General features: G+C 39.9%; 4 protein-coding genes and 1 non-coding gene across 5 annotated transcripts; 2 read left to right on the forward strand and 3 right to left on the reverse strand.

The window, feature by feature from the left end:
- Positions 1 to 22,937: 22,937 nt before the first annotated feature.
- On the forward strand, positions 22,938 to 23,494 carry LOC123988771. Its single transcript, XM_046289517.1, is given in 3 exon segments — positions 22,938 to 22,985; positions 23,174 to 23,239; positions 23,242 to 23,494. Coding segments are annotated over 3 exon segments (333 nt in total). The 3' UTR covers positions 23,461 to 23,494.
- A 10,195-nt stretch (positions 23,495 to 33,689) lies between these two features.
- Positions 33,690 to 36,999, reverse strand: LOC114882020 (uncharacterized protein K02A2.6-like). Its single transcript, XM_046289524.1, has 2 exons — positions 33,787 to 36,999; positions 33,690 to 33,734 (listed from the first exon to the last, which is right to left on the reverse strand). The coding sequence occupies exons 1-2, from the start codon at positions 36,997 to 36,999 to the stop codon at positions 33,690 to 33,692; spliced, it is 3,258 nt and encodes a 1,085-aa protein (XP_046145480.1).
- Positions 37,000 to 39,491: 2,492 nt separating this feature from the next.
- LOC114882302 lies at positions 39,492 to 39,646 on the forward strand. Its single transcript, XR_003790396.2, has one exon. It is a non-coding gene; the product is annotated as a 5.8S ribosomal RNA (ribosomal RNA).
- A 6,898-nt stretch (positions 39,647 to 46,544) lies between these two features.
- On the reverse strand, positions 46,545 to 48,313 carry LOC123988772 (zinc finger protein 853-like). Its single transcript, XM_046289518.1, has 4 exons — positions 48,135 to 48,313; positions 47,102 to 47,186; positions 46,747 to 46,977; positions 46,545 to 46,573 (listed from the first exon to the last, which is right to left on the reverse strand). Exons 2-3 carry the CDS (start codon positions 47,121 to 47,123, stop codon positions 46,835 to 46,837), a joined length of 165 nt encoding a protein of 54 aa, XP_046145474.1. The 5' UTR covers positions 47,124 to 47,186; positions 48,135 to 48,313; the 3' UTR covers positions 46,545 to 46,573; positions 46,747 to 46,834.
- A 9,620-nt stretch (positions 48,314 to 57,933) lies between these two features.
- On the reverse strand, positions 57,934 to 60,659 carry LOC123988780. Its single transcript, XM_046289525.1, has 6 exons — positions 60,405 to 60,659; positions 59,715 to 60,050; positions 59,536 to 59,614; positions 59,142 to 59,399; positions 58,642 to 59,096; positions 57,934 to 58,593 (listed from the first exon to the last, which is right to left on the reverse strand). The coding sequence occupies exons 1-6, from the start codon at positions 60,657 to 60,659 to the stop codon at positions 57,934 to 57,936; spliced, it is 2,043 nt and encodes a 680-aa protein (XP_046145481.1).
- Between the last annotated feature and the right edge of the window lie 8,476 nt (positions 60,660 to 69,135).

Raw genomic sequence — 69,135 nt, forward strand, 5'->3', positions numbered from 1 at the left:
ATAATTATGACTATTGTTGAACCGAAAATCGTGTTATATGTATATTTACAGCCTTTGATTAGAATTGAGATCGCTTTCATAAGTTGTAACGTGTATAAAAATCTGTATCTTTCACTATCAAACGGTTATCTCGACAATTTAGAAATTAGGAAAAATAGCGGGTTCAATTCGCGAGGGTGCGACCTGAATGAAGACACTCTTATAACCCGAAGGCTTTACAGGTCGTCCCTCGTTTATACATCGTCGTCGAGAGAATCGTTTCAAGGAAAACCGCGATTCGGTAAATACGGAAAATTATATATTTTTATCGGTACCTGACGGATGGGAAACGAGACGATCTAAAATGAAGAGACTCTTATAACCCGTAGGCTTAATAGATCGCCCGTTTTGCCTTGTCGAAAATGAATCACAATGCCGTGCTCGACGAATTAGTAATTGACAGGCTTACCGTGAAAATGTAGAATATATATATGGTAAAATCGTTGAGAAATCGCTATTGGTTCGTTGAAAGATCGCTGTTGAATCTGGAACACCAAGAGAGAGATGAGGAAACCTGTCGCACTAGCACTTGTCGCGCGCCCGATTGCCCTTTATTGCGTCACAAACAGAATCTAAACGACACGATCACAAACGATTACGATTTTCTTGGAAAAATAGAATAATCAAACGCGATTGAATTTAATACGGAGATACGCGATCAAACGGAATAAAAATGAAAGAGAAAAAGATAGAGGTTTAATAGTATGAAAGCTTAACGTGCGCGTCTCTGAGTCCTTGCAATGTATTCGGAATTTGCACCCTCGCGACACTCTGCCTACGGATAGGACTTGCCGCGCAGTTAAATTACGCGAAGTACAAATACAACTCTATCTCTTAACGCACGGGCTCCCGTCACGACTTACTCGATTGTTCGACGAAGAGTCATCGGAATCGATCGCGATCCTGGCCGGAAGGGCCCGTCGCGAGGATGATGTCCTGCGTGGGGACATTCCGACAAATCATAGCGCGTGACGACAGCGTCGCGTGCGTCGCTATTGGTCGAAGACGCGTGCTAGCTAAATTCCTCTAGACTATGTTCTTTCTCTCTCTCTTGGTGTTCCATCTCTGTCTAACGGCTTTTCGGTGTTCCTACGCCGTAGATTTTTCTGGAATATTCCATTTCTCGCTTTCGACAATCAGATATAACGAATATCAGCAATTATTTAAATCTGAATCAATGTTTAAACCAGAACCATTCAACAATGAAGCGAATAATTATGAATAAAATTTATATCCATTATACCATTATATATTAATAATTTGATCGATTGGCAATCGCACGATTTTGACTAGCAGTCGGCGTAAACGATTAGCATTATCGGTAATTGTTTGTTCATGAATCGCAACGTGAGTTTCGCCGGCGCGCATGTTGTAAAACATTCGATGTTTGGTTGAAATTCTCGATTAGCTAACATATTCCTTGATTATTAAATCGATTATAAGTTATTTCATTAGCAGCGTAGCTAGTTCTAGAACGTTCTTGCTATTTGAAAATTACCGTTGGGTCTTGGTTTCAGGCAAATTCTCGGAATTCGATACAAAGACTTTTATTGCCCCGTTCGACCCTTCGCCCCTAAACAGTCGTCGAACGCTTGACTGCGAGGGTTCTCATTCCTCGCTCTAACTTTCAAACAAACATCCGAATTGCTAGTTCATTTCGCGTTCCCATTCCAGCACTCATCTCACGCATACGATCGAATTAGGGGCCGACTGGTGTCTCCACCAGGGCCAATGAAAAAACTGCTGTAATACCGACGTCCCGAATCGGTGACGTCACGTGCCGTGTCTACCCCCTTAAGTCTGTTCTTACATGAAAAGTCGCGATTTTTGGAGATTTCAATTACTTATAACTTTTAAATGCGTCGACCGATCTTAATCAATTTTCCAGGATACACATAACATATTTAAATTTACAAATATCATATTTCAAATTTTCGTTACAGGTTCAGATAAAAAAGTTAAAAGTTGCCTTTTACTATTTCTTTCCCGATTTCGGCACATTTTTATTTTTTGAAACGACAAAGGCACATATCTTAGTAAATTAATTTTTATAGCTTCTCGAGAAACCTGAAGTCATTTGCTCCACTTTTAAGCGAGGTATTCTGTTTTAAAAGGTGGACGAATACTTTGGCAGTGCACTGTACATAAATAATCCACATTTTATTTTAACCCTGCATGTTATCAAACTTAAACAAAAAATAAAAATATTAAAAACAATATTATTCACATTGTTCTCTTTTATCAATTAACCAATAATAACAATAAACCACCTTACGATATCCGACCAATTCCGTTCATGCCTCTAAAAAGTGTGAAATAAAATAATTTCTACCAGCAAAATACAACCAACTTCGAGATGCACTAAAAAGTATAAAATAACTTCTATTTCGTTTCCACAATTACGTGACAATTAATAAACCCTCGTTCTACATTAACAAAATGCACTAAAAAGTATAAAATAAAATAAAATATAAAATAATTATTAATTACCAAGTTCGCCATACCGCGATCAAATCGTTATTGGCAGCATCATTTATTCGACTATGTTTAATTTTGCACCTCCTCCGAAAAGATTGAAATGTATTTAGTATACTATTTAACGATTAAATAGCTTTTATTATTAACAGTTCTGGAATGTTGGTATAAATGTAATAGAAATTATTCCAATTAGAAAATAGAAATTATTTCATATTTTTCAGTGCATTTAGAACTAGGTTGTACTTTCGTTACAAATTATTTTGTCAGTTTATTTATTATTCCAGTACCCACACCTATGGGGTGTACGCTTCTGCTTCGAGCATACTTCTCGCTGCTGTTTCGAGACTAGAAAAGACCAAATATGTTTCATTTCGTTACATTTCCACTACGGTCGACAATACAGAGATTCATTACGCAGCGCGAAAGCTTTTCATGATATATGACAACGCAAAATACCTTTTTCGGTTACAAAATTTATACGAAAACAATTACACGCATACCCACACAATTAAACTTGTACAAATCTTATAACTGAAAAACCATGGGTCTTAGGCATATAAATAATCGCCTACAACTTTTAAACTATTCAACTATAAACGAAAGGAAAATCACTACAAACAACTACAAACGATTCTCTATCACATGGAAAAAACGGATTTGAAAAGTATTAAAAATTGACGAAGTTGGCTGATGGGAATAAACAATCACGTATAACTTTTAAACTATTCAACTACAAACGAAACTTTTTTCACTATAAACAACTACAGACGATTCGCTATGACATGGAAAAAACAGATTTGAAATATCTCAATGTCGGGTGCGGGTCAATTTTTCAATTTTGTTTATTTATTAATTAATCCAACTACAAACGAAAATATTTTTACTACAATCAACTACAAACGATATACTACCATTTTATGAAAAAAAAGTTAATTTTTTAAAAGTCGGGTGCCAGGTTCACATAGCCCAACCGTTCTACTATTGCTCTTACTTAATATCCACGCGAAAAGTGAAGTTACTACGGAATATACGCGAACAGCGGGTTAAAACTGAAAGCGAAAAGACAGATATTTAGAAGTATGAAAAGGGCTTAACGTGTGCGTCACTGAGTTCTCATCGCGAAATCGGCGATTTACACCTTTACGACTTTCCGCCTATTAAAAGGACTTGCCGAGCAGCTAAACGACACGATATTCAACGATAACTCTATCTCTAGACGCACGGGCTCCCGTCACGTACCTAACGATTGATCGACGAAGAGTGCCGGATTTCGATCGCGATCCTTGCCGGAAAGGCTCCACGTGTGAGCGGTGTCCTGCGTGAGGACATCCTGGCGAATCAGGGTGCGTGTCGGTGGCGTCACGCGTACTGTGATTGGCCGGCAGCACGTGCGAGGCGAAATTCTCTCTCTGGTTCCTTAATCTTTTCTTCCTTGTCTACGGAGTCGTCTGTTTCTTTCTATTTCGGTCTAACGAATCTACACCGTAGAATTTCTAGAATGTACGACGGTATTAACATAATTCATTGAAATTGGCATCTAATTCGAGCAATACCAGTCATTCTTCTAACGGTTATTCGTTAGACTGTAAAGGGGCGCGTGGTTGCAAAGATTTAACCAGAATGGCAATGATAACGCTCGTTACACGTGCGCAGCGTGTATTACAGTGGAGTCGTTTGCCGCTGTAATTGATGAAGATTAATTGATACCCCTTAACGATATTAATCATCATTCTAATCTTTGGTTTAACCAGAATTTAAACGATTTTAGATCTACGCAATGAAATTCGTTCGAGAACGTTCCTTTAGTTTGAAATTACCGTTAGGCCTTTCGGCAGGCAAATTCTTAGAAGTTCATACAATAGCGTTTATTGCTTCGTTCGACCCTTGTTTCCAAACAGTCCTCGAATGTTGGCCGACGCTCGTTCGCTCTTTCAAAAGTTCTCAATCTCTACCTTCATATCGTTCAAATTTCAACACTCATACTCGTTTGCGTTATCACGTCATTATTCTACTCTCACACGTGGTCATTCGGATCCGACTGGCGCTTGCGCTTAAGGAGGGAAAAGATTTCCGATCAAAAGATAGAAATTAATCATACTTTTCGCTTCTACGCAGTTAGCCCGGAGAAACTCCCAAAATGCGAAGCACTGGCTAACTGCGCAGCGAACGCCGTTTACGTTACTGTAACATCTTACAAGAAGAATGAACAAGAGAAATTTAATAATTAATATTTATTAATATATTTATTCATTTTTTTTCGTTTTTATATAATTACAAATTCGTTTTATTTATTTTTTATCCGACTTCGAAAAGGAGGAGGATACTCAATTCGATGAGTATATATATATTTTTTTTTTTCTGGCTTTGTTCACCGATTACGCCGAGGCGGATGGACCAATCGGAACGAAACCTTTTGCATCTGGTAGAGTATGTCTTCCGATTGGTCCCGTTAAAAAATCATTTTGCATTTTTTCATTCCGAACGCTTTTTATTGCAAAAAAACCTGCTATTTCATGTACGTGCGGTGTACGTTCGCCGATTACTCCGAGGCGGATGGATCAATCGGAATGAAACTTTTTGCGTCTTGTAGGATATGTCTTCCGATTGGTCCCGTAAAAACAATATTTTGCATTTTTTTATTCCTAACGACTTTTTTTCTAAATGTACGTTCGCTGATTACTCCGAGCCGGATGGACCAATCGGAATGAAATCTTTTGCGTCTTGTAGGATATGTTTTCCCATTGGTCCCGTTATAAAAACATTTTGCATTTTTTCATTCCGAACGGTTTTTATTGCAATTGGTTGCTAATAAATATAATAATAAATAAAAAATAATAAAAAGGCTTGGCTTTCTTCTTCACGTATCGGAAGGTGGCAGCCGATTTGGACTGTTTCTTTGCAAAAGTAACTGTCGTAATCTTTGCATTTCTGCGAGTGCTCTCTCATCATAAGGTTTAACAAGTACTTTGTTTGGTGCTAAATCAGATAAAACTAGACCAGCTAAGCTTTTAACACGACTAAGTGCAACGTAAATTTGGCCTTTTGCAAAATTCTTTTTGCCAAGATCAATTACTGCTTTGTTTAATGTAGTCCCTTGTAATTTGTGCACCGTTACTGCCCAACTTAGAATAAGTGGTAACATTCTGCGCTCGACGTCTCCATAACCTTTTGTCGCTTGAAACGTTGCTACAACTGGAGATATTGGAATGTAACCGTCGGTATCTTTGAATCTATTTCCAATCGATTCGTCGTCAAATTTTATAAGTACTGAGTCTGGCAACTCTCCCCGTTCCAGTTGATCTCTTCGAAGTGCCGGCCATGTAAATTTCTTTACTATTCCCATTGCGCCGTTTATCAAACCATCAGAAATTGATATATTTCGTCGCAGCATGATTCGAGATCCTTCAGTTAACGTTATTGTATGTAATAATCCGCCACAATTATTTACATTTGCAGGTATGACATTTGCTGGCGGCTTTTTTCCATATGTAGCTGCCTCACGGGACTCGTCTATTGAATCAATGATGTACATTCGATGTGATTTTGCTAATTCATCAGTCATTTTTTAATTATATTCATCCACTAATTTTATCGTTGGGAATATTCTTACTGCTGCACCATCCTCGAACTCTCCGGTTAGGGGAATTCTTCTTCGTTCGCATAGTATTTCCAGTTGAGAAGTTGTCACTTCTCCAAACCGAAGGTTATTCAATAAATCGATAAACTCAACGTCATCTCTTTGTCGCATATTAATGGTGAGTTCGCAGAATGAAAATTGGTGCCATAAATTAATTTCTGCAGTACACCAATGTGGCTGTACAAAACACCAGTGTCCTTTTACTGGTGGCAACTGCATGATATCGCCAAAGAGAAGTACATTTACGCCACCAAATAGTTTATCATTTGTTTTGAATTCTTGCAATCTTAAATGAATTATTCGCAAATTCTCATAGGACACCATTGATATCTCGTCGATAATCAACCACTTTGTATGACGCCACTTTCGTCTCTCCTGTTCGAGCCTTTGTCCTGTTAGTCGTCGATAGGTCATTGCAGTACCTTTTTCAATAGGTAACGAGAACAAGGAATGCAAAGTTTTTCCGAATATTTGACGGGCGGCGACGCTAGTCAAAGAAGCTACTTCAATGAAAGATGGTTTTATCATCGTATCAATTGTAGGATTATGGCAGGGTTTAACATGATCAACAAGTAATTTTAAAATAAACGACTTACCGCTACCAGCTCCTCCGGTAATAAACAGCAACATTTGTTCTGTATTTTCATCATCATCATTTTGTTTAATATCTTTCTCAATTTCTTCGGAAACTGATTTCAATAAGTCTTTCTGTTGAATATTCAGACTTCGAATGCTATTAAGGAATACATCTTCGGGCATTGCACGTGTTTCTTCTTGCTGTTGATCTTCATATAAATCACCTTGATCATAATATACAGTTTCGTCGGCATGAATTCTGACTGGTTCTCCTTAATGTGCATTATTAGTTTCTTCTTCGTGTACAACATTCAAAGCAACAGCCTGGGCGAGCGCCGCTTCAATAATTTGCTCTGCGTGAGTAAATTGTTCGACGGATGCGTTACCGAACATAGGTTTCAACTCGCGTTGCCGTCGAAGAAAACATTGTTCCGAGGTTTCGTTTTCGGACATAAGTGTTCTTTCGTCACGAAATGGAATGTGACACACTATTAAGTTATAGAAATATCCTACTCTATCACTGTTTAAGGTATAATATCGGTGGCGAAGTACAGCTGGTTTTTTTCTTATTCGCATTCGGGTATTGTCCTTTAATTTTATAAACCTCGACCTCGATATTTCTTCATCGTCATTTCTAAGTTCTGCGTCTCCATCCTCTTCTGTCCACAATCCACTTGAAACTGTTTCATATCGGACAGCAAATTCAGCTAAGCTTAAATCCTCTAGATTGTCTGGTCTCTTTACGTAACGATCGAATATGTTATTGAAAAATGATGTTTCATTTTCTTCGAATCGGAGAATTCTATATCTCTGTTCAGGCCGACAGCTGTTTATAAATACAGCTTTCCTCGAGCTCATTTTAAGGGGCAGATGGCATAACCGATATGCACATTCTGTTGCACAAACCATACGTTGAGATAGAATTGCCATAGATACCAAAAATAGTTGATCGCGGACGGTGCCGCTCCGGCGTTTCGCACGTAAAATGGCTTCTTTAATAATATTTCCTGTGTCCTGCGGCTCGCATTTACTTGCGTATTTAGCAATATAATATGCGACAGCTGTAACATTTCCGCACGGTTGAATATCCATGTTTGCTTCCCACAGCTTTAAAAGAGTTGGGTTGTAATTGTTCTCCATGGTTTCATTTCCTGTTCTCTTAAGTACGCAGAAACGTCCATTGTTCGCAAGTGTGTCATCTGGACCTAAGCACATCGTTCTTTCACTTATAGGTCTGGGGAATCCGAAACGACAACAACGATTATTACGATCTTTGTAACATGTAGCAGAATGTTTATGAATTTGGACTTTTTGAACTATGTCCCTCATACCTTGATTATCATCCTCTAATGAACAAGATACAACTTTCTCAATAACGTGGCGGCCCTCGTTGGTAAGGAAATCAGGTACGTTTCCACACCAAAGAAGCATGTGCAAATGTGGACTTCCCCTGTTTTGAAATTCTATTCTATGCCAAAAATCGATAACAACGTCACCTAGGCAATCTGAGTTTCTCAAATATTGCATTAACGCGTTCACACGCAGCGTGAATTGTCTTGCGATAACTACAGGGTATCTCTGAACCAACTTTAGTCGATCTGCAAAAGTTAGGTTTTCGATTTCGGTAATTGGGCGACCATCGGCTAGTAGTAATGCTTTCAACATATCTGGCCAGTTCAGATCATTGCAAGAGAACGTAGCAAATCATGTGGGCGGTCCAAGACTTCGGACCATGGCGATTAATTCCGAACAGCAGCGTTTCCAGTATGATGCCGATCCTCTTATGTTTCTCATCGTGAGATGTATATTATCTACTAATCCCTGTGGAGTATGCTCCCCTTGGCGCATTTTACATGATACTGAAATGCTAGCTTTTGCGCGGTAGTATTCAACCACAGATAATGCGAAGAACAAATAATCTGTTCGTTGGAATCGTTTGTCACTGCTAAGAACACGAGCTTGGAAGTAATCCAGTGGTGTTATTGGGATGTCTCGATGCTCTCCAAATCCATTTTTTCCATCCGGGAACAGGAAGAACCAACACAGTTCTTCCATCCTTCTCTCTCTCTCTAGGTTCAAAGGAGGCGCTGTTTTTCTATGTATATTCGCCAGTTCTATCGGGTCATTGTCTTCGTTATTATTAGTATTACTGACTGAGACGACACTGTCGATGTTGGGAACACCTTCGTCAACCGAACGTAACATGCTTGTTTCGAATATAATTTGTGTTTCGTCGGGTTCTGTTCGACGGGTTCCAACTGACAGATGTTGCATTCTTTCCACCAGTGGAGATCTATTTCTTCCGGATAGAATTGTTATAGGTGTTAATGAATAGATGTTTAATACATTGCTGTTGCCATCTTTCGCATACAAATTACGACGCAATGTGGCCTGTAAAGCATCAATAGTAGTAAATTTCATACAGCATGAGGCGCCCCGTAATGGTGCTTTATATCCTTTTGGACCTCTTGCATGGGAATCAAACAACCAATAGTAGGTGGTCTCCGACTGGTTGTTGCATGATACGGCTACTGTGGTATAATTTGCTGTAAGAATTCCGTACATATACTGTTGAAAAAACCTAATCAAACCATTTCTTAAATTTGGAAATCCTTCATCACCGTTATGAACATCAATATGACCATTTACAGCCATTTCATACCCAATGTTAATATTGACTCTGTTGTTATTGAATGATATGAGTGGCAATAATTCGGTAACGGCTAAATAGTCGACATTGACTTCTCTGGGGTCAGGATTACTTCGCGCTTCAATGCAATCACGGTAATATTTGTCTCCTACTAAAAGTACATAATCAACATCACTAGTACACCACGTACTAGGGTCGAGCAAATGAAACGCAACACAAGCAACTGCAGCTATGCCAGTACATTGCCTACCGCGAGATTCAATACTGAACCGATCGCTAGCTTGATTACGAGCACGAGCCTCGTAAAATAGCTACATTCTGTCCAACATTCGTAAATCTACTGTTTGATTCGTTATTTCTTTCTGCAACTTCCTTTCCGTTTCTTACAATACAAGGCTCTTCAACAACATCAGCTATTTCCGAAATGTTATTGGTAATATTAGAAAAACATGGTCGTACATCTTTGTATAAAGCATTATTTTGTAATAGCCATTGTAAAGCTACACGAAGTTTGCCAACGTCTATTTCAAATTGTTTTTGTCGCTCCAAATTTTCGAGGCTTTCCACTACAATCATTACGCCGGTTTCGTTTAATCTAAGTGGAAGTTGCTCGGCTACTTCGAACACATCGCGGGCAAATAGGACTACCTGACCTTTGCACCAATCCTGACTGAAGCGATTCTGAATTTTCATGATTTTAAGAAACGGTACTATTCTGCACAACATTTGTTTCTCGATTTCCGATAAATCTGTTATCTCCATAGGTACAGGCATGAGTTCCATTTTATTCCAGAATGCCTGTGATGGAACTTTATGTTTTTTAAGATGATTTAGGCAACGAGAACATGTTGTTATCTTCTCTGATTCCAATAGATTTGCAGGAATTAGACTAGAGAAAGGCTGTGTGTGTAAAGCATAACGTTGCTGCGGATATAAAGTCTTGTAACACACTGCACACGGTGCATTAGCAAAAATATTAATAGCCGATTTAAAGTAGTCTTCCTAAAGGAGACGTTCTTTTCGCCGTTTCTTAGCTAGTTCACGCATATTTCTTAAACGTGTATTCCTTGATTCGTCACGTTCGCTTAGCAGTACTTTTCGCATGCGATTTCTCATAACCATTAGACGTTGCGTACGTTCCTCATTGGATTCGTTCCCTAAACGGTAGCGGATTAATCCGATACGACGTGATCGTTCCGCAGGAGATTCGTTCGCTAAACGTCTGTGGATTAATCGGAAACGGCGTGATCGTTCCGCAGCAGATTCGTTCGCTAAACGTCTGCGGATTAATCGGAAACGGCGTGATCGTTCCGCGGCAGATTCGTTCGCCAAACGCCGGCGGATTAATGCGAAACGTCGTAATCGTTCCTCCGCAGATTCGTTCGCTAAACGTCTGTGGATTAATCGGAAACGGCGTGATCGTTCCGCAGCAGATTCGTTCGCTAAACGCATGCGGATTAATGCGAAACGACGTGATCGTTCCGCGGCAGATTCGTTCGCTAAACGCCTGCGGATTAATGCGATACGGCGTGATCGTTGCTCCGCAGATTCGTTCGCTAAACGCGTGCGGATTAATGCGATACGGCGTGATCGTTGCTCCGCAGATTCGTTCGCTAAACGCCTGCGGATTAATTCGATACGACGTGATCGTTCCTCCGCAGATTCATTTTTTAAACGCCTGCGGATTAATTCGATACGACGTGATCGTTCCTCCGCAGATTCGTTTTTTAAACGGTTATAAATTCTGCTTAGCCGACGTTCTCTTTCGTCAATCGTTTCGCGCGATACTTTCGAACAAGCGTATTTTCGTTTTACAGACAATCGTGAACGGCGATCGTCGATAGTTTCTTCACGCCGTGCCTTTGCGTTTCTTTCACGTTCTTTAGAAAGACGTAATTGCGTGACTTCGTTAGATTCATTCGCACGATACTTCCTCATACGGGATGCATTTTTTGTAGGTCTACCCATTGCTCCAAGCAGACGCGGTTGGTTTATTATTTTACAAACAATTATTGGTTGCTCCAAGCAGACACGGTTGTTTTATTTTTGTAAACAATTATTGGTTGCTCCACGCAGACGCGGTTGTTTTGTTTTTACAAACAATTATTGGTCGCTCCAAGCAGACACGGTTGTTTTGTTTTTATAAACAATTATTGGTCGCTCCACGCAGACGCGGTTGTTTTGTTTTTACAAACAATTATTGGTCGCTCTACGCAGACGCGTTTGGTTTGTTCTTACAAACAATTTTTGGTCGCTCCAAGCAGACCCGGTTGATTTTGGATTATATAAAAAATATAATAAAATAATAGAAGTAGAAACGACTCCCTTTGCAGCACTTTTGAAAATATTCAATTAATTATTACCGTAGGTATCAATCAATTGAACACCTAACGTTGCCAGGTTTTCGTTTCAACTGACTACGCGATATGTCTATGGGCTGTACCTATGTATGTTTATATTGTGAGGTCGATCGCAATAATGGGCTAACTTATAGTAGATTTCCGTTACATTGTGCGATAAGTTGAAAATAGCTCAATGCGATATACGTACAAAGCTCACGGCAATGTTAAATGGATCTAATATAACATAAATTCACAAATACTTGCAATTTTATTAAAATTTGCATTACTTAATATTCAATTACATTTCCATGCGTCTTTTTATGCATCTTGGTACTGATTCGTATATTCATATCGTTATGATTTTATATATCTCACGTTCTACTATTTGCTTCGCGAAGCTAATTTTTTTGTTTACAGGTTTTTTTTTTCAAGTACATTATACTTTACAATATTGCCAACAATTCTTCATGGGGTTCAAATGAAGATTGTTTAATGCCCAGTGTACAATTTTATAATTACTACATTATTCTTCGAACCGAATACTATTCAACATTAAGAGGGTATGAATATTTCTATCATTGACTATACTCCGTTTAGTTTTTGCGCATTTCTGGCGAATAGAATATTTACGAATATTTACGTTCAATATAAACTACTACGCACATACCGAAAGGAATGTAAACATAGAGAATAATATGTGCGATCCTGGAATGTGCCCCACCAATTCTCTTCCTTTGGAAGTCAGAGATTCCTGCTCAGTTTCATACGAACAGCGATTCGATCAAGTGGTAAGTACGATACGTGCAATATTTCATTTCCGTCTACGTTGTATCTAATTATGTATATTAATATTTCTTAATGGCTGGTGGTACGGTTCATTTAGTTGCTGTATTATTATAGTCACTTTGAACAAAAAATACCTAGTTTTATTACATCAAAGAATAACTTATTATTTTCATTATTTAACTTTAGATTTTGAATTGTTAACAAATATTTATTACAAATATTATAATGAATAAAAAAGTAATACAAATATGTTAACAAATATGAATAGATATTTCCTTTCTTTTATTATCATTATCAATCATATTCAATATTGCTTTTTTTATCAGTTGAATGTGCCCTGAATACAAATGTAGGAAACATTTATTGCTATTAGAACCGTTGTTCGGGTGTTAAACAATGTACGAAATTAAATGGGGGAACAAGCGAATAATTTTATTAATTTATACTGGTCGACAGTGAACTTGGTATGAAATCGCACATTCATATAATTATAATTTCTTCTACAACTTCATTTTAAAACTAATTAGAATTTCTTCTACAACTTTAATTAAAAAAAAAATATTATTTGAGTAGTGATACATTTCGAATGTCATTTTCATCGCTTTTGTCGATGTTTAAACATACGTAGTTGATTGTATTTTATCACATATTTCGCAATTCAAACAATCAAAAATTTTCGTCAGTAATGAAAAATAGTTTCCGTGTTCGTATTCAGTGAATATAATAATAAAATAAAAGTACATATTGAGTGTTAGTTATCCTGATACACTTTAAAAAGTATAGATGTGTTTCGATATACACGGTCTTGTCGCCGTTCGTGTGACTTTCGTTCTATACAATATAAACACTATGTCACTGTTATCGATAACATTCTACCTCTAGCCATTAACTAATATTAATGTAACTGTTGTTGCTTATATATTTTTATTTTTTTTTTTTTACAAATATTACTAAACAAATATTTTTGTTTCAGAACATAAGTCATAATAAAAACATAATAAAAAAAAATGGGAGAATCTGATAACAATTGTAAGTATTATTTTTATAACTTTAATAATGGCAATTAAAGAGTACATGAAAAAAGTAAAAGAAGCTGTGCAAAATGTATGTTGTGAATATTTCAGAAACATGCCTGCAGTATATACAGGGTGTCCCAGAACTGGGGTAGGAACGGAAGAGGGATGATTGGTGAGGTCATTCTAAACAACTTTTTCCTTTGCCAAAATGTTGGTTAAGGCTTCGTTTTCGAGTTATTAACGAAAAACACTGGCCAATCAGAGCGCGCCATTAGCGCGGGCCGAACCACGAGAGTGTTGGGTATGTTCCGCGCGGTCGTGATCAAGTGCCTCGGCACTACGTCGGTATGATGGGATTCGTTGAGTAGAAGTTGCATCGGATAATGAATAAAAAAAAGAAAAGAATAATTGTATCGAATTATTGATTACTCATGAACAACGAATAAAGTGATGAATTGTTGTTCATGTAGAATAAATAAATCGAATTGATTCAACACGTTTATTAGTGTACGATAGGAATTAAAAAAAAAAAAATACTTTGTAATCATTTTTGAAAAAATATGGAAATACGAATATACGATTTGGAAATAAAAAAAGTTTCCACATAATAAAAAAAGGATTGAAATAGAATAACTAATAAACGTGTTAAATTGGAAAACATTCAAAATTAATGTAAATAAAACTTACCCATTCGTCCGTAAATGACCCAGTTGCAATGAAAACGGTTTGTTATCACTGGGTCATTGTGCCGACCCTACCCACTCCAGGAGAGAACACGTTACGGCGAACAGCTGATCTCCAGGCGGGTTCACTGAACTCACTCAACTGCACGATCACTATCACTGTTTAGACAATTTCTTTTTTCACTTTTAAATATTCTCATTCAATTGATACCGACGTTAGTGGTACTTCTCCCTACGATCAAATAATTTTTGGCCCCGAAAGGGGCCGATTGTGTAAAATAAATAAATATTACCGACATTTGCGGTAGTTGTTTCTACGTTTTCCAATTTTTTGGTGGCCCCGAAAGGGGCCGATTTGTCACAGCTGAGTTATATCAAATATGGCTCCACGTGCCCCCCTTCCGCTGCAACACAGGCTTCTGCCCTTTTCTTTATGTTTCGCTGCACTCGTTGCAGCATCGCTGGGGTTACACAGACAGTAGCGGCGTGTATGCGCGCCACTACTTCCTCGGGGGAGGAGATGGTCTCTTTGTACACGTGGTTCTGAAATAGTAAATAAAAATACGAAATGGTGAATACGTGTACGTACGTATCAAAAAATATTTTTAAAGTAAATTAAAAGCTGTAACAGCATACGTACCTTTAAGTATCCCCAGAAAAAAAAATCCAGCGGATTCAGATCCGGTGATCTTGGGGGCCACGCAACAGGACCTCCGCGGCCAATCCACCTGTCCTGGAAGGCTTGACACAAATGAGCGCGAACATTTGCGGCGAAGTGTGCAGGTGCACCATCATGTTGATAGAAGATGCCCGGCCGAATATCTGAAGGAATTTCCTCCAAGAGAGTCGGAAGGACATCTTCTAAAAACACTTTGTACGATGAGCCGTCCAATCTATCAGGTAGAATGTACGCCCCAACGATAACATCACCGCAAATTCCGGCCCATATGTTAATTGACCAGCGCACTTGTCCTGCTCGTGTTCTAATCGCAAACGGATTCTCATCGTCCCACACGTGCGAATTGTGGGCATTGAAGCACCCCTCCCTGGTGAAGAGAGCTTCATCAGTCCACAAGACGCGCTTGCAGAACGATGGGTTCCGCGCGATTTCCCCCAACAACCACCGGGAATATTGAACCCGCTGGTTGTAATCCTGGGGATTCAAATGTTGCACCCGCACATACTTATACGGGTGTAACGCGTGCTCCCTGAGTGTCCTGTGTACCGTGCTCCGGCTGACACTAAAATAAATCATAGAAATTACATAATTAAAAGAAAAATTATGTTTTCATAAAAGAAATTGTTATACTTTCATTTTATAATTATGATTTCTTTCATATTGAAGCTTACCTCAAGCGCTGGCTGACATCTCTGATGCTGGTAGTACGGTCTTTTTCGAACTCGTGCAATATTGCATCGGTCTCATTAACGGTGCGTTCCGTGGTACGACCCACATCATGCCGCTGCGGCATTAATGAGCCGGTGGAATATGCACGATTCGCCAGCATTCGGAAGCTTTTGGCACTGGGGGGGTTTTCCCCGCCATAACGTTCCCGATAAATTCTTGCTGCAGCCTCCGCGTTGCAATCAACTTTTGCAAATACAACAAACATGTTGTAATACTCTGCACTCGATCTTGCCATTTTACTTATCACTTCAACTGTCTTACTTGGAATGGGACTGAGAGCTTTAGCATTTTCGAGGTGGGAACAGTTTTAACGCGGGAAGGGATATTCCTAGAATTTAACAAATTTAGAATATTTGGAAAAAGAAGCTAGCATTCTTACGTACGCGATGTGCTGTAAAACGATACCTTTTTTCAATCACTCTGATTCCAAATACTTGCAAAGCCAACGAACGAGTGCGTAACATGATATGAACTTCAATATCGGTGAGACAATAGTACTCCAAAAATGAAAATTTTTCATTTTTTTTTAACTGAAACTTTTACTACTGTACTTGTAAGGTTCTCCTGATTAAAAAAAGACCAAACACAACATAATTTGAATTATAACTACTTGTTTATTTATTTGCATGATATCTTAAGTAAATGAGTAAATATCATGCAAATTATATCGTGTTTGGTCTTATTTTAATCAGAAGAACTTCACAATTACATGGGAAAAAGTTTCATTTAGAAGAAATAAAAAACAAAAAGTTAATATTGTCGCATCGATATGATTTTTTTCAATCACTTTAATTCTCGAACCTCCCTTTTTTCGCTCTTTTTCTTTATCTAGGTTCTCGATTACTCTCAGTTATCGAAACCGGTTTATGGCCACGTGCGTCCCAATATTGGCAAACATAGAAAAGGACAAAGAGCGAAAAAGACCTCGCAGTCGCTCCAGCAAACAGTAACAGTCCCATTTGAAGTTGGCAAGGAACACCATTAACGTCGTCAAAACGTTATGAAGTAGTGCGGAATATTAAATATTAAATGTTAAATAACGTGACAGGGGCCACCCGAACAGTGTATTGCAGTGGAAGGGGGGCACTTGGAGCCATATTTGATATAACTCACCTGTGACAAATCGGCCCCTTTCGGGGCCACCAAAAAATTGGAAAACGTAGAAACAACTACCGCAAATGTCGGTAATATTTATTTATTTTACACAATCGGCCCCTTTCGGGGCCAAAAATTATTTGATCGTAGGGAGAAGTACCACTAACGTCGGTATCAATTGAATGAGAATATTTAAAAGTGAAAAAAGAAATTGTCTAAACAGTGATAGTGATCGTGCAGTTGAGTGAGTTCAGTGAACCCGCCTGGAGATCAGCTGTTCGCCGTAACGTGTTCTCTCCTGGAGTGGGTAGGGTCGGCACAATGACCCAGTGATAACAAACCGTTTTCATTGCAACTGGGTCATTTACGGACGAATGGGTAAGTTTTATTTACATTAATTTTGAATGTTTTCCAATTTAACACGTTTATTAGTTATTCTATTTCAATCCTTTTTTTATTATGTGGAAACTTTTTTTATTTCCAAATCGTATATTTGTATTTCCATATTTTTTTAAAAATGATTACAAAGTATTTTTTTTTTTTTTAATTCCTATCGTACACTAATAAACGTGTGGAATCAATTCGATTTATTCATTCTACATGAACAACAATTCATCACTTTATTCGTTGTTCATGAGTAATCAATAATTCGATACAATTATTCTTTTCTTTTTTTTATTCATTATCCGATGCAACTTCTACTCAACGAATCCCATCATACCGACGTAGTGCCGAGGCACTTGATCACGACCGCGCGGAACATACCCAACACTCTCGTGGTTCGGCCCGCGCTAACGGCGCGCTCTGATTGGCCAGTGTTTTTCGTTAATAACTCGAAAACGAAGCCTTAACCAACATTTTGGCAAAGGAAAAAGTTGTTTAGAATGACCTCACCAATCATCCCTCTTCCGTTCCTACCCCAGTTCTGGGACACCCTGTATATATATATATATATTTCTTTTTGTTTTCTCTATCAGATCAACAAATGTTCAGGGATGTTCAGCTGCTGCCTCCCTCAGCAACAAGAGGATCACCGACCGAGGGAGGAGCCCCTCCCTCAGGTGCAAGAGATGGAATCCGGCGAGGAGGCGAAGCCACCGCGAAGTATGTATTACAGATTCTTTTTTATATTATGAATTATTGCCTCGTACAGAGGAATTCAATATTGCCCTCATCAGAACATCTCTGCTGTTCAATATTAGGGAAAATATTTATAATAATAATATTTTAATGAAAAAAATATATATCTAATAATTTCAATTTTTATACGTTACAGAAAGAGGAGTGGCGGCAGGGAGATCGCGGCGCCTGAGGGGTTACCGGGGGGGTCAGGGTTTGGGGGGGGAGGGGAACAGGCGGAATGGGAAGGGGAAGGGGGGGCCGGGGTAATATTGTTAAATTATGTTTCTATAATTAAAACCAAATTTTTTTTTTTTTTCTTAATAAAGTGATTTAAAAAACATGTTATTCCGTGTTCTGCTGTTTTATTTTTATTAACTAACAGTAATTGATCCTTACTAAACCATTCCCATTGACATATAACTGCACGGCATCCTACAAATATTGTTCGTTTCTCTGAATTCCACTAAAAATTGTGAAATAAAATAATTTTTAACAAAAAAAAAATCCGACTTCAAAATGCACTAAAAAGTATAAAATAATTTCCATTTCATTTATATCTGTATTCCACAGCTATTAATAATATCTACTTAATCGTTACATAGGATACCAAATACATTTTAAACTTTTCGGAGGCGGCGCAAAATTAAAAATACCCGAACAAACGGTGCTGCTAATAACGATTTGATTGTGGTATGGCAAACTTGGTAATTAATAAGTCGTAAGAGAAAAATTATAGGTCCGGCTGAAAACATTTGTAATTGTAATGATTGTATGAGAAATTGGCAGCACTCCTGATGTACATGCACTATACTGCAGTTTACAAGAGACCATACTTTACTCGCCTATCTCACTAGGTCTAGAGAGATTTTTAATGACGTGTGTTATTCCCCTCTCCAGCTTGCTTCTTATTATACTTTGCGATCATATAAATGGTGGGCAGAAATATATGACGTACGATAACTGAAAACCGGTGATGATATTGTAAAATTTCACGATGCAATGAAAATTCTATTATTTTCCGGAAAAACATGATGTGAACGCAAACTAAGAAGCAAGCTGTAAAGGGAAATCACACGCACTATTAAAAATCTCCCTAGACCTCAGTAGATCACTAGCTGCGCGAGTTAAGTGCGGTCACTCGTGAACTGCAGTATAGTTAATTCGTAATGGGTATATTGATTCCCATTGAATATTGTTTACTTGAAATTATCAAATGGGTCATTTGTCACTGGTTGCCGACACCTGAACTAGGATCTTCCTAGTAGAGGAAAAGTTTTTAATTTTGCGCCGCCTCGGAAAAGTTTAAAATGTATTTGGTATCCTATGTAACGATTAAGTAGATATTATTAATAGCTGTGGAATACAGATATAAATGAAATGGAAATTATTTTATACTTTTTAGTGCATTTTGAAGTCGGATTTTTTTTTTTTGTTAAAAATTATTTTATGTACTACATTGATTTCAATAATTATATTTATATTTAATAACTAAACAGAATCTTATATTTATTAATATTTACGTTTAACAAAAATTTTATATACTTCAGAGTATACGTCGATAATTCTACCGCGTCGATAATTCTACCGCGTCAATAAAAGATCGACACAGCGCGCGAAATAAATAGAGAAAGACAGCAATAGCGAATAGAAAGAGGTAGGAACAAGCGCAGAGTAGAAAGAGACGGCAATAGCGCGTAGACAGAGATAACGATACGCACGGAGTCACGTACGCGCAGATCAAAGTCCGAACACTTCCGGTATCGAAAACACAGGTAGAAAAAACTGCTACGTCAGCAGTTCTCCGGAATAAATACGAGCGTGCCGCGCAAAGAATTTTCACTTCGATTCTGATCGTAGTCCGAGACGGGTCTATGATACGATTTATATAGAATTCAGTAATCTTAGACTCTTTTGTCGGCAAAGCGGCAAAGGTTCCGCGTCAGACCCGGGGCGCTCAACTATCGGTTCGCAGCGGTTCTCCTACGTGTCAGGTTCACACCCAAGCTTAATGAGCGAGCGAAAGCCGAAGCTCCTTGGATGCGGCCTATCAGTACACTGGCTCTAGAGCGACGATACCGTTTTGCAGAGTTCGCTACCAAGCTTAACGAGCGAGCGAAAGCAGAAGCTCCTTGGATGCGGCCTGTTCACTGACGGCTAAGTTGCCCAGAAACCGAACTGCGGCCGAACGAGCCAACTCCTACAGCGTCGGAACGGATCTTGGCCAATTTCCCGACAATTCATTCAAATCATTTATATTATACTAAATTATATTAAATTATATTAAATTATATTAAATTATATTAAATTATAAATTCAAGTTTAATAATCGTATCTAGAACCGCATTTACTAATCAATTTATTTTCCTCTGTATTTTTATTTTAGGTTGAATTATTTTTGTAATAATCTAATTTTCTTTTATTGTATTCCAATTTAGGCACAAACACGATTGTTAGTTTCTTTGTATTTTTCAATCCAGGGCGTACTCATTGTACATTACTAATACCATTATTTTCTTTTGTATTTCAAACACAGGGCGCAACATTTGTTAATTAACTACATTAATTCAATTCAATATTTAATTACTTCAATACATTATTTAAATTCAATATTTAATCACATTATTTAATTACGTTCAATATTCTTTTATATTACTTACCTTCTTTCTTTTTTTATTTTTATATTATACACAAGACACCACATTTAATTTCTTCAATAAACATTCACATATTATCATTTTGAGAAAGGAATCTAGCGTTGGATTTTACTCCTTTACCGCGTGCCACCCGAACCTATAATCCCTTCCTATAATTAATACATAATATATATATACAGGGTGGGGCATTTTAAACAGGTCACCTGAATAACTCGCTTATTTTTGAAGATAGAGGAAAACGCATTAGACCAAACTTACTTGGTATCGAGGGGCTCAGAATCTGATGTTATTAATTTTTCTGTAGGTGAAGGCGCCAAGGAGATATGAGGATGAATTCTGTTTTTTTTTATGGAATGGTATGGTTTTTTATTTACAGTCAGGTAAAGTGTTTCAAGACGAATACAATGACCTATTTTGAAGGTCATTCAAGGTCAACTGCAATAGAAAATAAATTGTCTCAAAGCACACTTCGAATACTTTTGTATCTTCACTGATTGTTGGCGTACCGCTCTTGTAAATACTGATAAGGGTCGTAGAAAGTAATCAAACATTTGTAACGACCCAGAGTGAGTGAGTTACTGCACCGACTTGTAGGGAGAGCGGTTCCCTTAGAAGGCGACTCGTAATCAACGTGTTAGGGATTATAGGTTCGTGTGGTGTGCGGTTAAGGAGTGAAATCCAAACACTAATGTGCTAGAAACTGAATGAAAATATGTTTATTCAAAAATAAAAGGTAAGAGAATTGAAATATAAAAGAAAATCGCTAGTATTACAATAAGTGCGGCTAGAAATAGGAATACAGTAAGAAATTATAATTTGTTCGCCCTAAATTGGGAATACAATAAGAATTATGTAGTTAGTGATAGAAAATAGTAATTAATAATTAGTAATGAGTTATAGTAATTAATTGTTATCTATAGCGCTAACGCGAGAGTGGCGTGGTCTTCCTGTACAGTCAATACTCTGTTTGGTTTTCAACAATGATTATGGAAACTAAATTCCAGAGGTTTGTGCTAGACCGCTAGAATCCAGTTAACCTTTCCTATGGGTCGCAATCGGTTTCTGGTTATACCAGAGCCGTGTTAATCGCAGGCCGTTCAAGGAGCTCCGCTCCTCGCTAGCTCTTTACACTTAAACGTAGGCTTAGCGTAACACCTGGGTAACACGTTGCGAACCGCGGATAGGAGGTCCACTGATCTGCGGTACTGCACGCCACCAGTGGAAGAGTAGGAATTAGCTATAGCTCGCGCTCTATCGCTGCCTGAACAGTTCAGCGCAAGCTCTTCTCTACTGATCAGAGTGTTGTCTGTTTCAGACCGAGGTCTGAGAAGATCTGCAATGAAACTGTGCGGAACGCCTCTATTTATACTCAGATTTTGCTGAGTCGGCACTTTTTTTCCGCATAGAGTTCTTGGGGTAGCTGGGTTTTTCCCATCACGTGGTGGTCCAGCATCCCCACTCTAGAATACTACCCCACCGTATGCCCACTGGGGTTGCGCTGGCGCGTGCGCGGTCGGACCTCGATAATTTATCGGTAAACTGTTTTACCGTCCGACTTATCGACTAAACTTTTATCGATGTATTTAACAGACTCGGTTATCGACAAAATGAAAATGTTTATTACAGAAATTTATACATTAAATATTAACAATAAAATAAAATAAAATATTCTGTATAAAAATTGGTTATAATAAAGAAAAATGAAATTAAAAAGATATTGTGTTTAACTCTTGGGTCGTTACACATTCAATCACACTGTACGCTTATCCGTATCCTCAAATGTTATTGATAGTTTGTCTATCGACTAGAGCAGGCATCGGAAGTAACTGCTCTTTTCGGCCGATTTTCAGATGCCTGTACTAGAGTACAGCGCGGTGATAAATATTCAATCTGAGTGTTCAATTTTCTAAAATGCGTTACACGATAGCAGAAGAAAGTAGAAATGGTTATTGTTTATGGTGAATGTCATAGAATTATGAGGGAAGCGGTGCGTGTGTATGGGGAAAGATTTCCCGATCGTAGAAGACCTTCACTTTCTGTCTTTGCAAACATTATAAAAACGTTCCAAGAAACCGGAAATGTGGATAATAAGCCACGCAATCGAGCCAAAAGAGTAACTGATGATGGAAACTCAATAAACATTGTAGCAGCTGTAATACGAGATCCACACGTCAGTACTAGACAACTTGAACGCGAGAGTGGCCTCAGTCGTCGAAGTATTTTGCGAATACTTCACGTCAACAGATTTCATCCGTTCCACATTTCACTTCATCAACAATTAAGTGAAAATGATTTTCAAAGACGTTTACGATTTTGTGAATGGGGCTTACAAAAACTGCAAGATGATGAAATGTTCTTGAATAAAATTTTGTTTACGGATGAGGCCACATTTACAAACCACGGAGCAGTTAACCGTCACAACATGCACTACTGGTCAGTAGATAATCCACGATGGCTGAGAGAAGTGGACAAACAGAGACCTTGGTCTGTAAACGTATGGTGCGGCCTTCTTCATAATAAAATAATTGGTCCATATTTTATTGATGGCACGCTAAACAGTTGTAAATACGAGAAAATCTTAGAAGACGTTTTGCCAGATTTATTCGAGGACATTTCACTGGACATACGGCAATCCATGTGGTTCCAACAAGACGGATGTCCTGCTCATTCAGCACGAAATGTTACAGAATTTCTAAACAGAAAATTTGGAGATCGCTGGATTGGTCGATCAGGAAATAACAAATGGCCGGCACGATCCCCAGACCTGACACCTCTAGATTTTTATTTGTGGGGAAAGTTAAAGGAGGAAGTGTACCGCGAAAAACCAACAACCAAATTTGACATGCAAGAACGTATAAAAAGAGCTTGCTGTGAAATAGATACAAATGAAATTTGTCAGGCAGTGTCATCAGTATCGCAACGTTTTAGACTATGTAGCCATGTTCAAGGTCGTCATTTTGAACACTTGTATTAGCAGTGAGTATGTAAATAACATAATTGCATGTAAATCGTCTAAGTATTCGAAGAGTGCTCTGAGACAATTTATTTTCTATTGCAGTTGACCTTGAATGACCTTCATAATAAGTCATTGTATTCGTCTTCAAACACTTTACCTGATTGTAAATAAAAAGCCATACCATTCCATTAAAAAAAACAGAATTGATCTTCATATCTCCTTGGCGCCTTCACCTACAGAAAAATTAATAACATCAGATTATGAGGCCCTTGATACCAAGCAAGTATGGTCTAATGCGTTTTCCTCTATCTTCAAAAACAAGCGAGTTATTCAGGTGACCTGTTTAAAATGCCCCACCCTGTATATCATAAAATACGAGTCGCCTTCTCATAGGGAACCGCTCTCCCTACGCGTCGGTGCAGTAGCGTGCTCACGAATAATTCCGGGACGTTACATTACCTCGCCCTTGAGCGAGCTCGAGTTTTTGTGTACATCTGGTTTTGATTACTACGCAGTTAAACACGACGATAGTTTCACGGAGGGGTAATAATTATTTGAAAAGAAATGAGGAAATAGGAATCTAATAGTTATAGGAAAGAGAAAATCAAGAAGAATAATTATACGCTCAAACTCTTCCTCGTGTATTCCTCACATGAAGAGGCTCTTGAATCCCGAAGGCTTGATGAGGAAGCATGAGGTCGGGGAGAAAGATTAATAAAAGTAGCAATTTATCCCCCTCACGCCTCTTACATGAGGAGATCCCTGTAACCCGAAGGCTTGATAAGGGACGCAAGGTAGACAAATTCAAAATGTTCTATCCGGACCTAACAATAACATTTGTTGTTTTGTTTACTCATATTCACCTATCTATTTTACCTATTTAAAACTCGTACTAATTCGTATACCACTGCAGAGTTTTAATTGATGACTCAGTCTTGTTATTTACCTTCAATACTTACTCATATTACATGGTCTAATTCTTACGACCTTGTTATTTACCATCACCGTTAATTTTATTTTATATTGTGAGGGGGTCCCACGATATCCTCTGACACTCGCGAGAGCTCATCATATATCTCACTACTTAGATTTTAAGAATGCCTTGTCGGCAAAAGTAAACCACTGTGCGATAGAAAGACCGATCAAAAAATAAAACAGTTACCATACAGACTCCGTTGGGTGTGGTTTCTTTATTCCTTCCTTCTCGCCGTCACATATGTTGGCGATTCTGCCATGATTACGAATCTAAGGATTGTAAGAAATCGGAGTGGATTTTTAAAGCAAGAGCCGATTTTAAACACCTCACGCCCCTCAAAACACCTCACAACGGGCTTTCCTGAAACAGTCAGGTGAGCAATCATTTTTATTTTTGTAATATCGTGAACCTATTCCCATCATCCCATTCTCATCTGACGACGAAATGGACGGAAATTTTGAAATAATAATGCAACAAATCGAAGTGCCCGTTCGTAAAATCGACCAAGTGACAGTAACACAAACAAAATCCACTGAAATATCTGACGAAAATTTTCAAACTCTCACGGAAAGACTGTCAGCGTTGGAAAAAGTACAATAAAACGGAGGGAGGAAATCCATAGTTTATCGCAAGTAGTAGGAAAAATGATAACCGATGACGATTCAGCCGCCGCGCCGTTTCGACCATCTGTCTCGCAACGAGAATCCCAAGAACCTCGACGTTTGCTAACGGAACTCGAGCACCGTTTCGACAAAGATCATAGTGCGCCGCTTTATCTACCGAAGGATTTGATTAAAATTATAAACCATTGAGAGGAAGGGATGACACTGGAGTGGAAGATTTCATTAAGATAGTGAAAGAAATACGAAGTAAGTGCAATGATCAAGAAATCCTGTTAGATTTAATACTATCTACCAAAATTGAAGACCAAGCAGAAAGAAACATTAGACATCCAGCTATCAACACGTACGACGAGTTATTCAGTGCTCTTCGTACACATGTTGCTCCACCAGTCACAATATCCAGTTGCAGACAAAAACTTCAAAGCATGCGTCAAGGTAATATCGAATTCGTTCAATCTTATAACACACGATTCCGCGCACAAATGAACGAATTATATTACGCTATAGAAAATACTCACACTAATCCGACACAACGAAAAGACGCACTTAAAATTGAGGAGGAAATGGTCGTTCCATTATACGTGCAACATTTGAGAGGTGAAATTGGCAAAATGGTATTTTCACGCGATCCAAAAACGTTTATGGAAGCGCGAACGCTCGCCATGGAAACGGAAGTTTGATTAAAAGAAACCAGTTTCGACCGGTCACGATCAAAGCCGTATATCGCTGAAACCAGACAACACACAATTGCCACGAACAATGCACCACCAAGACAGAGTATCACGCAACAAAATCAAAATCTACAAATTTCAAAATCATTGCCAAAATGTAACATTTGTCAGAAATTGAGTCATACGACTGACAAATGTTTCATGAAACGAAATTTTTACTCAGCCAATCAAGGAAAATTACCATCTCGAGCAAATACAATAGAAATATCGAATCAGGAAGCGGAGAAAACGAGCGAACAAGAATTTCCAGTGTCAGGACGACTTTGGCACATACGAGCACGTCTTGGAGGAATGCGCGAATACGGACAGCTACTCCTGGACACAGGTGCAGGAATAAATCTGGTGAAGGAAACTTTTATTTGTGATAAGATGAAACGGATTGACACGAACAAATCTTTTTATATGGGCAACGACAAACATATTTCAAAACAGAAAGTAATGCTTTACTCATTAGGCCAATATCATGAATTCTATCTAATACCAGAAAGTTTTCCATTAAAAGAAGACGGAATTTTAGGATTGCCATATCTCGAGAAATACAATTTTACAAGTGATAATCGCTCCATTTGTTTAAACGAATATACAGGGTGTTCCGTAACGTATTTTCACCCTCTGAGATGGTGGTAGGTGGGGTGATTCTGAACAACTTTTTCCTTTGCGAAAAAGTGGTTTGAAGCTTCCTTTTTGAATTATTAAGCAAAAACAGTGACCAATCCGAGCGCGTATAGCGCGCGGGCTCAGGGACGGCAACGTCGGCGTCGGCTACGAAAGCGGGGCTTGACGTAGGTCGCGAACGAACGGCTAGGCACCCCGTTGACATAGCACAATAAAAAAATTGAACTGGTTGAACATTTTTAGTTGTTGTTTAAAATGAATACAGAATCTAATCTCTTGTCGCCTGTCATAATGTAAAAAAGGGACTTCTAAACATTCTAAACAACAAATAAAAATGTTTGAAATGCAATAATTAATAAAAATTTAAAAACAATTTAAATGAAACTTACCCATTCATTCCTAAATTAACCTGCTATGCTGAAAACAGATAATTCCCACTGGGTCACTGTGTCGATTTTGAACATTCGAGGAGGGAACAAATTATGAAGAACAGCTGATCTCCAGACGAGATCATTGAACCCACTCAACCACATGGTCACTATCACCTTTCACAGAATTTTCTTTCAGGTAAATAAACATTTTTATTCACTGTCACGTTACTATTGCACTGGACACAAATGAAAAACATGTAATATTCCGCACTACTTCGTAACGTTTTCACGACGTTATTAGTCTTCCTTTCCAATTTCAAATAGGACTGTCAGCTTGAATGTTGTGAGGTCTGTTTCGCTTTTTGTCTTTTTCTACATTCAGAAACAGGTCATGGTTCGTGATCATAAATCTGTTATTCTCAGTAACCAAGAGTAACCGAGAGAGGCTCGTCAAACTTTGAAGTCACCGAACATAGAAAAGGACAAAGAGCGAAACAGACCTCACACATTCAAGCTGGCAGGCCCATTTGAAGTTGTAAAGGAAGACCAATAACGTCGTGAAAACGTTACGAAGTAGTGCGGAATATTACATGTTTTTCATCTGTGCAACGTGACAGTGAATAAAAATGTTTATTTACATGAACGAAAATTCTGTGAAAGGTGATAGTGACCGTGTGGTTGAATGGGTTCAATGATCTTGTCTGGAGATCAGCTGTTCTTCGAAAGTTTAGAATCGACACAGTGACCCAGTGAGAATTATCTGCTTTTAGCATAGCAGGTTAATTTAGGAACGAATGGGTAAGCTTCATTTAAATTATTTTTAAATTTTTATTAATTATTCCATTTCAAACTTTTTTATTTGTTGTTTAGAATGTTTAGAATTTTCTTTTTCACATAATGACAGGGGACAAGAGATTAGATTTCGTATTTATTTTAAACAATAACTAAAAATGTTCAACCGCTTCAATTTTTTTATTGTGCTATGCCAATGAGGCGCCGAGCCGTTCGTTCGCGACCTACGTCAAGCCCCGCTTTCATAGCCGACGCTGCCGTCCCTGAGCCCGCGCGCTGTACGCGCTCGGATTGGTCACTGTTTTTGCTTAATAATTCAAAAAGGAAGCTTCAAACCACTTTTTCGCAACGGAAAAAGTTGTTCAGAATCACCCCACCTACCACCATCTCAGAGGGTGAAAATACGTTACGGAACACCCTGTAGATTGCCACTCTTTGACGAAATTGAAATACCGCCTAAAAGTATATTTTATGATACTGAACGTAAAATTAACTCAAAAACGAAGCTTCAAACGACATTTTGGTAAAGGAGAATGTTGTTCAGAATCACCCCAGCAACCCCCCGTTTCCGGGAGTTACAGAAGTTACGGGACACCCTGTATATTTTCTTTTTCCTGTGTTTGTACGCCGATTGCTCCGAGATTGATGGACCAATCGGAACGAAACCTTTTGCATCTTGTGTCATTTTATCGACACAATCATTTTGTCGACAATCACTTCGTCGACTATCACTTTGTCGACACGATCGTTTTGTCGACGTTCAATTGATCAACATGGTTAATTAGTTCAGAAAACCTAAATATCAGACATTTGTAGCAACCCTAACCCTTCTTTTTTTTGTTTAATAAAAAAGATTATCCCCTGTTCGTCTATTCAGTTAGAGCGGGCCCGAGCAGTGTGGGGGCTCATATCCCCTGAAGGGGGGCCTGGCGCCCGTTTGGTCGGGGCAAACCCAAAGAGGCAACCTAGAAGAGGCAACCTGGCAACCCAACCCTAAAGGGCGGGCAACAAAAGGTAGGGGTCACAGCCCAGAAGGGGCGACCCAGGGGCGCCCAGAAGGGGAATCCCGCGGCCTGATATACTACCCACTAAAAACCTCTCCTCTAACATAGACTGCCGGTACCCTTTCATCCTTTGAGGATATCCCAGTTCTACCAGCGATAGCCGCAACGGCGCTTTAGCTCCCTAGCTTTCATTTGCGCTTTCGTCTACCCTCAATCTGGCATGCGCTAGGCAACCATGATAGATTGAGGATCCACGCTGTTACACCTCCGATCAAGCGGTAGGATATTTCAATCTGCACCACATAAGCATAGGATTTTTCTTCGGCCGCGATCAGGAATCGGAGGATTCCCACTCAACGGGCGATCGCGCCACGATTCACCTGCCTGGCGCTTGCCAGGACAGGACTTCTTCTTCGGCCACGATCAGGAACCGGTACTTCGCATCTCCCAATTGATCGCCCCAATCTTCGTCCACCATGGTTGTTTGATGACGATGTGGCTTATCCTTGCAGTCATCACGCCCACCTGTCCGAAACTCACCAGGACAGGCCATTTTTGTTCAGCGCGGCCAGGTCCCAGGGCGAGTCCTTTCCCCGGTCAGCCGTGCCACGTCGTCTTAGGCTGCAATCCTCCATGACTTGTTCCATACATGCTCCACACACACACACACACACACAAAGCCCCTAACAAGAATAGCGCATCAAATACCCAAACGTGCCAAGTAAAGTAAGAGAAGGCATGCAGATTAGCCAAAAGGAAAGTAAGCACCTGTGAACCCGGCGTAATACGAGTAAACTTGTTCAAAAGAAGCGTCAGCAGTAATACCAATTAAGTAAATAATCCATAAATCCATAAATCCATAAATAGAAGAGCCCATAAACGAGCAATAAAATAATAATCACAATCAATCGTAATAAACAAAACATAAACATAATTAGATCACAGAATACAACGAAAAATCAGCATCTAACATACAATTTTAATGCAACAGAATAGTTACAAACAATTAATAAAACTAAAGAAGGAAACAATGAAGCAATAATAATCGACATGTGAACTAGACATAAGAAGCATATTAAGCATAGCAAGCATATGTGAACTCGACATAAGCGAAAGCGAAAGCGAAAGCGAAAGCGAAAGCGAAAGCGAAAGCGAAAGCGAAAGCGAAAGCGAAAGCGAAAGCGAAAGCGAAAGCGAAAGCGAAAGCGAAAGCGAAAGCGAAAGCGAAAGCGAAAGCGAAAGCGAAAGCGAAAGCGAAAGCGAAAGCGAAAGCGAAAGCGAAAGCGAAAGCGAAAGCGAAAGCGAAAGCGAAAGCGAAAGCGAAAGCGAAAGCGAAAGCGAAAGCGAAAGCGAAAGCGAAAGCGAAAGCGAAAGCGAAAGCGAAAGCGAAAGCGAAAGCGAAAGCGAAAGCGAAAGCGAAAGCGAAAGCGAAAGCGAAAGCGAAAGCGAAAGCGAAAGCGAAAGCGAAAGCGAAAGCGAAAGCGAAAGCGAAAGCGAAAGCGAAAGCGAAAGCGAAAGCGAAAGCGAAAGCGAAAGCGAAAGCGAAAGCGAAAGCGAAAGCGAAAGCGAAAGCGAAAGCGAAAGCGAAAGCGAAAGCGAAAGCGAAAGCGAAAGCGAAAGCGAAAGCGAAAGCGAAAGCGAAAGCGAAAGCGAAAGCGAAAGCGAAAGCGAAAGCGAAAGCGAAAGCGAAAGCGAAAGCGAAAGCGAAAGCGAAAGCGAAAGCGAAAGCGAAAGCGAAAGCGAAAGCGAAAGCGAAAGCGAAAGCGAAAGCGAAAGCGAAAGCGAAAGCGAAAGCGAAAGCGAAAGCGAAAGCGAAAGCGAAAGCGAAAGCGAAAGCGAAAGCGAAAGCGAAAGCGAAAGCGAAAGCGAAAGCGAAAGCGAAAGCGAAAGCGAAAGCGAAAGCGAAAGCGAAAGCGAAAGCGAAAGCGAAAGCGAAAGCGAAAGCGAAAGCGAAAGCGAAAGCGAAAGCGAAAGCGAAAGCGAAAGCGAAAGCGAAAGCGAAAGCGAAAGCGAAAGCGAAAGCGAAAGCGAAAGCGAAAGCGAAAGCGAAAGCGAAAGCGAAAGCGAAAGCGAAAGCGAAAGCGAAAGCGAAAGCGAAAGCGAAAGCGAAAGCGAAAGCGAAAGCGAAAGCGAAAGCGAAAGCGAAAGCGAAAGCGAAAGCGAAAGCGAAAGCGAAAGCGAAAGCGAAAGCGAAAGCGAAAGCGAAAGCGAAAGCGAAAGCGAAAGCGAAAGCGAAAGCGAAAGCGAAAGCGAAAGCGAAAGCGAAAGCGAAAGCGAAAGCGAAAGCGAAAGCGAAAGCGAAAGCGAAAGCGAAAGCGAAAGCGAAAGCGAAAGCGAAAGCGAAAGCAAACAAAACCTCAAACGTCAAACGTCAAACGTCAAACGTCAAACGTCAAACGTCAAACGTCAAACGTCAAACGTCAAACGTCAAACGTCAAACGTCAAACGTCAAACGTCAAACGTCAAACGTCAAACGTCAAACGTCAAACGTCAAACGTACAGCCAAGCAACCAAACAACAGGAAACAGGAAGTGAATTGTAAAGAGCATTTAATATTCAATATTAGCACATAATATAATCACATCGTGCAAAATAAATAAAAATAGAATCAACAAAAAAATTCAATTCAAAGTCAACTATAAAATTTGAATTTAAATTAACCAAGGATATGGACAGTAAAGTAAAATAAAAGACGCCAAGCAAACAGCAGATAGCAAATGCCGGTCATGAGAGAAGAAGTAGAACATAGAAGTAAAACATAGAATGCTGATAAGTATTGTCGGAAGTAAATAAGGTAAAGCATGACCAGAAACAGCGGATTCCAATGTGAAGTAGGCACACGCATCACCACAGAATGAAGGAAGATAAGATCACCACAAAACAAAAGGTACGCCATACATGTATAACATAATGAATAAATGCATGTATGACTGGGAATTTCTCATAATCATCTATTAAATCTATCAAGGTGACTAAAAGAAAAACTAGAATAATAAGAAGTAAAGAATTAAAAGAAGTAAAAGAAGTAAAATGAGAGTGGATTAAATGCTGAAGTCAACGAAGCTGAGAACCACTTCTGGGAAGCCAAGATAACCAAGATAATATGAATTAAAGTCAATTCAAATTACTTAAACCACTGAATTATGTTACATATAACTAAACAACCCTGCAATGAACAGATATACTTACAATTAGAAGAGGAGCAACATAAAAATTTAGCAGGCCAAATCAAAAAAGATAACACGCGAAAACATTAAATTACAGTACATAATACCTTCATATCAATTCATGGAAAAGCATATCATACCTTCAGAGAAGATCAAAAGAACAAAAGAAGATCTAGCTAATAAGCCAAGGTGATCGGTTGGGAATAAAAGAAGAACAATAAATAAATGGTAAGCGAATGTAACATTAATTATGAAATTATTGAAATTATTGAGATTATTAAAATTACCTGCAGGGACATCATACACCACCACGACATCAAACAGGATTAACAAGTAAAAGTGGTGGAGAAATAATTGAATGAAGGCAAACAGTAAATTATGAGCAAAACATCAATAAATATAAGTAGAAATATGTACATATATATATATATATATATCATATAACATGAATAATGATAAACATAATAGAGATAGAACTATGGAAATCAGATAGCAAACCATAATATTAAAATACGAAAATATTAAACCGTAATATTAAACCGTAAACCATAATATTAATCCACTCGCAGGAAACCCTACGCCAGCCAGTAGAAGCAAAGGCAGGACATAACGATTAGTAGAAGAAGAAGATACCCACCTGATATAATATAAGGAGCAACATGAAACGTAATTTAAGAAACAGCATAAAAGCATAAAAACAAATCAAATATTTATAAATTGTGTAAATTGTTACTAACTATCATACCGCTTCAAGTATGATATTAACATTAATACTAATACAAATACAGGCAAATCAATGTAATACAAGATGTGATGAACAAAGTTAGTCAAACAATAATCACCAAATTGCGTACATCATTAACCTACCATGTACCACCATATTATTACAGAACCACAATAAACAGAAGTAAATGGAAACTAATCTCCAGTGTGAAATAATTGCTATGAGCATATATATATATATATATATATATATGTAATATGTAATGAGAAACGCGTCAAATATAGTTAAATTAATAAAGTATATGTTAGAATTTCGTGGGAGGACCAAAGTCTTATTGTTTTTGTAGCTTTATTAATGCACTCGTTTTTCGTCTCTACGTACACGAGGCCTGAATCTCGTCGACTCTCTCTGTCTCATTGCTCTCCCCACTCACTCACATACGTGCGCGCGGCACTCTCGCTTTTTCGCTCCCTTAGGCCTCGTTCGCAACGCTCACCTAACACTCCCCCTTGTAAACAATTCGAACTCATCCTACTCCAACACGCAATGTTTAATGGCTGTAATGTAGGCCCAATCGTGTTGGTGGTCTTCTGTCGCGGGAGGGCAACACGCGTCGAGTGTTTCCTGACGGAGTGTTTGTCACGACTTCTGGAGCTTGAGCTTGTACCCGCTCCTCTACTATCGTCGGAACTTCGTTGTGTACCGTAGGTCCTGTACGTCATCTATATTTGGAGGTGGAGGGCGGTATTGTGTAAAACTCTCCGTCTCTAGTGTTGGGGCCGTGTCGGCAATTTTCCGCATTTGGCTCACATGGCGCTTAATGGTTTTCTTATTATCTAACTCTATACTATAATGTAATAACCCTAAACGACTTACAATTCTACCAAATAACCATTTCGTACTACCTATATAATTTCTCGCACTCACTCTCTCACCTGGCCGAAATTCTCTTGAACATTCGTCTAGTCGGATACGCTCATTATATGCAAAGTATTTCGGATCAACTAAGTCTAGTGTGCAGTTTATTTTTCGACCAAACATGAGTTCCGCCGGGGAATTCCCTGTGTGTGCATGTTCGAAAGTTCTGTACTGTAGTAATAATTTTTGTAAATTAGAGTGCGTGCCGTTACTTTCTGCACGTAGTTTCTTTAATCCATTCTTCACTGTTTGAACCATTCTTTCTGCTTGGCCATTTGTGGCTGGATGATAAGGTGCAGTTAATTTATGTGTGCATCCTATTTCTTTTAAAAACTGTTCAAATTCGTTTGCAATAAAAGTTCTGCTGTTGTCTGTAACCAGTACCTTAGGAAAACCGAATTCGCTAAATATTTCTCGACATACCTTAATCGTGCTGCATGTGGTTAGATTATCTATGATCTTAACAATTGGATATTTCGAAAATGCGTCCACTAGGATTAGAAAATTTTTCCCTAGGAAGGGACCTGCGAAATCCGCATGTACCCTTTCGAATGGTTCCGCAGGTTCTTCCCAAATGTGAGTTGAGATTTTTGGCGGGTTGTTCTTATGCATACTGCATACTGTACATGATTTCGCACAGTCCTCGATATCCCTATCCATATGTTGCCACCACATTAATTTCCTTGCTAAACTTTTCATTTTAGCCGCGCCAAAATGCCCGGAGTGCAATTCTTTTAAGACTCTAGCTCGTAGTTGCTGAGGAATAACTACTCTATCATTGCGTAGTAGAATGTTATCATGTATTGAAAATTCTTGAATATTTATATTTTCGAATTTCTTATTCGACGTACCTGATTCAACCATGTCTCGTAATTCGCATAGAGTAGCATCTTTTTGTGTACTTGCAGCAATTTCTTTAGTTGTAACTGGCAATGTATGTACCGTATGTATGTGTAGCATATCTATAACGTCGTATTCGCAGGATTTTTCATATAATGGCAACCTGGATAGTCCATCCGCATTCGCATGATCTTCAGATCTCCTGTACTGTATTTCGTAATTATAAGCTCTTAAAAACAGCGCGTAGTGCTGCATACGCAGTGTCGTAAACGTCGGTAAGCTTTTGCTGGGTGCCAAGATTTGAGTCAAAGGACGGTGATCAGTCACCAAGGTGAATTTCGTGCCGTATAAATACTGGTGAAATTTTTTAATTCCGTAAATTATCGCGTATGCCTCCTTATCTATTTGGGCATATTTACGCTGCGTGTCACTAAACGTTTGCGAGGCACACTGAATAATTTTTTCTGTGCCGTCCGGTAGTTTATGTGACAATACTGCTCCCACCCCGTACTGGCTTGCATCTGTTGCCAGCACGAGAGGTAATGTTGAATCGTAGTGCGCTAAGATTTTATTGTCTCTAAACTCTTGAATTGCTCGTGTAAACGCCTGATCACAGTCCTTTGTCCAACGGAATTGTACAGTTTTCTTCAGTAAGTTATTTAGCGGATACAGAATCGTACTCAAGTTTTTTATGAAGCGTCCGTAATAATTAACAAAACCTACGAAAGCCCGTACTTCTGAAACGTTTCTTGGTTTCGGCATTCTTGCGATCGCGTATATCTTGGCGGGATCTTTATGTATTCCGTTCGCATCAATAATGTAACCGCAGTACTGTATGTGAGATTTGAAAAATTCGCATTTTTCTAGATTGATTTTAACGTTTGCATCATGCAGTCTTTTGAAAACTTCCTCAAGTTTACTCACGTGTTTTTCCTTAGTCTTACTTGCAATTTTGATATCATCCAAGAATACCGACAGATTCTCGATTCCCTGCAAGATAGTCTCGATCGTACGTTGCCAAATCGCTGGGGCAGACGCAATGCCGTACATTAAGCGCGTCACTTTGTATAGTCCGCAATGAGTCGAAATCGTAAGTAAGTGCTGGTCCTCCGGCACCACTTGTAGCTGCAAATATGCTTTCCTTAAGTCGATTTTTGAAAAATATTTCATACCTGACATACTTGACACCAGCTCATCGAATGTCGGGAGTGGACGCTGATCTATTACAATATTTTTATTTAGTGTGACGCTGTAATCTCCGCAAATACGGACTTCTCCATTTTTTTTAATAACCGGTACAATGGGTGTAGCCCACTCCGAAGAAGGGACTGGAATTAGAACTTCTCTTTTAACTAATTTTCCAATTTCGTTTTCCACAGCCTCCTGTAATTTAAAAGGTAATTTGCGATGTTTTAGAAAGACCGGTTTGGCATCGGTTCTCAAATTGAGTTTTGCGTAGAACCCCTTAATAGGTTCTTCGACCTGTTTTGTAATTGACTCGTATTTGTCTAGCAACGCCGAGACCGATTGTTCGTTTGGAACAATCGTATGTATTTGGTGTTCTTCTGGGCCCTTGAACGTAAGCGATTGCAATGTATTAGTATCTAATAATTTGTGCATCCACTCGCGACGTAATAGCGGAGTGCATTCCGTATCGACAATATACAAGTTTAATTTACCTGAGATATTATTATAACTGACATTTACCTTAATGAACCCTTTTACCTTAATATCGTTTTTGCAAAACGACCTCAATTTTAGATCTGTATTGTACAACCTATACTTAGGGAAAAGTCTTTTCGCTTGGCTCGCACTTATCAAGGAGACCGCAGCGCCGCTGTCCACCTCGAATGTGATTCTTCTTCCGTCCACTTGTAATTCGGCTGTCAATTTCTCTCGTCCCAAGACTGTATGAACGTTGTGCAGGATCAATATTGTCTCTACTGTATTCGTCTGTTTTGGAGCGCCAAAGCAGACTTTCTGTAGGTGTCCTCGCTTGCCGCAACCGTTGCATGTGATATTGCGATCCAATGTACATGCTGTAACGAGGTGTTCCCTTCCGCAGCGAAAACATTTGACAGGTAAGTTCCGTGTGTTTTCCTGCGGTGGGCCCTTCCCTTTTCGTTGTACGCTCCTGCGTGGTGCGTTAGGTCGATTCGACCTTTGAGTATTTGTATCGTTAGCATGTTTCGTTCGGTTTGTTGACGTACGTATATGTTCAATTTGGGCTGTTGGTAAATCGCGAATTCGGGTGGTGCTGAGCCCAGCTAACTCCATTGTTTGCGCTATGTTTACTGCTTTCTCGAAGGTCAACCGTTGTGTTTCTAGCAACCTCATTTGAACATTCGAATCGCGTAAGCCGAAAACGAACTGATTACGTAATGCATTTTGTAAGAAATTCCCAAACCCGCAATTTACGCTTAATTTTTGCAATTGTGCGGCGTAATCCGCAATAGATTCCTCTTCCTTTTGTTTGTAACTTTGGAAGGTGAAAGCCTCAGCCGTCTCTAACGGCTCTGGATCGAAAAAAGCTTTCAGTTTAATGCATACCTGTGGGTACGTAGATTCGTAAGGGTTGGTGTTGTTCATCAAACACACCAATTTTGCGTAACTTTCCATCCCAATGTATTGTAGTAGGTACGTTAGCTTCCTTTGGTCGTCTTGTATTTGAAAAACCGTAAAGGCTCCTTCTAATCTTTGGAGCCACGTGGACCATTTATATCTGGTTGGATCGTAGAATTCGATTTTGAATGCTCCAGGAATCACTTCACTCGTACTTGGACTATTCGTCGGCATTGTATATGTCGTATTTGCAATTTGTAACCGTTGTAACAGCAAAACACGTGCGAACTTATCGTTTGTAACTCGTTAGACTCGAGGAAACTAATTTTTGCTCTGATATCCCATCCTCGTCGCCAGTGTTAGAATTTCGTGGTAGGACCAAAGTCTTATTGTTTCTGTAGCTTTATTAATGCACTCGTTTTTCGTCTCTACGTACACGAGGCCTGAATCTCGTCGACTCTCTCTGTCTCATTGCTCTCCCCACTCACTCACATACGTGCGCGCGGCACTCTCGCTTTTTCGCTCCCTTAGGCCTCGTTCGCAACGCTCACCTAACAGTATACTTATGTAGATAATTAATTAAACTCCTTATATTATAGTCAATTTATATGATACAATTCCATTAAACCCCCTATAATCCTATTTAATAGAAAAAGACATGTGAGCAATAAAACCAGCCAAATATAACTGTAAGGAAGGAAGAAGAGAGCCTAGTCAGATCAATGGACCAGGGGAGCAATGATATATATATTGTGACCCGTTATTTTCGTGGGTGCGCTCTATACTCGCTGTCTCTACACTAATGTCAGTCGCGTTGCGATTACACATTCGTTGGGCGCCAGCCACGTCTTGTGGCAATCGGAAAATAAAGGGAAAGGGGTAAAATGGGGGTCGCTATAGGGGATGGGATTCGTGGCACTTATGTGCGTACAATGTTTCGCGGGGGAATGCGCAAGGAAGACTGTTTATGGCTGGGAGAGATCTCAGGGTAGGGAAAAGGTCCGTCAGGAAGTCCGTATACGTTACGCGTAGGAGGATGACTGTAGATGGGAATGATAGGGGTTGGACAAGGAGACTCGCAAAACACAGAAATCTTTGAAGAGTCAGAGCAATACGCGGACGCGAATGTACGCAGGCGAAGATTGCCGTTGCCGAAACTCACACTTCTACAATAGTAATACGAAATAGACTTACTCCAAACTCCTCACACGCACTTCTCGCAACTCGCTCTAATCGCTTCTCTAAATACTTTCGCTCTCTATACGTTCGTTTTCTATACGTTCGCTCTCTATATACTGTCGCTCTCTATATACTTTACTCTCTGCTCGCTCAATGCTAATTGATGGCTCGTCGTAGCCGCAGCGACGACGAGCCCATCGCGGGATATTTTTGTGGAGGGGATGGGTCTAGGAAGGGGGCCTTTTCCGGCAACGGGATAGATCGGTTATCGATTGTCGATCTGCCGGTGTTCGGGGTCGATGGGGCTGGCGGATCTCCTGCAGTGGCGGGTGGGCTGAGGTCTTCGGGCTCGGCGACAGATGGCTCCGGGTGGACGTTTGTATCAGCTTCTGGGCAGCTTCGACTATTTTTCCGAAGTCCCGCGTTGCTTTTTCCTTCTGGAAGGGTTGAAGGTCTGTCGCCGGCCTCGAAGCTCCTCTTGAAGGTGGTCCTCGTTATTTTCTGTCCGTCGCCTCCATCGGCCCGGCACCGGTGGGCAGGGGGAAAGGGGTAAGGTGAGGGAAGGGTTATCTTTAGGTGGGAAATGTAAGGTGGGAGAAGCGCAGCGATTGTAACGGGGGCGTACGGGTGTCACCACGTTACAATATATATATATATAAATGTACCAGTCGTTGCGACACCCTAGTTAAATGGAAAGATATAAAAAAAGAGAGAAAAGGAATACAGATGACACGCCGTCTGATCTTTGTTAAATGATCTCGCATCACCGGAGTTTTTTTGGTCCGTGTTGCGTTCGCTCTATTCGAAATGAAACTCGCGGAGGCGAAGAATTGTTAAAAGTTTACGAAGCATCTAGGAGAGGTTAAAGCTGAGAGAGTTTTACGATGTCTTAGAAAGAGCAACCGTCGAAACTTTGTTTTTGCGACGTTCTTTTCGTTGCTTTCGTCCCCACGCTCTTACGCTTTGGTTGTTTCTTTCCCATCCATGTTGCGATAAAAAGATTTCTCCATTTTCCGAAAAGGACGGATCTGGATTCCTCTTTCGAAATAGAGAGAGAGAGGTACATGCGGGTAACCTGGAATCTACGAAACATGCACCGTGGTAAGATTCGTGCGTCCGCCTGATCGATGTGTGTTGTTTACGGACCGGCTGCGAAGCGACGATAGCGAGTCTTTGAAAAACTATGTATCCATTAGTTAGACCGATCGTCGCCGGCCGTGTGTCTGTTCGAATCTCGCAACGCACGATTCAGCGACAGGACGCCCGCTCGAATTCCTTGTGTGCGTTCGTACTTTTCAAGGTTTTTAAATGTACTTTACGCACGACCGTCGACAGGAGCGTGCCACTGGGCGTTTCTCCGACGGTTTCCGTCTTTGGACGCGATCGTGTCGTCTACGATCGAACAAACAAATACGTTGGCGACGCCCGAATTCGCTCTCCTGCGCGCGCCGGGTGGGAGAGTGATGTAAGTATTGAATGTGATGTGTGTTAATAATGAAAATAAAACTCTAAAGATCTAAAGAGTTTGAAATACAAAATTTTACGATTACCCTGAACGGTGGATCACTTGGGTCGTGGGTCGATGAAGAACGTAGCTAATTGCGCGTCAACGTGTGAACTGCAGGATACATGAACATCGACATTATGAACGCACATTGCGGTCCACGGATACAATTCCTGGACCACGCCTGGCTGAGGGTCGTTTTCTTAACAAAAGACTGCTTGCGTTTGCTTCTCGAAAAAGAGTAATTCATTGCTTTTTAAACATCCCGCCGTCGTTCAACGAGAGTAGAACGTTTCGGAGCGGGATTATCGAAAGAAATTGAAAGAATGAATGAACGATAAATAAAAAAATAAGTCGCAACGTACGAGCGATAGCTGAGCAGTTCGTCGGCATTTGTCGTGAAAACGATGTTACGAAAATCGCAACCGATACACTAAATGCAGGCCGTTAAAGGAGAGAAACAAATTTCGAAATAGCTCTTCGAACTAGCGCAAGTGCGTCACGGTGCGCGAGTCGTTCGTTAAAATTTATAAACAACCGCCCGTGAAAGCACCGAGTTCTCGGAAGGTAATCTATAATGATTCTCCATCCTGCTGGAGTTATCGGATCTACGCGATTGTTCACTCGTAGAAATCTACGCTCCCGACGTTGCCAGAAACGATATTTACGAAATACCTGAGAATTTTCGGTTCGATTGTTTATGTTCATAATAAAACCAGGAAAACTAAGTTTGATGAAAAATCCTGGAAAGGTATTTTAATGGGCTACGAGCTAAATGGTTATAAAGTGTGGGATGTGGAAGACAGTAAATTTGTTACGGTAAGAGACGTAATTTTCGATGAAACAACTTACTTAAAAACTCGTCCGGAAATGAGAATTGAAGGGGATAGTGTAAATCCCGATAATAAAACTGATGCATCTGACATACAGTCAAAATCAGTAAAATTGGGTGAAAGAGCTCATAAATCTGATAATGGTAAATCAGATATATTAAAGTCGAGTGTAAATGTAAGCTCTGAAACAGAATTTGTCGAACAGAATAATAAATCTGTAGAAGAAACAGATAAGCAAAATGAATCTTCATCTCAGTCTGATAAAACAAGCATGCCCAGAAGGAGTGATAGGATTAAAAATCGTCCTCCTATTTCATATGAGGAAAGTGATTTGCAATGTGATCTTCTTATGTGTGCACAGTCGTTTATTGAAAAAATTCCAGAGTCATTTGAGGAAATAAAAATAAATAATGATAGAATACAGTGGGAACAAGCGATTAATGATGAGTTAAATTCGCTTGAGTTTAATAAAACTTGAACTTTAGTGGAAAGACCAAATGAAATAAATATAGTAGATTGTAAGTGGGTATTTACGATTAAGGTAAATATTTAGAATAACGGAGCCACCTTCGATTTCGGTCACCTTGAAATATGTTGTCAAGGTCGTCATTCTGAACAACTTTTTCCTATACATATAATAGTCGGACTCTTTTAGTTTTCGAGATATTTGAAAGAATAACGCGCTTTACTATCAATATTTCCAAGAGTGAATAAATTGCAACTAGGATCCTATACATATCCAAACACTCCCGTCCCCACGACGACAATAATCCCAAACCCCTTTGGGACGAACTTAATTACTTCGAAAACACATGTGGGGATTAATGAACGGATAGTATATAGGGTGAGGAAAAAGTCCGAGACCGGTGAAATATCTCGAAAACAAGCCATTTTAGGAAAAAATATTTAATACATAAATTGTAGGGTGTCAATAGATGCATCAAACGGTGGTACGTACTTGACCTTGAGCGTAAGTATGGAGGAGCTATCCAGGTCAAGTTAAAAATTCTAAATGGAAACACCCACTTTTTATTTAATATTCTTGTAGCTGACATCGAGAGCTTTTCAAAACACTTCCATGAGCTTCTTTCGGTTGAGTACTTTTCGAGATATGAGTCGATAAAGTTCAAGTACCGTCGGCATTAGTAGTACAGTCTAATGCTAAATGTCAAGTTCACTGATTACTTTGGACATTGAGTCAACGACTTTAGTAAAAATCATAAAGAAGATATATGTATATATACACACAAGGCACTCTATTGAACGCAAAATGCTGTCGAAAGTTTATGTAGCCTTAAGATAACTATTTTCTCAAATATCTCGAAAAATAAAAGAGTCCGACTAATATATATATAGGAAAAAGTTGTTCAGAATAACGCCTTTGACAACATATTTCAAGGTGATCGAAATCGGAGGTGGCTCCCTTATTCTAAATATTTACCACGATTAAGCATGATGAGCATGGAAATCCTTCGAAATACAAGACACGCCTAGTTGCTCGCGGTTTTAGTCAAAAATACTTAATAGACTATAACGAAATATTTGCACCAGTTGCGAGAATAGTTAGTTTTAGATTTATACTAGCTTTTGGTAATCAACATAATTTATTGATACATCATATGGATGTGAAAACTGCATTCTTGAATGGTGAATTAAAAGAGGAAATTTATATAAGAGTTCCTCAAGGTGTAGAAAGCAATGAAAATCATGTCTGTAATTTGAATAAAGCAATATATGATTTAAAACAGACAGCGAGATGTTGGTTTGAGGTATTTGAAAGATGTCTCTTAGAGAAGGGTTTCCGGAGTTCATCAGTTGATCGATGTATATATATATTAGATAAAGGAAATATATTAGAAAATATATATGTATTATTGTATGTAGATGATCTTGTGATTGCTTGTGCAAATATGGTAGCAATGACTAACTTTAAAGAATATTTAAAGAACAGATTCAGAATGACGGATTTAAATGATATTAGTTATTTCTTAGGAATAAGAATTAAACGTGACTATAATAAAATAACTTTAGATCAAACCGCTTATATCAAAAAGGTCTTAGAAAGATTTAATATGAATGAGTGTAATCCTGTCAGCACTCCTCTGCCAAGTAAACTAGATTATTTAGCCTTGAATTTAGAAAATAAATATGAAGCACCATGCAGAAATTTAATTGGTTGTCTAATGTATATTATGATATGTACAAGGCCCGATTTGAGTACTGCGGTGAATATTTTAAGCAGATATACAAATAATAACAATAAAGAACTTTGGCAGAGTTTAAAACGTGTATTAAGATACCTCAAAGGTTCATGTAATATCAAATTAAGTTATATAAGAGGTAATTATAATGATATAATAAGCGGTTATGTAGATTCTAATTGGGGAGGTCACGATGAAAATGATAGGAAAAGTACGACAGGATATTTGTTTAAATTATTCGAACGATGCACAATATGTTGGTCGACAAAAAGACAAGCATCAGTAGCTGCATCATCTACTGAAGCAGAGTACATGGCTCTCTTTGAAGGTGTGAGAGAAGCTATGTGGTTAAGATCTTTAGCAATTAGCATCGCGATAGATATTTCAAAGCCCATTGTAATATATGAAGATAATAATGGTTGCATAAGTATTGCAAATAATCCAAGCAATCACAAGAAATCGAAACATATAGATATAAAATATCATTTTTCTAGAGAACAAATAGAAAAGAATGTAATTAAACTTAAATATGTTTATATAGATAGTCAAATAGCAGATGTGCTGACGAAACCGTTACCAGCACCTAAATTTGTAGAATTCAGGACAATGATGGGCCTGGAGTAAGGAAAGCACATGCAGACAAATATATATATTCACATTTATATAACTCTAGATTAAGTTTTTTTTTAAATTTCTATATATATATATAAGTGTGTGAAATGGTCTGATCAGGTTTTCCTGAGTTTCCCTGATTCTTCGCAACAAATGTTGGGCCATATGCAATTCCCAGAAAAAGCAAGGAAGGATAGTCTTATTTTTTTTTATAAATAATTTGGTTATATATAGTATACGTGTATATAATCTATCATGTATTAGTTTAGTTTAAAACTGCCGATTCATTTTTGAGAAGGCGTGTTAGATAATTTGTTTTTTCTATCTTAGCAAAAATGAATGGTGGAGTTGAGGGACACTGGGTGCATTGTATGGAAAAGCTCTAACTTTGTAACCAGAGTCAATGGGCCTCTGGCCGTATCTAAACTTATAGGTCTGAGTAATAAACACGTTGCAGACCCAGGCCGTTATTTTTTTTTCTAAAGTGGGCGCCGGATTTTCTGCGTTGCATTCGTAGAAAGCCTCGCTTCTTAGCTCAGCTTTCATGGGTAAAGACGTCCTTCCGAGCTTATAATAAAGTCTATTTTTTATTTAAATATTGTGAGTTTCATTGAGTTTGAACTCTATAATCTAATACTAGTAACGTCACTTTGAGATCTGTGGACGGTGAGAAAACAGTAATGTAAATTACTGCTGCCATGGCGAGTTGTGAAGCGTCAGAGAAGCCGTGTAATTCCACTGTAGAATCGTTGTAGGTGTTGAACCACCTTGGTATTGAGAGCTTGGCCAAGCTTGTAAGATCTTCTCTGATCGCGATCCATCTTGTTGTAACATGGGATGGCAGTGGATCATCCCATTTGAGATTGAGAAGCCATAATTCTTGCAGGAGTACCTTCGCTCGAATAATGACTGGTGACAATAAAATAATTTTTAACAAAAAAAACATCCGACTTCAAAAGGTACTAAAAAGTGTAAAATAATTTCTATTGCATTTGTACCAATATTCCATAGCTATTAATAATGTCTATTTAATCATTAAATAGGATACTAAATATATTTCAAACTTTTCGGAGGCGGCGCAAAATTAAAAATACCCGAACAAACGGTGCTGCCAATAACGAGTTGATTGTAGTATGGCAAACTTGGTAATTAATAAGTCGTAAGAGAAAAATTATAGGTCCGGCTGAAAACATTTGTAATTTTAACGATTGTATGAGAAATTGGCAGCACTCCTGATGGACATGCACTATACTGCAATTCACAAGAGACACTACTTAACTAGCGCCGCTCACTAGGTCTAGAGAGATGTTTAATAACGTGTGTTATTCCCCTCTTCAGCTGGCTTCTTATTATACTTTGCGATCATATAAATGGTAGGCAGAAATATATGACGTACGATAACTGATAACCGGTAATGATATTGTAAAGTTTCACGATACAATGAAATTCCTATTATTTGTCGCAAAAAAAATTATGCGAACGCAAAGTTAGAAGCAAGCTGTAAAGGGGAATCACACGCACTATTAAAAATCTCCCTAGACCTCAGTAGATCACTAGCTGCGCGAGTTAAGTGCGGTCACCCCTGAACTGCAGTATAGTTACTTCGGAATGGATTTGTTGATTCCCGTTGAATATTCTTTACTTGAAATTATCAAATGGGTGATTTATCATAGGTTGCCGACGCCCGAGTTAGGATCTTCCTAGTGGAGGAAAAGTTTTTAATTTTGCGCCGCCTCCGAAAAGTTTGAAATATATTTAGTATCCTATTTAACGATTAAATAGATATTATTAATAGCTATGGAATATTGGTATAAATGAAATAGAAATTATTTTACACTTTATAGTGCATTTCGAAGTCGGATGTTTTTTTTGTTAAAAATTATTTTATTTCACACTTTTTAGTGGAACCAGTTGTATTTGTAGGATAGTGTAAGGTGATTTTAGATTTCTGTTGCTTAGCTAATAACCATAAACCGAAAGAAAATTGACCGAATTTAAGTTGTTAATAAACAACAAATTTCATAAATTTTTGCAACTGGGATCATCGCGGATATACCGCCTACTAAATGTGAAAGGTTTCATCGCTATCGGTACATTCCCTGCAGCATAAACGCCGGAAGATATAAATGAAGTATTACGTATTTTGCGATAAAAGTCGTTAGGAATGAAAAAATACAAAAATTTTTTTCCAGGACCAATTAGAAGATATACTCTACAAGATGCAAAATTTTCGATCCGACTGGTCCATCCGTCTCGCGGAAATCGGTGAAAAATGTAAATCAAGCATTACGTTCTTGCAAAAAAATCGTTAACAATGAAAAAATGCAAAATGCCTATCTGACGGGACCAAGTGGGAGATATACTCTACAAGATGCAAGAAGTTTCGTTCCGATTGGTCCATCCGTCTCGGAGTAATCTGCGAACATACATTTAGAAAAAAAGTCATTAAGAATGAAATAAAATAATTTTTAACAAAAAAAAAAATCCGACTTCGAAATGCACTAAAAAGTATAAAATAATTTCTATTTCATTTACATCTGTGTTCCACAGCTATTAATACAATCTACTTAATCGTTAAATAGGACACTAAATATATTTCAACCTTTTCGAAGGCGGCGCAAAATTAAAAGTACCTGATTATACGATCCTGCCAATAACGATTTGATTGCGGTATGGCAAACTTGGTAATTAATAAGTCGTAAGAAAACATATTCGAAACGTTGTAGATACGGCAGAAAACATTTGTAATTGTAGCGATTGTATCAGAAGGTGGTAGCACTTCTGATGTACATATATACTGCATTTCACGAGAGACCATACTTAACTTGCGCAGCTCACGAGGTCTAGGGAGATTTTTAATAACGTGTGAGATTCCTCTCTATAGCTTGCTTCTTAATTTGCGATCATATAAATGGTGGACAGAAATACATTACGTACGATAATTGATAAGGGATGATGATATGGTAAAGATACAGGATATAATGAAATTCCTATTATTTTTCAAAGAAAAAATTATATGTTTAATTTTGCGCCGCCTCCGAAAAGGTTGAAATATATTTAGTATCCTATTTAACGATTAAGTAGATTGTATTGATAGCTGTGGAATACAGATATAAAGGAAATAGAAATTATTTTATGCTTTTTAGTGCATTTCGAAGTCGGATTTTTTTTTGGTTAAAAATTATTTTATTTCACACTTTTTAGTGGAATTAGAGAAACGAACAATATTTGTAGGATGCCGTAAGGTGGTATTTCGTTCTTAATGGTTAAGTAAGGATGAAATACTGGTGGTTAATAAAAATAAAAAAGCAGAACACCGAATAACATTATTTTAAATAACTTTAATTTTGTTTTTTTTTTATTTAATAGAAACTTAGTTGAACTATGTTACCCCTCCCCCCCTCCCCCTATCCCCCTCCCCCATTCCCATCCCGGGTACCCCCTCAGGCGCCGCGACCGGCCAGCCGCTACTCCTCTTTCTGTAATGTAAAATTGAAATCATTAGATATGTATTTTTTTTTATTAAAATATTATTATTATAAATATTTGCCCTTATATTGAACAACAAAGATGTTCTGATAAGGGCAATATTGTATTCCTCTGTACGAGGCAAGAATTCATAGTATAGTAAAGAATAATCTGTAATACATACTTCGCGGTGGCCTCGCCGCCCCCTCCGCCGCCTTCTTCTCCTGCTCCTGAGGGAGGGGCTCCTCCCTCGGTTGATCGCCCTGTCCATGCTAAGGGAGGAGCTCCTCCCTCAGTTGTAGCAATTGCTGTTCTTGCTGTTGCTGCAGCTGTTGCTGTAGCAATTGCATTTGCCGCTGATGCTGTTCGTTCTGTTGCTGCAGCAACAGCTGCACATCACGCACCAATTTTTGATCTAAAAGAGAAATATATATATATTACTGGCATGTTTCTGAATCATGCAATATATGCATTTTCCAGAGTTTCTTTTAATTTTTCTTGAACTCTTTTGCCATTATTAAAGTTGAAATAATACTTACAATCGTTTTCGGACGTCTCCATTTGTACTGTTTTTTTTTTTTTAATATTATTTTTAATATTATATTTATTAATTACGTTTGTGTTCTGAATCAAAAATATATACATGTAATATTTGCAACAAAAGATATAAGTAATAACAGTTACATTAATATTAATTAATGACTAGCGGTGGAAGATTATCGATTACAGTGACATAGTGTTCATGTTGTATAGAACGAAAAATTACACGAACGGCGACAAGACCGTATATATCGAAACACATCTATACTTTTTAAAGCATATTAGGATAACGAACATTCAATATGTACTGTTTCTACATTTTTATTATTATATTCATTGAATACGAATCCGGAAACTATTTTTCACCAGTGGCTAAAATTTTTGATTATTTCAATTGCCAAATATATAAAATATTATCAACTACGTATGTTTAAATATCGATAAAAGTGATAAAAATGACATTCGAAATACAGTAGTACTCAAATATTTTTTTTTTTAAATTCAAGTTGTAGAAGAAATTCTAATTATTATATACATGTGCGATTTCATATCAAGTTTACTGCCGACTAGTATAAATAAATAAACAAATTATTCGTTTGTTCCCCTATTCAATTGCGTTCGTTATTTAACTCCCGAACAAAGTTTCTAATAGCGATAAATGGTTCCTACATTCGTATTCAGCGCACATTCAACCGTTAGAAAGCAATATTGAATATGAACATTTTAAATAGAAATAAAAGGTTCTATTGATAATAAAAACAAAGAAATATCTATTCATATTTGTTAACATATTTATATTACTTTTTTATTATAATAATTGCAATAAAAATTTGTTAACAATTCAAAATCTAAAGTTAAATAATGAAATGAAAATAATAAGTTATTCTTTGATGTAATAAAACTATTTTTGTTCAAAGTAACTATAATAATACACCAACTAAATAAACCGCACCACCAGCCATTAAGAATTATTAATATATATTATTATATACAATGTATACAAAAATTAAACATTGCTCGTTTCGTACTTACCACTTGTTCGAGTCACTGATCGTATGAAACTGAGCAGTAATCTGTGACTTCCAAAGGGAGAGAGTCGGTCGGGCACATTCCCGGATCGCACAAATTGTTCTCAATGTTTATATTCCTGTTGGTATTGTAACGTCCCGGAATTATTCGCGAGCACGCTACTGCACCGACGCGTAGGGAGAGCGGTTCCCTATGAGAAGGCGACTCGTATTTTTATATAATATAATAATAAAGGAGGGATTATAGGTTCGGGTGGCACGCGGTAAAGGAGTAAAATCCAACGTTAATTCCTTTCTCAAAATAATAAGTATGTTTATTCAAGAAATTATGTGCTGTTCGTTTATAATGTAATAATAATAAAAAGGTAAGGAATATAAAAAGAATGTAATTAAATAATGAATGAATTGATGTAATTAATTATTGAATTTAAATAATGAATTGAATTAATGTAATTAATTAACAAATGTTGCGCCCTGTTTTGAAATACAAAAAGAAAATAATAGTATTAGTAAGGTACAGTGAGTACGCCCTGGATTGAAAAATACAAAGAAAATAACAATCGTGTTTGTACTAAAATTGGAATACAATAAAAGAAAATTGGATTATTAGTTACAAAAATAATTCAACCTAAAATAAAAATACAGAGGAAAATAAATTGATTAGTAAACGCGGTTCCAGATACGATTATAAAACTTTAAGTCTATAATTTGTATTTACAATATAATTTAATTTAATACAATTTAATGAATTTAATAAATTGATCGTTTGTCGGGAAATTGGCTAAGATCCGTTTTGACGCTGTAGGAGCTAGCTCGTTCGGCCACAGTTCGGTTTCTGGGCAACTTAGCCGTCACTGAACAGGCCGCATCCAAGGAGCTTCTGCTTTCGCTCGCTCGTTAAGCTTGGTAGCGAACACTGCAAAACGGTATCGTCGCTCTAGAGCCAGTGTACTAATAGGCCGCATCCAAGGAGCTTCGGCTTTCGCTCGCTCGTTAAGCTTGGGTGCGAACCTGACACGTAAGAGAACCGCTGCGAACCGATAGTTGAGCGCTCCGGGTCTGACGCGGAACCTTTGCCGCCTTGCCGACAAAAGAATCTAAGGTTACTGAATTCTATATAAATCGTACCATAGACCCGTGCCGGACTACGATCAGAATCGAAATGAAAAATCTTTGCGCGGCACGCTCGTATTTATACCGGAGAACTGCTGACGTAGCAGTTTTTTCTACCTGTACTTTCGATACCGGAAGTGTTTGGACTTTGACCTGCGCGTACGTGACTCCGCGCGTATCGCTATCTCTGTCTACGCACTGTTGTTGTCTCTTTCTATACCACGCTTGTTTCTATCTCTTTCTACGCGCTGTTGCTGTCTCTTTCTATTTATTTCGCGCGCTGTGTCGATCTTTTATCGACGCGGTAGAATTATCGACGCGACAATTATCGACGTATATTTTGAAGTATATAAGTTTTTGTGTTAAATATAAATATTAATAAATATAAGATTCTTTTTAGTTATTAAGTGTGAATATAATTATTTAAATCAAAATAGTACAATAATAAAAAAATGAACTGTTACAAATTTTTAATTATAAAAAAAAAACGAAAAAATGAATAAATATTTTAATAAATACTAGTTATTAAATTCTTCTTGTTTATTCTTCTTCCTGCTAGATGTTACAGTATGTGCGTAGTAATTTATATTGAACGTAAATATTCGTAAATATTCTATTCACCTCAAACGCGCAAAAACCAAACGGCGTACAGCAAGTGAAATAAAAAAGTGTCTAGTCAACGTTTAAAACAGAATACATACCTCATTTAAAATTTGACCAAATAACTTGAGGTGTTTTTTAATGAGAAGATACAAATTTATTTATTCAGATATGTGCTTTCGCCGTTTAAAAAAATTACAATTTGTTGAAATCGTGAAAAAATTGCTTTCTACTATTTTCTTTCACGATTTCAACAAATTGCAATTTTTTAAAACGACAAAAGCACATATCATAGTAAATGAATGTGTATAACTTCTCAAAAAACCTCAAGTCATTTGGTCCAATTTTAAATGAGGTAATCTGTTTCAAACGGTAACCGAACACTGTTTTATTACACTCAGTATACAACCTGTCGAAATATGTTTTTTTCGATCCAACGCAATCTGTCGCGATGTACTTTTACAATCTGACTCTGGTAAAAAAGTTGAATATTATTCAGTTCGAAGAATAATGTAATAACTATAAAATTATACACTGGGCATTAAACAATCTTGGTAATTATTTAGAGATACGGCCCACCCTCCGATGACCTTGAGCTTGACATATGTTGTCAAGGTCACCCTCCTGAGTGACCTTCAGAAGGTTTTAGCCGTCGCCCGTTTTTTATTAAAAAATTATTAACCAATAAAATTTCGAAAATATAGCAGTTATTTTGAGTATTAAAACGCATAATGGTTTGCGCAAAGCGTTATAAATATTACCGTAAGTTGTCGATTAATATGCTATGTCATGATGATGAATTGCCCTCGACAAAGATTTCTAGAAAAGGAGCTGAATATTTCATCATGCACAGCAGTTGATTGGGTGAACTTTTGCCAAGAGGTAATTAATTTATTTCCTAATGATTTTATTCGTAAATGTACATATATAATATTTGAATACAACAATGTTACATTTTAGCTCATGAATAAATGGTTGATGTGCAAACAAAATCCAATTGGTGGAAATGGAATCATCGTCGAAATTGATGAAGCTAAATTCGGACGTCGAAAATACCATCGTGGACGATTGATCACAGGACAATGACTTTTTGGTGGTATACAACGGGGCACGAAAAATATGTTTGTCGTGCCAGTTGTATCTCGTAGTGCAGAAGTGCTACTACCCTTAATCGAAAAATACATTGCTCCTGGGTCGATAATCTACAGCGATTGTTGGAAAGCTTATAAGAAAATCGACAAAAAAATATATCAGCATAGCGTAGTCAACCATTCTAAAAATTTTGTTGATCCCAATACGGGTATCCATATCCAAAACATAGAACGCTTATGGAGAGATATTCGCGGAGGTATTCCACAATATGGTCGTAGAGAATACCATTTTCACCATTATTTAGCAGAATTTATATTTAAAAAAACATACGATTTCAACGAACGGTTAGATGCATTTCTTGAAATAATGTCTACTATGTACCCTTTAACGGAAAATATAAACGAATAAATGAATTAAATTTATTATTATTATTGAAACCATATTGTCCGTTCACGACAAGTTGGCGAGGCAGATTGTTTACTTTCTCACTCTGTTCCACCTCTCCTGCTCCCGTGCGCTATGTCGTTATTGGCTGCGGCCAGTGACAAAGGACGACGACGAGCATATCTGGACAAAGTGAAATAGAATGATAACTTTGCAGCATTGACGTAGCCTCCCAATTGCCGATCTCTAGCGGCAATAGATAGAAAGCAAGAAATTGTATCTTTTTATAGCTGACACTTTAATTGGGTAGTTACGCCAATGCTGTGAAATCATTCTATTTCACTCTGTCCCAATATGTTCGTCGTCAACCATTGTCACCGGCCTCAGCCAATAAGGAACATGCCTGTGGTTGCTAGAGAGGTAGAATAGAGTGAGAGTATGACCTTGACTCGCCAACTTGTCGTGAACGGAAAATACATAGATGTGATAGGTTAGGTTAGGTTATATATTTAAATCCGGCCGACGTTGGGCGGCCGGCAACGCTTTCTCCAAATGATAGTGTTGTTTAAATAATAACGAAAGAGTTGCTAGCCACCTTACGGCGGCCGGATATAAATATATGACCTGACCTAACCTAATACATCAATAATATTCACTTCCAATTGAGTTTTAATGGACATTTCCACCTTAATTTTTACAAATCTGTTTTGGTTAATAACTTTTTAATAAAAAACGAGCGACGGCTAAAATCTTCTGAAGGTCACTCAGGAGGGTGACCTTGACAACATATGTCAAGGTCAAGGTCATCGGAGGGTGGTCCGTATCTCTAAATAATTATCCCAAAAAATGAGCTTCGTGAAGCAAATAAGAGAACGTGAGATATAAAATCATAACGATATAAATATACGAATCAGTGCCAAGATGCATAAAAAGACACGTGGAAATGTAATTGAATATAAAGTAATGCAAATTTTAATTACATTGCAAGTATTTGTGAATTTCTGTTATATTAGATCCATTTAACATTGCCATGAGTTTTGTACGTATATCGCATTGCTTTATTTTCCACTTATCACACAATGTAACGGAATTCTACTATAAGTTTGCCTATTATTGCGATCGTCCTCACAATATAAACAAATATAGCTACAGCCCATAGACAGATCGCCTAGTCAGTTGAAACAAAAACCTGGCAACGTTTCGTGTTCAATTGATTACTACTGCTGTAATAATTAATTGAATCTTTTGAAAATTGCTGCAAAGGTAGTCGTTTTAACTACTATTATTTTATATTTTCTATAAAATCCAAAACCGGCCACGTCTACTTGGAGCGACTGGCAATTCTTTCTAAAATCCACAAAATCAGCCACGTCTGCTTGGAGCGACTGGCAATTGTTTCTAAAATCCAAAACCAACCGCGTCTGCTTAGAGCGACCAATAATTGTTTGTAATAAAAAACAAACCAACCGCGTCTGCTTGGAGCGACCAATAATTGTTTGTAAAAACAAACCAACCGCGTCTGCTTGGAGCAACCAATAATTGTTTGTAATAAAAAACAAACCAACCGCGTCTGCTTGGAGCGACCAATAATTGCTTGTAAAAACAAACCAACCGCGTCTGCTTGGAGCGACCAATAATTGTTTGTAATAAAAAACAAACCAACCGCGTCTGCTTGGGGCGACCAATAATTGTTGGCAATAAATAAAAAACAAATCACGTCTACTTGGAGCGACCAATTGTTTCTAAAATAAATAAAAAACAAACCAACCACGATTGCTTGAAGCGATGGGTAGACCTACAAAACATGCATCCCGTATGAGGAAGTATCGTGCGAATGAATCAAACGACGCGACGCCACGCAATTACGTCTTTCTAAAGAACGTGAAAGAAACGCAAAGGCACGGCGTGAAGAAACTATTGACAATCGCCGTTCGAGATTGTCTGCAAAACGAAAATACGCTATTCCGAAAGAATCGCGCGAAACGATTGACGAAAGAAAACGTCGGCTAAGCAGCATTTCTAATCGTTTAAAAAACGAATCTACCGAGAAACGATCACGTCGTATCGAATTAATGAGCAGGCGTTTAGCGAACGAATCTGCGGATGAAAGGTCACGCCGTTTCGCATTAATCCGCAGGCGTTTAGCGAACGAATCTACCGCGGAAGGATCACGCCGTTTCACATTAATCCGCAGGCGTTTAGCGAACGAATCTGCGGAGGAAATGTCACATCGTATCGAATTAATCCGCAGGCGTTTAGCGAATGAATCTGCGGAGGAACGATCACGTCGTATCGGATTAATCCGCAAGCGTTTAGCGAACGAATCCAATAAGGAACGGTCACGCCGTATCGGATTAATCCGCAAGCGTTTAATGAACGAATCTAATGAGGAACGTTCGCAACATCTAATGGTTGTGAGAAATCGTATGCCGAAAGTAGTACTAAGTGAACGTGTCGAATCAAGGAATATACGTTTAAGAAATATGCGTGAACTAGCTAAGAAACGGAGAAAAGAACTTCTCCTTTAGGAAGACTACTTTAAATCGGCTATTAATATTTTTGCTAATGTACTGTGTGCAGTGTGTTACAAGACTTTATATCCGCAGCAACGTTACGCTTTACACACGCAGCCTTTGTATAGTCTAATTCTTGCAAATTTATTAAAATCAGAGAAGATAACAACATGTTCTCGTTGCCTAAATCATCTCAAAAAACACAAAGTTCCATCACAGGCATTCTGGAATAAAATGAAACTCATGCAGGTACCTCTGAAGATAACAGGTTTATCGGAAATCGAAAAACAAATGTTGTGCAGAATAGTACCGTTTCTTAAAATCATGAACGTGTGGTTTGTGCTATAGAATGTGCATATCGGTTGTGCCATCTGCCCCTTAAAATGAGCTCGAGAAAAGCTGTATTTATAAACAACTGTCGGCCTGTACAGAGATATAGAATTCTCCGATTCGAAGAAAATGAAACATCATTTTTCAATAACATATTCGATCGTTACGTAAAGAGACCAGACAATCTAGAGGATTTAAGCTTAGCTGAATTTGCTGTCCGATATGAAACAGTTTCAAGTGGATTGTGGACAGAAGAGGATGGGGACGCAGAACTTAGAAATGACGATGAAGAAATATCGAGGTCGAGGTTTATAAAATTAAAGGACAATACCCGAATGCGAATAAGAAAAAAATCAGCTGTATTTCGCCATCGATATTATACCTTAAACAGTGATAGGGAAGGACATTTTTATAACTTAATAGTGTGTCACATTCCATTTCGTGATGAAAGTACACTTATGTCCGAAAGCGAATCCTCGGAACAATGTTTTCTTCGACGGCAAAGCGAGTTGAAACCTATGTTGGGTAACGCAACCGTCGAACAATTTGCTCACGCAGAGCACATTATCGAAGCGGTGTTCGCCCAGGCTGTTGCTTTGAATGTTGTACACTCAGTCCCATCGAAGCTGTCGTAGTGAAGTTGGCGCGCTAACGCATTCACGCCGCGGCGGCGTTAGCGCGCCAACTTCACCGCGACAACTTCGATGGGACTCGGTGTACACGAAGAAGAAAGTAATAATGAACATTTAGGAGAACCAGTCAGAATTCATGCCGACGAAACAGTATATTATGATCAAGGTGATTTATATGAAGATCAACCGCAAGAAGAAACACGTGCAATTCCCGAAGACGTATTCTTTAATAGCATTCGAAGTCTGAATATTCAACAGAAAGACTCATTGAAATCAGTTTCCGAAGTAATTGAGAAAGATATTAAACAAAATGATCATGATGAAAATACCGAACAAATGTTGCTTTTTATTACCGGAGGAGCTGGTAGCGGTAAGTCGTTTATTTTAAAATTACTTGTTGAACATGTTAAACGCTGCTATAATCCTACAATTGATACGATGATAAAATCATCTTTCATTGAAGTAGCTTCTTTGACTGGCGTCGACGCCCGTCAAATATTCGGAAAAACTTTGCATTCCTTGTTCTCGTTACCTATTGACAAAACGTACTGCAATGACCTATCGACGACTGACAGGACAAAGGCTCGAACAGGAGAGACGAAAGTGGCGTCATACAAAGTTGTTGATTATCGACGAGATATCAATGGTGTCTTATGAGAATTTGCGAATAATTCATTTAAGATTGCAAGAATTCAAAACAAATGATAAACTATTTGGTGGCGTAAATGTACTTCTCTTTGGCGATATCATGCAGTTGCCCCCAGTAAAAGGACACTGGTGTTTTGTACAGCCACATTGGTGTACTGCAGAAATTAATTTATGGCACCAATTTTCATTCTGCGAACTCACCATTAATATGCGACAAAGAGATGACGTTGAGTTTATCGATTTATTGAATAACCTTCGGTTTGGAGAAGTGACAACTTCTCAACTGGAAATACTATGCGAACGAAGAAGAATTCCCCTAACCGGAGAGTTCGAGTATGGTGCAGCAGTAAGAATATTCCCAACGATAAAATTAGTGGATGAATATAATTCAAAAATGACTGGTGAATTAGCAAAATCACATCGAATGTACATCATTGATTCAACAGACGAGTCCCGTGAGGGAGCTACATATGGAAAAAGGCCGCCAGCAAATGTCATACCTGTAAATGTAAATAATTGTGGCGGACTATTACATACAATAACGTTAACTGATGGATCACGAATCATGTTGCGACGAAATATATCAATTTCTGATGGTTTGATAAACGGCGCAATGGGAATAGTAAAGAAATTTAGATGGCCGGCACTTCGAAGTGATCAACTAGAACAGGGAGAGTTGCCAGACTCAGTACTCATAAAATTTGACGACGAGTCAATTGGAAATAGATTCAAAGATACCGACGGTTACATTCCAATATCTCCAGTTGTAGCAACGTTTCAAGCAACGAAAGGTTATGGAGACGTCGAGCGCAGAACTTATTCTAAGTTGGGCAGTAACGGTGCACAAATTACAAGGGACTACATCAAACATAGCAGTAATTGATCTTGGCAAAAAGAATTTTGCAAAAGGCCAAATTTACGTTGCACTTAGTCGTGTTAAAAGCCTAGCTGGTCTAGTTTTATCTGATTTAGCACCAAACAAAGTCCTTGTTAAACCTCATGACGAGAGAGCACTCGCAGAAATGCAAAGATTACGACAGTTACTTTTGCAAAGAAACAGTCCAAATCGGCTGCCAGCTTCCGATACGTGAAGAAGAAAGCCAAGCCTTTTTATTATTTTTTATTATATTTATTAGCAACCAATTGGTAAAGAAACTGACGAAGTTTACTTGCAGGGACAACTTTGAAAAATCGCGATCGGCATTTTCCTTGGACGGTAACCCTAAAGAATAGGCTTTTTATTACAATAACAGTAGTTATTAACAATAAAAAGTTAACATAAATTTATATTCCACGAATCGTTGTGGAATGATCTACGAAATGTGAAAACTGTCATCGCAATCGGTGCATTCCTTGAACCAGAACGTATTTTGCAATAATGAATACCGTTCGGAATAAAAAAATGCGAAATGTTTTTATAACGGGACCAATCGGAAGACATGTCCTACAAGACGCAAAAGATTTCATTCCGATTGGTCCATTCATCTGGAAGTAATCGGTGAACAAAGCCAGGAAAAAAAAAATACTGATCGAATTGAGTACTGTAATGTCGCGGAGTTCTCCCTCTCACTGAGTTCTCCGCGTACTTTTGTATGATTTAATCTACGTTGTTAGTTAGGTAGAGGTTCTTACTTACCTTTCGCTGGGCGAGGATACCTATAGAAATAAGTCGTCCTGGTGGATGTAGACAGTAGGGTAGACGTTTAATTGAAGTTCACACACTTCCGAGCACAACAAATGTTTATGGGTATTTCGTACAGTTCTTAACTTGCGCGTGTTTTACAATTGACGAGTTGCTCTGTCGGGTCTCTGGGTCCCGTAGCAGAGTCGTATATTGCGGATTTTGTACGCGTGTTAGAATAAAATCCGGATTCGCGTTAACGGACTGGCCGATTCTGAACGAGTTTCACGGAAGTGATCGGGTCGCGATGACTTTTGAGTCTGCACTAAATTTGATCTGATACGAGTTCTGTACTATAGTTGGTCTGCACGCGGGCGGTTTGGTCTCGTTATTATATATTGATTAATGAAGTCGACTTTTGATTTGGCAATTCGGGTGAACCACCTCATCCGGATCGTCAGCGTTCTCGCCGTACGACGACCCGGCTGAGTTGCTCACTCAGAATTTTTGCGGAGCGATGAATTTGGATGGTGCAATAGAAGTTCAAAGAATTTGTATCGCGAAATGTAAGTTTAAAGAATCTGTATAGCGAAATATAAGTTTAAAGAATTTGGGTGGCGAAATAGCGGCTTAAAGAGTTTGGGTGGCGAAATAGAAATTTTAAAGAATGCGTCACAGGACGTGACAGTACCCTCCTCCTTTTCGAAGTTGGATAAAAATGCAAAATGTTTTCTTAACTGGACCAATCGGAAGACATACTCTACCAGACGCAAAATGTTTCGTTCCGATTGGTCCATCCGTCTCGGAGTAATCGGTGAACATACATTTAGAAAAAAAGTCGTTAGGAATGGAAAAACGCAAAATGTTTTTTTAACCGCCCGCGTTGCACAAGTCAGTTAATTGTGAAGCAATTTCAATTAACGAATCAAGAGAATCTACACCACCAAATATGTCGTCGACATACCTTGCATATTTGATTGATGGTACAGCCAGTGGGTAGCGTTGACCCTCGTCCTCTGCAAGTTGCAACAGGGCTCTGACTGCAAGAAATGGTGCAGCCTTGGTACCGTAGGTGACCGTTGTTAGTGTGTATGGGACTTCGTTAGATTCCTCATCAATCCACAGTATCCGTTGGAGATTCCAGTCGTCTTCATGTATTCGTACTTGACGGTACATCTTTGTGATGTCCGTGGCTAAGATGCAGTTGTGATGACGAATCCACAGCAAATCGTCGTTGATATTGAGCAGAAGATTCGCACCAGTGTGCATGATGTCGTTGACAGAAATTCCAGTTGTTGTTGGACTTGAGCCATTGAAGACAACCCGCAGCTTTGTTGTTTCGCTGTCAGGCTTGAAAACTCCGCGATGAGGAAGATAATAGATTGATGTGTCGTTGGGCGAGATTGAAGAAGCCGTCTTCATGTGACCGAGGTCCTCGTATTCTTTCATGAACCGTTGGTATTGTTCACGGTACTCAGGATTCCTGCTGAGCTTGTTAAGCGTGCGTCGCAGGCAGGAACGAGCAGTACTCTAAGAAGTGCCCAAAACATTAGTATTTGATTTAAGAGGAATACGCACCACGTATCGCCCAGTAGAATCACGTCCATGCGTTGCAAGAAAGTGATTTTCACACTCTTGTTCTTCAGGTGCGAGTTGAGATGTTGTTTCCGTTGGAGGCTCCTCTTGAATCCAGAATTTCGCCAGCAATTCTCTCAAAGCAGCGTCGCTGTCTTGAGAGACCGATGCATTGAATGATGAATAAGCACGAGCTTGACGTGTGCTTGCTGGTCCAATAACGAGCCATCCGAATATAGAAAGCTGAGCGACTGGCATTGATGGCGAACCTTTAACTAAATTTGGTTTAATGATCCGTCCGTAATTGTCGGCACAGATGATAATGTCGATTGTTCTTGGTTTGTAGAAATTAGGATCTGCCAACTTGAGACGGTTGAGATGTGGCCATTCTTCCTTGGGTGTCTTAGAAGATGGCAATGTTGCAGTTAAAGTTCGTAATATATGAATTTGTATCAAAACTGATAAGGTATTGTAAAGAGATTGCAAATGTAATAATACAATACCTCGAGTTTGTGTTGATTTTTTGCCATCAAGTCCCAGCTGTTCGACGAGATTTTCAGCGACAAAGCTGAGCTCCGATCCGTAGTCGACGAGCAGCCTTGCGTTGTGGGTTGCAGATGATGTGATGACTTGTGCATTTGCTGTTGCTAACAGCGTTAGTTCAGCTTGCGTTGCAAGTGAGCACGATCGTTGATCGCGTGTTGGCGGTTGAGTTAGATCGTTGACCCGTTGAGCTTGAGATTGTTGTGCGACGACTGCACCTACACCTTATTGTGCATCTGTAGAAGACGACGTTGTCGCCTCCTCTGACTTCTCGGCTGGAGCCTTAGCCGTTGGCTGTGCAGGCGGCAGATGGTGTGGTGTGGGCGTCCGCACTGCTTGCACCTGTGCTCTCACTTGCAGTTTGCTGTTGTGTGTCGGCCGCAGCAGTTTCGACAAAGTGAGATTTTGTCGACGAGACGTCGCCTCTCTGGAGCTGTCATTGCCCAGAACTTTGAGCAGGAGATGATGAAGTGGTCATCTTGGCAACAGTCGCACGGATATGCGTGCACTGAAGCCCTAGCCATCGCTGATACCTGGGTTGCAGAAAGCGCAGGTCGTTGACTTCTAGTCTTGGCCTTAGCCTGAGCTTCTGCTTGAGCTGCCGCTCTTTCAAGAGCTCTAGCCTTTGTTGTAAGGAACTCTTCAAGTTTTTCAGGCCTGGGGAACTCCGTTGTCGTTCCCAAGCTGGTTTCCCAGGCTTCGCGCGTAGTCTTGTCAAGACTACGCGACATTACATGCACAAGAGTGCAGTTCCAGAGTTCTTCTGGCGTTGCGAGGGCGCGTAGCGACGTGTTGTAGTCGCGCAGATTGGCCGCCACGTTGTGGTAGGCCGTACCATTTTTGTGCTGCACTGGCGACGTCGAGAAGAGCTGGTCCAGCAATGAAGAAATAATGATTCGCTTGTTCTCGAAGCGTTGCTTGAGGTTTTTCCACGCGATGGGGAATGAATCTCCGATGGAGGGCAGGTTGGAGATCACTCGAAGCGAATCACTCCGTAGGCACGACCGCAAGTAGTGAAGCTTTTCTACGTTGGAGAGGCGTTCATTTTCGATGATGATCGAATTGAATACTTCGCAGAAAGCGGGCCATGCCTCGTATCTTCCCGTGAATGTCGGAAGTGTAAGTTCCGGGAGCTTCGACGGTGTTCGTCGTGTGGGTGAGGCCCCGCGCGCTGCGCGCAACCTAGCGTGCGCTGTACGAAATTTGCTGAGGCGACGTCGCACCTCAACAACTACGCCCATCTCCAAGTCGTAATAATCATGAGCAAGATAGGGGTGAGAGTGCTGACCCGTGGGCCAGGTTACCGCCAGGTAGGAATGTTCCGTTTGGAACATCTTGTCGATGTTATCGACTTGTTCTCCGATGGAGTTGATTTCGTCGATGGACGTCTCGTCGAGCATTTCTGGCATTGTGTCCATGATCTTGCGAAGCGCTTCCACCCGGCTGATCTGCGCCTTCGCTTTGATAATTAACTCCATGGACAGGCCAGATGGAGATGATGCACGAGTTATGCGTTTTTCCACCGTTGATGGAGGCGCCTCTCAAGGGAGTGCCGTTGGCACTGCCAGCGTTGCTGTCGTCGGAGGCGTGGGTGATGCCTGTCGAGAGGCAGGTTTCTCTGCCTGAGACGTCGTCTTGGAGGCCTTTTCTCCCTTATCAGCCATCACTGCACTTTACAGTCACTGACTTTGAGAGTCACTGACAACGTTGTTGCCGCACACACGAACCGTCACTGCCGATCCGGCTCGAAGGACCACTAAATGTTCAAAAGTTTTCGAGATTGCACAGACCGGTTCGGTATAAAGGATCGGCAGTGAGACGGAGAGTTTCATAAATGATGCACAAGAGATTGCACAAATACAATGTATATTTACAGCACAGAGAGTATGTACACTATTTACGGAATATATAATGATCGTTGATCGCACAATTTCACTACGTACAGTAATTACAATAAATTGTGCGTTGCACGAATTTATGTTGAACGTAAGTACAATCGCACACGCGTCGCGGTGGATATGAGATTGCGTTTGTGTTGTGTGACCACGTGTAGGTTCCACACGTGGCACCGCGTAGTTATATTAATGGCGCGGGTTTATGTATAATACGCACGTTTATGAGAACGAGTGAGCCGTTGGCTGAATCGCGCGATTAATCAAAGTTAATATGATTGAGATTGAGCGTAATAACTTCTAAGCGAAGCGTAACAGTAATGGCCGAACCACCGGCTTCGTCGTAGCGAGAACCGTTGGCTTTCTTCTCGATGACGTAGAGCGCGGTGATTGGTCGGCCTGACCGGCATCCAAGGTGGCTGCCGGTCGCGCTAAAGAGTGCTGCCGCGGTCCGCGTGGCGACGGTTGAAATCAATGCATTTTTGAACAGAATTAATATAACAATAGTTGCAGAGATGCACACCCATTGGGCGAAAGGGAATCCGGTTCCTATTCCGGAACCCGGCAGCGGAACCGCATACCATTCGGGCCCTCGTAAGAGTGTTCGTCGGGGTAACCCAAAATGACCTGAAGACGCCGCCGGGAGATCTGGGAAGAGTTTTCTTTTTTGTATAAGCGTTCGAGTTCCCTGGAAACCTCTAGCAGGGAGATAGGGTTTGGAACGCGAAGAGCACCGCAGTTGCGGCAGTGTCTGGATCTTCCCCTCGGACCTTGAAAATCCAGGAGAGGGCCACGTGGAAGTGTCGCTCCGGTTCGTATCCATATCCGCAGCAGGTCTCCAAGGTGAAGAGCCTCTAGTCGATAGATTAATATAGGTAAGGGAAGTCGGCAAATTGGATCCGTAACTTCGGAATAAGGATTGGCTCTGAGGAGCGGGGCGTGTCGGGCTTGGTCGGGAAGCGGGTCTGGCTGGCGTGCCGGCCCTGGACGAGGTGAACGGTTGGCGACTTCGGTCGCGTCCCGGGATCCGAGCTCGGTCCCGTGCCTGTGCCTCCCGCGGATCTTTCTTGCTGCGAGGCTTCCGTGACGGTTACGCCGTCGTGGTCGCTTCTTCGGCCGCCATTTAACGCTTAGCTCAGAACTGGCACGGACTAGGGGAATCCGACTGCCTAACTAAAACAGAACATTGCGATGGACCTCACGGGTGATGACGCAATGTGATTTCTGCCCAGTGCTCTGAATGTCAACGTGAAGAAATTCAAAAAAGCGCGGGTAAACGGCGGGAGTAACTATGACTCTCTTAATGGCGGCGTGACGCGTTTGTTAGTGCTCCGTCTTTATGAGACAGTTTTACTGGTAAAAAGTGACTTTCTCGATCAAAATTTGATACTGGCGTATAGTGTTTCGAATAGCGGACATGATGATATATAAATCGTGGTGTAGCTCAGTGAAATAATAGGTTTTATTAGTGAAGAAAGCGTTTCGTTCACGGCACCCACGTGCGTGCACGTGGATGACAATGCAAGCTACTTCTACGTTATATATATGCTTATGAACCTTAAAATATTGTAAGAAGAGGTTTTGTTATTTTTTAATGAAGCGTTTGGTGAATAATTTGTCTCGTCAAGTGTAAAGATTAAGTGGAAAATAGCAGATAAACATTGTACATGAGTAAAATACGGGGCATCCGTTATAGAACATCGTGGTTCAGTGCCACCAACGGCGAACGTGTGAAGCTCTCTGTGGAGCTCTGCACTACCGTACTAACATTATCGACACCAGGAGCTTGCTCAACTGTCGATAAGGAAGGACTTTATTCTGCCCGCAGTAGCAGTTGTCTGCCGTCGATAAAGAAGAGCACCACCTTTCCTTGAGCGAGCAAGCAGTGGATCACCGTTTTCATAGTGCCTTCCTTTTTACCGGCATACCGCCAGGCGGTTGATTGTCATCATTGGCGAGCGAGTATTACCAAGAGGCTTAATCTATTGAGGACGCACATCATTTTACCGATTGTCGGCGGAGATTGAAGAATTTCATTCAACTTAATATATCACATATTAATATACTTTTCTTGAGTTATTCTTTTGGTTTTTTTTCTTTTTTTCTTGTTTTCTCCTTTATTTCTTTTTCTTTTTTCCCTTTTTTTCGTCTTCTTTTTTTTCTCTTTCTCTTGTTTGCGGTCTTGTTCTCTTTTTCTTCGCTCTTGTCTTTCGCTTCCTTATACTCTTTTCTTCTAAGTGTTACGCTATTTTCCTTATTCTTCTCTTCTACTCTGTATTAACTCTATTTCTTTTGCAGGTCCTACAGGCGGATCATCCTTCCGTACTTTCCTTGTCATACCCAAGAGTTATCAGCGGTCTAACCTTGAGTCAAACCGAGACCCCAACGAGCGCAGCTAAGAAGCGTCCAAGGCCACATTCAAGCCCACTTTGCGAGCTGAGCGATGAACCATCTTCGCAGAGTACGTTCCTTCACCTTATAAGCCTTAATGAATTTACTAAATTCGATGACGATATTAAAGGTCATGAATATAGCCTAGAGCAAACCATGCCTGTTAAAGAGAGAAAAGTGCGTACTACTTCGATTAATGATGCAATGAAATATATGAAATCATTATATTGTACAATTAGTCGAGCCTATGTTGACTTAGCGGCTAGATATGAGGAAATTATGACTCTTCAAAATCAATTTATACAGGTAATTAATTCCGGAAAATGTAGTAGTATGGGAACTGAAATGTCGACTCTTACTGAACAGATTGGTGGTAGCATTAACGATGAACTTCTAAAGATTTTTACAATAAATACTGAGCATCAAAAAGCTTTGGAGGAGAGTGTCGGTAAAAAGGTAACTGAAAGTATGTCAAATGTTATTACGACCCTTGAAAAGACAGTCGCCGCCAAAGCTTCCGTTCCTTCTAGATCTTATGCCACCGCAGTTACGGACTCAGGAACTTCCGCAATACCTTCAATACCATCCATGTCTATCTCAAAGTCTCAGTCTATAGCCATAAACAGAAATAAAGAATTTATTGTTGAACTTGCAAGTACTGCTAGATCTAAATTTGCTGATTCGACAGATATTAAAAATGCGCTATTAACAAAGATTAGTCCTAAAAAATTTAACATACGTGCACTTAGTGTTATTTTGCTAAAAAATGTTGCTGTTCGCGTTGTTGCTGAAACTGTTAATCTAGAAGACCTTAAGAATTCGCAAGATCTAAAAGACGCTGGTCTTATTGTACGTGATAAACCAAGTTTAAGACCAAAATTATTGATACGCAATGTACCGGACAATATTAAAGCAGATGAACTAGCAGATGAAATATCCACACGCAATTTAGATGGGCAGGACCCTGCGGATATTAATGTTAACTATACTGGCAGAAACATTGTGATTGAAGTTTCTCCTGCCATAAGGAGATACAAGACCAAATAATTAGTCATGGTAGATTGTTCATAGGATTTAATGCGGACTTGGCATTATGTGCTTTGAGACGAAAATACCGCAATTAACCAAACGACGACTTAGTGGACTTAATTTTGCCCTCAATCCTGCAATACGTGCTGCAGCCACTAGTAAATGAGTTAGCGATAAAATTAAATGGTGTAACATTGCCGAATCTAAAAAAATCAAATGGTCCGAAATGTTTCACCGCTCTGTTGATGGATACGAGCTTCGAGATTGTAATAAATATCATGCCTCTTATAGCTGGGTATTCGACCCATATGTTCGAATGCCAGCAGGTGAATATATTGAGAACATTAAAATGAGGATTAACGCACTCCGTTCGTTAATGCGCACTTCTCGGGGTCTCAGACGTGCTACTCAAGATTATATGTGCAGAGCAGGTTGTAACGTCCCGGAGACATCTGCACATGTTGTGCAAGAATGCTTCCGGACACATGGTGGTAGAATCTTAAGGCATAATGCTATTGTAAATTATGTAAATGAGGTCTTACTTAAGAACAACTGGAACGTTATTATCGAGCCAAAGATAAGAACATCTGTTGGTTTTCGTAAACCAGATCTTCTTGTAATTCGCAATGGCATTGCAAGAGTCATAGATATGCAGATTGTCTCTGGGTACCGAAGTTTATACGAAGCACATACCCGTGTAGTTCACGGATCCTACATGAAGTTCAGAAGGTTCAGTCAGATGACGACTGTAAGGAACCGTAACATATGGCCCTTTAGAAACAGAAACAGGAATTGAGCCCGCTAGGTATATTACAGTAATTAGATATAGATATAATTTGATAACATATAACAATAGCAGTTCTTATTAACTAATCTAGCCCAAAGATGAAGTTCATGTATTATCTTGAATTACACTGTATGATGCGTTTTTATTATACATTTGCACAGTCTCATTATTTCTTTGTTTTATCCGTTCTTTCCCTTTTTTGTATTTTATCATTTTTTTTCTTTTTTCTTCTGTTTAATCTACAATGACTATTATTACTTTGTCCTTTCCTTTCATTTTATTGGTTCTTGTTTAATTTCTCTCTGTATGGCTCCAGATAATCATTAACTACTTATCATTTTGTAATTCATGGATAATGATTTATGAAATAAATTGTATGAATAGCCAAATGCCTCGTCATCTAATTAGTGACGCGCATGAATAGATCAACGAGATTCTCTTCTGTCCCTATCTACTGATCCGCCATCTTGATTTTGTCGAGGACTGACGCGCTTCACGTCGCTCCGCGATATTTTCAAGTTTTTAGTGGAAATTTTCTCAGGAAAATTGCTTCCTGCGTTTCTAAGTGTGTATTTAGTGCCAGTGGACAATCAGAGATATAAGGTTTAGTGCAGACCCGAGTCAGTGCGAAGAAAAGTGGGAAAAACCGAGACGGGCGTGGTTCGCTTGGCCTGTCATCGGCCCCACCTAACTTCAGCCTGCCGCTGCCTAGCTGACTGAGGCTCCACGTGTGCCTGTTACGCAGGAAAAATCTCCAGATTTCCTTAATCTGCTAGAGGCCTCGACCAAGGTAAATTTGTTGAAAATAAGTATTAATAAATAGCTTCAGTAAGATTACAGGTTAGTCCGCCATATTGTCGGCCATATTGTCGGCCGTATTGGCCGCCATATTGAATCGCCGCACCGAAGCGCCACCTGCCCTCTCTCCGTACATCGCAAACAGACTGTTTCGCAAACCGGAAGCGACTCAGGAAAGCAGTCCGGAACGAAAAAGGCGCCACACAGACTCTCGATATACGAGATAAAGGACAAAGCGGAGACTACATACAAAAGGATCCTCGATGTAATCTCTCCGGAATACAGAATAGAGGCCGCCACCGGAAAATATATCCTGGGGAAAATAAACAAACTGTAGAGCCTGCTCTAGGAATCTCTGCTGTTAAACAGCAACCTGGAGGGACACGTAGAGGCCCTGAAGGAGGAAAACAAGAGGCAACAACGTGATACTCTGGCAGCAGCAAACAGAACGTCACCATTCAGCAACCGCTGGCCCAGGCGCAAGTAACGACCTATGCGGAACGTCTGGGAATAAAATCAAAAGCAGCCTCAATTGCCACCCAGCGGCAAAACCCACCAAACGTCGTCGTCATCCGGCCAAAAGACCCCAAGCTTTACGGGAACAGCGACGAGACAAAACAGGCGCTAGTAAAACTGGTGTCGCCCAAAGAGGACAATTTACAGGTAAGGAACGTAAGAAGGATTCAGGGCAACGGAATAATTGTCGAGATCGCCAAGAAGACAAATGTAGATGCACTTCTCAAAAATGAGAAACTGAAATCCGCCGGACTAGTGGTCAATATCCCAGCGAAAAGGAACCCGCGGATCATAGTCTACGGAGTACCAAGGAGGGAGAATGACAGCGAGGTGCTCCAAGCCATGATCGAACAAAATCTGGAACCTGAAGAAGCAACTAAATACAAGCACCAAATCAAGATAGCGTTTAAAACAGGAAGCAGGAATAACGCGGATAGCTGTAACCTGGTACTAGAGACGTCAAGGGAAGCCCGAGAGGTACTCATAAAGAAGGAGCGCCTATACATTATGTGGCAATGCTGCCACGTACAAGACTTTGTAGCAGCAACACGCTGCTATAAATGTCAGGGCTTCGGTCATACAACCAAATTCTACAGGGCAGAAAAGGACACGTGTGGTCACTGCGCCAACGCTGGGCACATGTGCAGAAACTGCCCGAACAAGGAGAAGCAACCCTCGTGCGTAAATTGCAAGAAAGCAGGAAAAGCACACAACCACGATGTGACCGACAAGGAGTGCCCAGCACATATCGCGGCGATCAACCAGGTACTCTCAAGAACCGACTATGGATGTTAATACAAATCCATCGAGAAACCGGACCGCGCAGGCCGCGCCCGCAACAACCACCACGGGAATTAGAGTACTGCAACTGAACGCCCAGCGCTCAGCTGCAGTGATGGGTGAGGTACGTCAGCTCGTAACGGAAAAGCACCTGGACGTACTGTTATTACAAGAACCATACGTCCGGCAGCACGGTACGAGCTATACCATCGGCGGATTAGGGTCCGGAGCAAGAATCGCAGCCACAAGGTCGCACCCTCCGGGGGCGGCTGTCGTGGTGTGCAATTCGAGCTTCGATGCAGTGTTTGTCTCGCAACTTAGCACAAGCCATTGCGTATGCGTGGAGGTGTTCACCCCCGACTTCTCGTTTTACGCCGTCTCGTGCTATTTCCAGTACAGCGACGAAATCGAGGAGCATCTCAAGCATCTTGAGGTGGTGTTCCGCTCATTAAGGGGGAAGAGACTGTTAGTATCGTTAGACGCCAATGCAAGGTCGTCACTCTGGGGTCCCCAGAGCACCGACGATAGAGGCGCCCTATTCGAGGGGCTCATCCGAGCATTTGGTATTGAAGTTGTGAACGACGCTTCGCAGCCGCCGACCTATTGGACGCCCAGAGGCTCGTCGTTCATCGATGTCACTCTGGCGACGCCCTCCATGTCTCGTTTCGTCAGAAGCTGGAGAGTTAGGTGCGACTGGGCGAATAGCGATCACAACGCCGTGGATATCGAGCTGAGGGTGCCGAAAGCCAACGCGGCTGACCGATGTACCGCTAACACTCGGTTCGACACTAGTCGAGCCGACTGGGAGTTGTACGGCGGAAAGCTGGCCGACCTTTCAGGATCGAGGCTGGAGCCCCTACGGCTCGAGTCCGCGGAAGATGTAGAAAACATGGCGGAGACGCTCTCGGGAGTCATCACAGACTCCTGCAGTGCGTCAATGCCAAGAAAGCGTGTCTTTAGAAAATCAAACCCGTGGTGGACAAAAGAATTAACACGGCTCAAAAAGAGCGTATATAGGCTGCGACGTGCCTTCCAAGAGGAACAGGAAGGGCCGTCCCGTCTCCGGAAGCAGCAAGAATATCGCAGCGCTTTGCGGAAATACAATAAGAGCGTGAAACGCACAAAGCGCGAAAGCTGGCGTAAGTATGTGACATCGGATGGCAACAAACAACCCTGGGGTACCGTCTACAAGCTCCAGGCAAAGAAGATTCGGGTCGAAGGGGTGCTGAGCACCCTGCAACGCGGCGGAGAAAACACAGTAAGCCTACATGAAACTGCGAAAATGTTACTAAATGCACATGTTCCAGACGATCTAGAAGGACAGGACACACCCGCGCAACGAGCCATTAGGGAAGACGCAATACTCGCACCGGACACGGAGAACACCCCTCCCTTCACGGTGGAAGAAGTTGTAGCAGCCGCGAGGACGTTTAAGAACAACAAAGCGCCAGGGCCGGATCTCATCGAGGTTCGCGCACTCAAGGCTGCAGTAAGTACCATCCCCGACCAGATGGTGCGGCTGTTCAACGGATGCCTCCGATGGGGTGTCTTCCCGTCAATATGGAAGGAGGGTTGCCTCCGAATTCTCCTGAAGGGAGAGAACAAGGACGAAAGGGACCCGAAGTCATACAGGCCTATCTGCCTCCTCTCAGTCGTTGGAAAGCTCTTCGAGAAGCTCTTGAAGAAACGACTGCACAAGACGTCGCTGGCTCCGGGACGGATCTCCGGCCGACAGTTCGGGTTTACCCCCGGAAAGTCGAC

This window comes from Osmia bicornis, unplaced genomic scaffold (assembly GCF_907164935.1).
Source record: "Osmia bicornis bicornis unplaced genomic scaffold, iOsmBic2.1, whole genome shotgun sequence".
NCBI classification, from domain to species: Eukaryota; Metazoa; Arthropoda; class Insecta; order Hymenoptera; family Megachilidae; genus Osmia; species Osmia bicornis.

Excerpts from the sequence above, each read along its gene's own strand:
- LOC114882020 (XM_046289524.1), bottom strand. The coding sequence starts at position 36,999 with ATGCCGACGAATAGTCCAAGTACGAGTGAAGTGATTCCTGGAGCATTC. Across the intron at positions 33,735-33,786 it reads CCACATGCAGCACGATTAAG|ACAACAGCAGAACTTTTATT; the intron begins GTATGTCGAGAA and ends TACTGGTTACAG.
- LOC123988772 (XM_046289518.1), bottom strand. The coding sequence starts at position 47,123 with ATGGAGACGTCCGAAAACGATT. Across the intron at positions 46,978-47,101 it reads GGAGACGTCCGAAAACGATT|ATCAAAAATTGGTGCGTGAT; the intron begins GTAAGTATTATT and ends TTTCTCTTTTAG.
- LOC123988780 (XM_046289525.1), bottom strand. The coding sequence starts at position 60,659 with ATGGAGTTAATTATCAAAGCGAAGGCGCAGATCAGCCGGGTGGAAGCG. Across the intron at positions 59,615-59,714 it reads CTGCGCTTTCTGCAACCCAG|CTCCAGAGAGGCGACGTCTC; the intron begins GTATCAGCGATG and ends GGGCAATGACAG. Across the intron at positions 58,594-58,641 it reads ATTCTACTGGGCGATACGTG|AGTACTGCTCGTTCCTGCCT; the intron begins GTGCGTATTCCT and ends GGCACTTCTTAG.